Here is a 72,089-nt window from a genome sequence, read left to right as displayed (position 1 = left end):
CTTTGCACTCCCCAGGATTGAACAGTGGACAACCCACCCACTAGTTAGACTTGAGAGACTGTGGCTTTGCACTCCCCAGGATGGAACAGTGGGCATGTGGCCCTCTCGTGGAGTTGGTGTTGTGCACTCAACCGGCTGAGGTGCCCCCCTTTTCCCTCCCACTGAGGTGCCTGTTTTCTTGCTCTCTGATGCCCCTGCAGTGTTCTCTCCGTCATGGTCGGGGATCTTGTGTGGGCCTCGCCCATACCGTGTTGGCCCAGTGTTCCACAGACTTAATTGGAGCACTACCTGGACTACTATGCTTGGTGTATATTTTGTTTATGGTGTATATATATATATTTCGCCTACTTGATTTTAATATATTACAATGGTTCCACTAATTTCCTTTTGTCTTTGCATTCTTCTGGGGGGCTGGGGGGGTGGCTATCATGTTTTAATATGTATTAGTGTGTGTGTTGTAGTGGGTGAGGGTGGGGGTGTTGCGTGTGTGTGTGTCTGTTTTTTCCCTCCCCCTCCCCTGTGTCGTAGGTGCAGTACTCACTGTGGTCTTCGCCGCCGGCGTCCGTGGTCCTGGTAGAGGAGCAGGAAGATTATCGCATGGAGAATTTGGAGTTCCGGCTCCATGGTGTCCTAGTTCCCCATGGGGTGTGTTGAGGTGAGCGTTTTCCCTTCGGAATCCTGTTTCTGCCATGTTTTTATCTGCGGTGAATCCGCCCTCGAAAAGGTGGCGGATTGGCCTGTTGTGATACTGTGGGCGGTACTTTGTCTTCCGCCTGTCTGTTGGCGGTGACCGCCGCGTTGTTTGTTTGTACCGCCGTGGCGGTCGGAGTGTTAAAGTGGCTGTCTTTGTTGGCGGTTTCCGCCACGGTCGTAATTGCAAATTTTTTAGCGCCTGCCTGTTGGCGGTCTTACCGCCGCTTTAACACCGACCGCCAGGGTTATAATGACCACCAAAGTAATGAACATTACTTTATGTTAAAAAACATAGGAATTCACTGAAAAAAAATAAAGGTTGCAAGGATGTCATAGTTAGGACATCGAATTGTAAAAAACCATAGACATTTGCTTAAAAAACCAAAGGATACAGGGACGTTATAGTTCGGCTCACATTTTAATTGTACAAAACCATGTTTTAGTTAGAGTTATCACAAGAAACTACAACTTGTGCCTTTAGGTAACTATAACTCGTGCCCTCGTCATGCACTGCTAATTATCCCACAAATTATGGCACTCATGACGTCTTTGATAGCCTCATTGATAATATCAATTTTATATTTGCAGGACATTTTTGCCGTAAAAACTGTGCATGTCATGGACGCGAGTTAAATCTATAGATAGATATACACACACACACACATATATATATATATATATATATATATATATACAGAGAGAGAGAGAGAGAAAACATGCCTCATAATATGTGGTAATACTTCCAATTAGGCTGCATAGCCCATAAATGACAGCTAAATAGAAAGGTTGACTTGACAAAAGTTTTACAGATTAAGGTGCAAGGGCCCAGATTTACAAGAATCTGGTGCATCAGTACTGATGTGCCAGATTTCATGCACCCCACCGCCACCTAACGACTCCATGGGTGAGCCGTATTTACAACACAGCGCACCATGGTGGACCTTAGGCCAATAGTATCAAAATGTTTGATGCTATTGTGCGCTTTCTACCACTAGCGTCAAAAATGTCAACGCTAGTGGAGTAAAGTGCAAGGAGGCCTATTGATTTCAATGGGTTCTTCCTTTTAACGCCTGCTTTGAGCAGGCATAAAAAATTGTGCCAACTTTGGGGTCCTCCTAACATCCGACCTCCCTCCTTGCATACATCATGCCTGGCATAAGCATAATGTGGAGCAAGGGGTTGCAAAGTGGCGCAATGCATGCATTGCACCTGTTTGCTAATATGGCCGGTGGTTTTTGCCTCGCTGAGCCACATTAGCATTAAAACAATTCTGCTAATGTGGGGCAAGGCGGGGCTAGGGCCTTGTAAATCTGGCCCAAAGTAGTTAAAGAAATGTTTTGAACATGACAATCTCTATATTTTTCTATAATATAATGTAGCTTTGTCACATTTCGTTAAATAGCTAACATCAAATTCACTCTAATTGGAATATGCTAATGTGCAGCAATTCAAAAACAACAAATGTAGGGCCTGATTACAACTTTGGCGGAGGGTGTTAATCCGTCCCAACTGTGACGGATATACCACCCGCCGTATTACGAGTTCCATAGGATATAATGGACTTGTAATACGGCGGGTGGTATATCCGTCACATTTGGGATGGATTAACACCCTCTGCCAAAGCTGTAATCAGGCCCGTAGTGTTTTGAGGCACACCGAAGGTTCAAGTATTTGGCATTTATATGTTTTGAAGCCCTCATAGAGTAAAACACCACAGAAACACTCTTACATTTGTTAGAAATATTTATTTGAATTCTTTTTTGTTGTGTTATATAGTGCAAACCCAACCCAAGGGCATTGTGACACTTTGCATAAGGGACAGGAAAATTAAGGGGGTGATTCTTACTTTGGCGGGCGGCGGAGGCCGCCCGCCAAAGTACTCCTGCCAGAACACCGCACTGCGGTCGTAAGACCGCTGCGGTGATTCTGGGTTTTCCACTGGGCTGGCGGGCGACCGCCAAAAGGCCACCCGCCAGCCCAGTGGAAAACAACCTTCCCACGAGGACGCCGGCTCCGAATGGAGCCGGCGGAGTGGGAAGGTGCGACGGGTGCAGTTGCACCCGTCGCGAATTTCAGTGTCTGCTGAGCAGACACTGAAATTCTTTGTGGGGCCCTCTTACGGGGGCCCCACGACACCCCATACCGCCATCCTGTTCCTGGCGGCTCTGTGTCAGAATCCCCATGGCGGCGCAGCGAGCTGCGCCGCCATGGAGGATTCTTTTGGGCAGTGGAAAACCGGCGGGAGACCGCCGGTTTTCCTCTTCTGACCGCGGCCAAACCGCTGCGGTCAGAATGCCCTGCGGGGCACCGCCAGCCTGTTGGCGGTGCTCCCGCCAACCCTGGCCCCGGCGGTCCCCCTAAGTGATTTGCCCAGGATCACAGGACATTAGGCTGATGCTGGGACTTGAACATGTCCCCCGTTCTAAAGGGCAGATTTGTTTGCTATACTACATGGTCTCCCTTTCATCGAATAACAAATAACACACATAAAAACATTTTGACAGTAGAAAGGTGGAGATTTTGAAACAAAAAATGTGAGATTTCATTTCCCCCCACTGACTTGCATTGAAGAAAAAACAATTTAGACAATTTAGGTCAGAGGCTGGTAAAATAAAGCTATTTTTGGCCGAGAAAAATTGGAATCTCCTGCCTAAATAGGGGCTGTTTGTTATGCATGACACAATTTTGGGGGTGTTTCAATAGTATTATCTTGGTCAGTTAATGATGTAGGTTTAAAAAAAGAAGAAAATAGCTTCAAGTTCTCACTCTCCTCCTTTCATCATTATCAAAGCATAGGGAGGTGCAGCCAGCAGTGTGACAAGGGGTAAATAACATTACATGTTTGGCAGTGTCATTCCTGTCAGCTCGATGACAATACCTGCTGCGCTAATATGTGGCTGTTCGGGTATCCTGGGAGTACGTCAAAGGTCAAATTAAGTGGAGAAGTACAAGTGTAATGCTCCAGGCTCCAAAAACAATGACCCTCCCTCTGGTGTTTTTCTTCTTTTCTTGCTCTCATGTGGCCTGGCAGAGCTTTCATGTGCAAAGAAGATAAACAATTAAACACTACACAGAGATTGTTTCTTTTGGTTTTGTGGCACTTTTATTTAAAAAATTTGCCACTGATATAATAGGCCAATTTTGTGGCAAAATTGCGATTTTCAAAATTGCGAAAAGCTGGGGTGGTCTGCGTAATACAGTGTTGTGGAGTGGGGTTTCATACATTGGAGTAGAGTGTCAGACAGTGGAGGGGCAGAGAGTGGAGTATAGTACAGTGGCATAGAGTGGGATAGAGTTTAGTAGAGTTTAGTATAGTGGAGTAAGCTGGAGTGGGGTAGTGTAGAGTGGAGTAAAGTGTTTTAGTGGCGTGCCATAGACCTGACCTGGAGTGCAATAGAGTGGAGTGGCGTAGCATACAGTTGAGTAAAGTGTCATAAACTAGAGTACTTTGCAAGTTATAGCTACCTAATACCGCAAGTTATATTTGGGAGGTGCCTGGTATCCTTATTGTGGCAATACATCAGGAGGGCTGCCCCTATCCTTTTTAAAAGATATTATGATTTTGATGCTCATGATTATATCAATTCAGTTCTATTTTACCAGTAGTCTTCTTATTTGGGAGAGCCTGGGGGTTCTTGGACCCCAGTCTTGCACCTCTTTTGTTTCCCTGCTGTTTTTTGGGCTTCGATTGCCACACAAAAGCAAACCATGTCCCTTACACCATGGTGGCCTAGTTAGGATTCAGATCAGTCCATCCACACAGCTGAAAGCTGTGAGAGCGATCAGCTACAATGGCCCTTTTTTTCACAAGTGCCCATCTTTGGGAGGTGTCTGGCTTCCTTACTGCTTTTGTTTCCCTGCTGTTCTTTGGACTTTGCTTGCTGCTTTAGAGCTTGAGTAAGCCAATACCCTGGCTACACCACTTACACCATGGTGGCCTATTTAGGGATCAGACCCGACGTATGCAATCAAATACAAAGCTGCTTTTGTTTTTTTTGTAGATGGCTTCACAATTAGCAATTTTTGGGAGGTGCCTGTCTCCCTCACTGCAGCATTACACTAGGAGGGCTGCCCCCCCTCTTTTTAAATTAATTTGATGATTTTGATTTCTCAAGATTATTTTAATTTAGATTTTTTTACCAGTAGTCTTCTTACTTGGGGAGGCCTGAGTTTGAAGTCAGGGGCTGCTGGACCCCAGTCTTGCACATCTTTTTTTTCCTTGTTGTTTATTGGGTTTCGCTTGCAGCGCTAGAGCACAAGCAAGCTACACCCCTGGCCACATCCTTTATACCATGGCACCCTATTTAGGATTCAGATCAGCGTGTCTGCTGCGTGGATGCATACATTGGGTTCACCGTTGGTGTATTGGAGATGCCCCAGAGGCCAACCTGTCAGCTCCCATCCACGTCCGGACCATGGCCGGCACCAGTCCCCATGCTGGTTTTGCTTCTCAAATGGGTCCAAGTTTAATATACTCCTATGACTTTATTCTGGCTATTAACAATTCTGGTAAGTGTGAAGTGTTTCCTAGTTATGATGTGATTGAGCTAAGGTTTTTGGGCTCTCCTGTCTGCCCGGTTTGCAAGATACAAATACTCGCACCTGTGTCATGCTTCAGAGCACTAAGAATCTGAGTTTCAGCCTGTGTAGCTGCCAGCATTTACCGCCATCTATTTTAGACACCCCCCTGATGTGTGTACTCATTAATGCTAGATCTCTGCTGAAGCATAGCACTGAATTTAATTTTTTTATGAGAGACTACAATCCTTCTTTGGTGTTTGTCACAGAGACATGGGCAGGTGCCACTGCAGGCCCCGATCTTTCTATGGTAAGGTTTTCAGAGTGTGTTAGGGTGTGGCCCCTTTCCAGGGCCTTCCAGAGACTTTCCCTGCAACATGCCTGGGCGTGGTTCTGGGCTGGGCCAAGACTCTATAAAAGAGAGCCAGCCCAACTCCCAGTGCTCACTATTCAGAGGTCCCGGTGCAGAGCAGCAGCTTCTTCCTGAGCTCCTGTCCCGGCGGCCTATTTGGATCTTCCAGTCTTCTGCCCTTCATCCTTCATTGGTGATCATTGTTCCAGGCGGTAAGACGGTGGTTGGACTGTTCCGACACCGTTATTGAGAATTTTCATATTCTTGGTTTAATTCTTAAATGAGTAACAGATTACTTGCGCGCTACCATTTCTTGACATTTATATGGTAGTTTACAAATAGGCAAGACGCGCGATTTGTTTCATAAAGGTTTGACTTTGTTATTCATTGCGTGCTACCATTTCTTGACATTGGCATGGTGGCTTAAGAATCGGCAAGATGCGCAATTCGTTTTATGGTGTTTAAACATTGTTGTCCATTGCGCGCTACTATTTCTTGACATTTACATGATGTTTTAAGAATTGGCAAGACGCGCAACTCGTTTCATGAGGATTTAACTTTGTTGTTCATTGCGCGCTACCATTTCTTGACATTTACATGGTGGCTTAAGAATTGGCAAAAGAAGCGCGATTCATTTCATTGTACTTTCATTGTACTTTGATCTTGTTATTTATTGTGAGCTGTTATTTCTTGACATTTACATTGTGTTTTACGAATCGGCAAGACGCGCGATTAATGATGATTTGACTTTGATATTCATTGCGTGCTACCATTTTCTTGGTATTTTACATGGTGACACTCGAATCGGCAAAACGCACGATTCTCTCCTCGAGTTTATTTCATGTTGTTTATTGTATGCCACTATTTTAAGATATTTATTATGTAATATTCGAGTTGACAAGTTATGTGATTTGTTTCCTGAATCCATATTGTGTTATTCGGGGTGCACAATCCTTTTATGGTGTTTACTATATATATATATATATATATATATATATCTGCAATATGCGCAATTTGTGTTGAAACATTTTAAGAGTACACAGAAGGCCAGAGTTTCTAGAAGCAATATTGTATGGTCCTAGTATACATTCTCAAAACAGGATTTATATGATTGGTTTAAAATTTAGTCAGAATGTTTTTTCTGATTCTCACGTAAAGCAAAGTACTTGAATAAGAAAGTTTTCAATTAATTAATCTTGATTCCCATACAGTGGTATGCAATTCCATTCGCGGTCGCAAATGGAGTCGCAGTTACCATCCACTTGAAGTGGATGGTAACCCACTCGCAAATTGGAAGGGGTCCCCATGGGACCCCTTCCCCTTTGTGAATGGACCACAAAATATTTTTTCAGGGCAGGTAGTGGTCCAAGGGACCACTACCTGCCCTGAAAAAATACCGAAACAAAAGGTTTCCATATTGTGTTATTCATGGTGCACAATCCTTTTATGGTGTTTACTATATATATATATATATACATATATATATATATATATCTGCAATATGCGCAATTTGTGTTGAAACATTTTAAGAGTACACAGAAGGCCAGAGTTTCTAGATGCAATATTGTATGGTCCTAGTATACATTCTCAAAACAGGATTTATATGACTGGTTTAAAATGTAGTCAGAATGTTTTTTCTAATTCTCATGTAAAGCAAAGTACTTGAATAAGAAAGTTTTCAATTAATTCATCTTGATTCCCTTACAGGTATCCGGCCATCTTGAAACTTAGGGCCAGATGTAGGAAACAATGTGCGACTCGCAAACGGCAAAAATAGCCGTTTGCGAGTCGCAAATCGGAGTTTCCTATGCAGAAATGCATTTTGCGAGTCTGGACCGACTCGCAAAATCCATTTCCGACTCGCAAATAGGTAGGGGTGTTCCCTTCCTATTTGCGACTCGCAGTGGTATGCAATTCCATTTGCGGTCGCAAATGGAGTCGCAGTTACCATCCACTTGAAGTGGATGGTAACCCACTCGCAAATTGGAAGGGGTCGCCATGGGACCCCTTCCCCTTTGTGAATGGACCACAAAATATTTTTTCAGGGCAGGTAGTGGTCCAAGGGACCACTACCTGCCCTGAAAAAATACCGAAACAAAAGGCTTCGTTTTTTTTTTTAAGTGCAGCTCGTTTTCCTTTAAGGAAAACGGGCTACACTTGAAAAAAAAAACTGCTTTATTTAGAAGCAGTCACGGACATGGAGGTCTGCTGACTACATCAGGCCTCCATATCTGCGAGTGCCCATAGTCGCTATGGGGCCGCAATTTGCGACCCACCTCATTAATATTAATGAGGTGGGTCTTTGCGACCCCATAGCGAGTCGCAGACGGTGTCTGAGACACCGTTCTGCATTGCAAATTGCGAGTTGCTCGGAGTCGCAAATTGCAACTCGCAATTTGCAATATTGCTACATCTGGCCCTTAGTCATTTTAAACTTAACTCTTAGATTGTTCATTTTTTCAGAGTGACTAGGCTTAGAATCATAGTCTAGTATTGATTTCAGGAGATATCATTTTCATATTGTGTGTTCTAACCTTTTTCTTACTACAGGTCTCCTTCCCAGCTGTTCCCTTCCTAATCCCCTCTTTCCCTCCTGAACTCTCTCAGTCTCTGTGATTTATCTATCAGAGTCTTGGAGCTGTTCAGTGGTGAACGTGTTGGGAACGTGAACAGACCCCGAGGATCTGGTGACTCTGACAGAAGTAAAAAAAATCATTTTTCTTTAGAAACTAGGTCATAACTAAAATTACCTAGTGGTGACTGATATATATATATATATATATATATATATATATATATATATATATATATATATAAGTATATACTTCACTACTATTAATACGATTATTAATATGATCTGTGAAAATGTTTAGTGGTATAGTTACAACATTGTGCTAGGATAATGGGGAATTGTGATCATGCATTCTAGAAATAATTTGTATATTGTGTTTTGCATTTATTTAAATTAATGGACCTTTAATATTGGAATGTATATACATGGTGTGGTCATAGAACATATGAATCTCAGGTAAATATGCCACCGTGATCGGAAAGTTGTTTAAAAAGATGACATTTGGTAACTATTAATGATGGTTAACTATATAATTAAAATAGGAGTCTGTACAACAAAGATATTATTTGCGGTAGCTTTAACAGCATTTAATTTGGATGATACATGATTGCCATATGCTTTGTAAGTACTCGCACAACAGATCAAGAAGGCAACTGTTTTGTAAAAGGCTGTGAATTGCTGTGTCTGTTTTTTTGTTTCACTCTATTGATTTTCAACTATGTGGTGATGTTAAAAGGAAGTAAATGTTTGGTGCCCTATACCATAATCAAGGCTAAGGCAAGAACACGTTGGGTTAATCTGTCTGCAACAATAAATCTGCACTGGGCAACTGCATCTACGAGTGTCTGAGACTTATTTTCGTAGGATAAGAGTTGGTTTGTTAATAGTTGAACTACAGAGCTCGTCTTGGACCGCCATAATCAAGAGCCTCCCTAACTCCAGATGAAAGTTAGGATATATAAAAGGATATATAAACAATTGGCAGTATTTCATATATATATATATATATATATATATATATATAGATATATATATATATATACACACACAGACATACCACCATTTGACAAATCTCCCCTTTCTTTGCAGTTTCATAGGAAGCATTAGTTTCCTAATAACTATGGCTCTGTTTGACCAATCTTCACAAACAATTCAAGAAAAAAGTTTAATCCACCCCAGCTTCTTACTGCTGAAAAGTGCCTGGGTTATTCATGAGAATAAGGGTTGTTCCCAAAACACGCTTTCTCTATTAATTTGCGAAAATGTGATGTTATCTTAATTGAGACAACGAGGACGTAGTTTGCTTGCGCTAACTTACTAAGCTAACCACAACTCGAAGTTAATTCAGAACCTGGTGAAGCTGTTTGGTTAGCAGAGAATACAAGCTTTGTTCACCTGGTAAATGATGACGCACCCTAATATTAGATGCCCTGTTCTTTGAAGGATCTCACTACCTTTAGAGCAACCATCATTAAAAATATTTTGTTGGTTTACAGCACAATTTCTACAAAACGTAAAATTTTAAGTGCATTCCAATTCAACATTTATGTATCACACAGAAAGAACAGCGATCATCGACTCTCTTTTTGTATCAACAAAGATAATTGTGAGAAACAGGGCTGATTGCAGAGGCCCCCTGACATTGTGCCCCACTTTTTGACTTCTTGCTGGTGTTTTCCTTACTCTGATGGTACCCTGGGTACTGCTAACCAGTCCCAGGGCCTGTGCTCTGTGTGAAATACATATGCAAATTAAGCTAATTATAATTGGCTATGTCAACCTACCTATAAGTCCCTAGTATATGGTAGGGCATGTAGGTTTAGGGACCCCAGCATAGATAGCGCACCCATGGGTCCACTGCTGAGGTGCCCAGTGTCATTTTGTAGAATTCGATGTGTTTGGTGAGTTGTCTGTTGACAGCCTTTTCGATGACTTCGGCAGGGGAAGGGTAGTAGAGAGACGGTCCGGAGGTTCTTGAGGTCGTCCGGGTCTGCGGTTTCTTTCTTCATATGGGCTTGATTTCAGCGTGTTTCCAGATTTCTGTGAAGGTGGCGGTTTCGAAGGAGCAGTTGATGATGTGCTGGAGCTTGGGTACAATGGTGCTAATTGCTTTGTTGAAGATGTGGTGGAGGCAGGGATCGGAGGGAGAGCCGGAGTGGACGGAGTTTACGATGTTGAGGGTTTCCTCGTCGGACGTGTTGGCCCAGCAGAGTAGGTGGTCAGGGTTTGATATAGTTTGGTGGAGGCTATGATGGTGTTGGGCGTGGGGTGGTCCTGGGTCGGAAAACTGCCGTAGATGTCTGCTATCTTACGGTGGAAGTAAGTGGAGAGGTTGTTGCAGAGTTCTTGTGATGGGAGGATGTCCGTGGAGTTTGCTCTGGGGTTGGTCAGTTCGCTGATGATTATGAAGAGTTCTTTGCTGTTGTGTGCGTTGTTGTTGATGTGTTCCTGGAAGGTGTTTCTCTTGGTGGTCCTGATGGGTTGGTGGTGTGTGCTTAAGGCTTTTTTGAAGGCTTCATGGTTGGTGGGGGTCTTGTTGGTGCACCATTTCCTTTCGAGGCATCTGCAGTTTTGTTTGGACTCTTTGAGGGCTGAGGTGAACCAGTTGGCTTTCCTAGATGAGAGTCTGTTGGAGGGTTTATTGATGGTGGCTAAGGTGCTGGCACAGGCTGACATCCAGTTGATGAGGGAGCTGTGTTAGTGTTGAGGTCGTGAATTGTTGAGGATTGTGAGTAGCTGGTCCTTGTGATCTTGTTCCAGCCCTTGCGGGGTGGTAGGTGAGCGGGGTGTCTGTCGGGGGATTGCTGAAGGTGAAGTGGATACAGTGGTGGTTGGTCCATTGGAGTTCGGTGATGTGGCTAATGGAGATGTGGTTGCTGGCGGTGAAGTTGGGGTCGAGTGTGTCCGGCGGAGTGAGTGGGTGAGGTGATGAGTTTCTTCACTCCGACGTTGACATGGTTTTCGAGCAGCATCGTGGAGTTGTTGTCATTGCATTGGCATTCTCCAGTTGGAAGTTGAGGTCTTCAAGGAGTATGTCGTCCTTGGAAGCGAGCGCGTGGGTGGTGGCAATGTCAGTGATGGTGTTGCAGAATGGAGGGCAGGGGCCCAGCGGCCTGTACATGAGGGTGCCTTGCTGAGTGGTGTTAGGGTTGGTTCCAATCTGGAAGTAGAGGAGTTCCATGTTGGTTGTGGAGTCTTCGTGCTGGTGAAGAGGCTTAGGGAGTCTTTGTGGACGATGGCGATGCCTCCCCTGGGGAAGTTTGTGTGGTCTTTGTGGATGATGTAGTAGCCGTCTTAAATGGCAATGGCGATGTCTGGAGCTGAAGAGGGGTTAAACCAGGTTTCTATGAGGAAGGCGACGTCCGGGGATGTGGTGTCAGTGAGGTTCTACAGTTCGATTGTGTGTCTGTGGATGGAGCAAGCGTTGATCAGGATACATCTGAGGTTGTGTTCTGTTTTGTGGGTCTTCTGGGGAGGGCTTGAGTGACTGAGGCTGGTGAATTTGCAGTGGTGACAGGTGAAGGATCCCTTGGTGTTGCTTGGCAATGCTTGCTTACAGTTGCTGTCGTAAAGAGTTTTAAACATTACCTAAAAAGTTGCCAACTTCAGCCCTGTAGTGCTCTGCTCTGATAGGCCAGCCTCTGGCAGCCTGGCCAGGCTGCTTGATGAGGTGTGAAGTAGCCTGGGCTACACAACACAAAGGAATGTGCCTGTGGGAGGAGATCTTCCCTCAGCAGATGGAGAAGCAGGAAGGGGGAGGGCTGAAAAACTGGTCTTCAAAGCAGGGAAAGACATCTGGAGCAACCCAGCACCTCCCTCACATCCTGAAAACCCAGACAATTAGGTGCCACCCTGATTAGATTAGGAGAGGGCAGGAGAAGGGTGTGTTTAAGATTTGTAGCCACACTAGTGGGATTGATTTTTGCCACACTTCCCAGGTCATCATAGGGGGAAGGACCCTGCACCTGATTGGAGAACCAGGACCCTCCTGTTTTTTCACCTAGGAGCAAGGATAAATATGGCAGAGCTGCACCCACTTCTCAGTTCCCTACCAAATCACAATAAGGAAGAACGTCAGAAGAAGAACTGCTCTGCTGGACCGCTGACCTACACATGGACTCTGCGCTCTGAAGAACTGCACCAGCTGCACACTTAGGCCCTGATTCTAAGCTTGGCGGGCGGCGGTAGCCGCCCGCCAAGTGGGAACCGCCAGAAGACCGTACCGCGGTCAAAAGACCGCAGCGGTCATTCTGGGTTTCCCACTGGGCTGGCGGGCGACCGCCGAAAGTCCGCCCGCCAGCCCAGCGGGAAACACCCTTCCCACGAGGAAGCCGGCTCAGAATGGAACCGGCGGAGTGGGAAGGTGCGACGGGTGCAGTTGCACCCGTCGCGAATTTCAGTGTCTGCAAAGCAGACACTGAAATTCTTTGTGGGGCCCTCTTACGGGGGCCCCTGCAGTGCCCATGCCATTGGCATGGGCACTGCAGGGGCCCCCAGGGGCCCCACGACACCCCATACCGCCATCCTGTTCCTGGCGGGCGAACCGCCAGGAACAGGATGGCGGTATGGGGTGTCAGAATCGCCATGGCGGTGCAGCAAGCTGCGCCGCCATGGCGGATTCCCATGGGCAGCGGAAAGTCGGCGGTACACCGCCGGCTTTCCGCTTCTGGCCGCGGCTGTACCGCCGCGGTCAGAATGCCCGGCGGAGCACCGCCAGCCTGTTGGCGGTGCTACCGCCAACCTCCTCCCTGGCGGTATTTACCGCCAGGGTCAGAATGACCCCCTTAGTCCTCACCACTAACAGGACTTTGGATATCTTCTACTTCTTCAAGAAGGGAATCCCTGTTTGTTACAGGTACAAAGGAGCTGCCCAGAGTCCCCTGCATCAAGATCTGCAAGCAGAGCCCAGCAGACCAGTGTCCTGTGGCCATTTCTGGATTCTGACCAGATGCATTCTTGGAATTGTAGTCCTAACTCCAAGGCTTCTGGAACATTGAATCAAGTTGTGGACACTTCAAGGGCCCAAAGAAAGACCTCTAGAAGAGGATCCAGAAGTTTGGAGAACTTTGGAGCAACTCCATAAGTTGAAGAGGTGCATTGTGGGAGTTGTAGTCCCAGACACCAAGAGGCATACCAGAGCCTCTGAACCCTTGGCTGGTGCTGTGGACCACTTTCCTGAATCAAGAAACACTTCTGAAAGTAAGTGTGATAGTGTTACCTCATGGGTGGCATGAACTCTGGACTTGTTCCTTTCCAATGTAACTTTTTTTAAACCCTTTGAGCGCTAGTTGCTTCTATGCGCTAGAAAGCATTAATTCTTTACAAAATTCATAACTCCGGTTCCCATTATCCAATTTTAATAGTTTTGATTAATTTAAAAGATAAAAATATAATCTATTTTTATAAATTGGTGATGGATTTTTATTGTGTTTTGTGTTTTACTTATTTATTGTTTTGTGATTTTTAAATGATTCACAGATTTGTCTCCTAAATTAAGCCTTGTCGCTCGTTTCCAAGCTACCAAGGGTTGAGCTGGGTTTAATTTATTGAGACCTAACTGGACCTAAGTGGAGGTTAGTGGTCTATTGCTAAGTGTAGGTACTTACCTGCTCTTACCAATAATCCATTTTCCAACATACTAAGCTTCATTGAGAAGAAATGTTGAAATTATAATTGCCCAGAAAAACATGCAATCCAGGAACAATATTTGGACTCATGAAGATTACGAGTGTGCAACATTTTGTAGGGGTTTTGTTTAATCAGTGACTGGCAAGATATATCAAGAACAGAACTGTAAAGGTAAATTACACAAGGACACTAGGCAGATTAGAATTAAGATAAGGAGATTGGAAAATTATGGAGATCAGTTTAGATTTTAACAACAATATATTTTTGGGAACAACTACAGCACAGACATCTGTCCCACAGTGATATGATAAACCCTTTCTTCCTCTCAAATTCAAGACAGTTATGTACAAATGATTGGTTTGTTATTACAAATATACATTTAACGTCTTATTGTGCTGACCTATACCTTTCAAAGGTGGTTGAGTGCTATTCCCAAACTCTTGCTACTAACTTTACTAACGTCACTTCAATCTGAATGCATCTCTTACTGTTGTAACTTTAATGAAATTATTTTAACAGTTATTGAACTATTTCGAAGGTACCACTACACTTGAAAGTTCAAAGAACCACATCCATCACAAGTTATGTAAGTGGGAAATTTGATTGTGTAGCAGTGTCACTCAAACTGCATTGTTGGCTTATCAGTCTTCTTTTGTTTGACATCCTTGATAACAAAGATCCCTCAATGTTCATGTTTCAGGACCTTTTGAAGGCTGTTCTGCTTCAAGTAATATGCTCGAATAGGGGACCTGTCTATTAAGTAATTTTTCTCTTTTCTGCTGAATGAAAGGAGCTGAGTCTTTTTGGTGTAAGGCCTACCTCCCTGTAATTAGTCATTTTTCAGTTTCTTTAAATCTTTCCTGACTCATTTGTTGTTTCAGTCATATTTTCAGCCATTCGATATGGAGATTTTAGAACAAGTGGTGCCTTCCTGGCTTGAAATTATGGATTGGTTAGAGAGGGAAGAAAACAAAAGCTGCCAAACAATAGGTTTTTCAGTGATTGTCGTCTTTTTAAGTAAGTATTGTATGATATCTTAAGTCACTAGTGATGGGTTGAGACTTGATTATCTTGTACTGTAAGGATAACTTTGTTTTACACCTTCCCCTGCTTTTATGCATAGTATTTAATATAGTTAGTATATATTTGCTATGGATTTTATTTTTACTTTTTGATTAGATGATTAGTGTACATGTGGATCTCTTTGGGTTTCCAAATTGTGAAAGAAAATCAATTGTAAATAGTAATTCCGGGCTTGAAATCAATATTGCATAATGAGACTCCCACTCCAGAAGAAATTGTAATGTGAGATGTAGGTAAACAACTCAGCTTTAACGTGAACAGCATCTTCCCTACTTGAGTAGCAGTAACTTTAACATAGGTGGTGAACAAATGTTTGGGATATATATTTTAGCTGAACGGACCTTTCTGGTAATTTGTGAGCATGTAATTACACATTTGAATGCAAATAATAGTGTTTTGAATGCAAGTGACCATGAAATCAACTGAGAATTACATTATTAATTTTAATTTTGACCCAAATGATGTTTTGGTATTTATGAGTGTGTAACACATTTTTACTTATTTTTAAAAACAGGAAGACAATTGCATAGTGCCTGGAGGCCACTGTATGTACAGTCAGCCAGTCCTAAGATTCCTCCCTCTGCTTTGTATAGCCCTTGGTCATTTTGGATATGGATTTTGGAGGAGTAGCGTCATTCCTTCCTTGACTGTCTGCAATCTCTGCTACATCCACAGCCTTGACAGTTTTACTTTATATGAAAAATCAAGAAAGTTCAATGCTGTAGTTTGCAAAATGTGTGTTGTCGAAGGGAAGACAGGCACCATCATTTGTATTCCTTTTTTTGGGTTGTTTCTATTTTTATTTGTTTGCTGTTGAAAGGGCAGGGTTTAGTATTAGAGGCCTTTGTAAGACTAAGTTGTTTTTCAAATGATTATATTTGCACATTTTTGAGATGGTGGAGGCCTGGTGTTTGTAATCGTTTTCACCATTTACTTGTGTTTTGTTGTTAATTTAATTCATATTTGTTAATCATTTGACTTGGTCACCTCCTATCTCACCGGCAGAACCCAGAGAGTCCGCCTCCCCCCATTCTATTGCGGCGTACCCCAGGGCTCGTCCCTCATCCTGACCCTCTTCAACATATACATGGCGCTGCTCGATAACATCACCCGATCCTACAACCTCAACATCATCTCATATGCCGACTACACCCAGCTGATTCTCTCCCAACCAAGGCCATCGCCGAATGGATGAAGAGCAGATGCCTCAAACTCAATTCCAACAAGACGGAAGTCCTCATCTTCAGCTCCACCCCCTCCGCATGAAATGACTCCTTGTGGCCTACCACTCTCGCTGCCGCTCCAACTCCCACCGACCACGCACTCAACCTGGATTCATCTTGGACTCCTCATTATCCATGACCCAGCATGTCAACGCTATCTCCTCCTCCTCCTTCAACACCCTCCGCATGCTCCGAAAGATCTGCAAATGGATACCCACCGAAACCAGAAGAACAAATACCCAAGCCCTCGTAAGCAGCAAACTGGCCTATGGCAATGCCCTCTATGCAGGAACCACGGGCAAACTCCAGAAGAGTCTGGAACACAACCAGAACGCCTCTGCACGCCTCATCCTGGACATCCCTGCCACTGCCACATCACAGACCACCTGAGAAACCTACACTGGCTCCCAGTCAACAAGAGAATCACATTCAAACTCCTCGCCCATGGTCACAAAGCACTGCACAACACCGGCCCAGAATACCTCAACAGACAGCTCTCCTTCTACACCCCAACCCGACATCTCAGCTCCACCGACCTCGCCCTCGCAACCGTCCCACGCGTCTGCAGAACTACAACCGGCGGTAGATCATTCTTGCACCTCGCCGCCAAAACGTGGAACACTTCCCACTCACCGGCGCCAGACCAAAGACCTCCTTACCTTCAGGAAACTTCTCAAGACGTGGCTGCTCGAGGAGTAGCAGCACTCCCCCCAATTTCTCTCCCCCCAGCACCTTGAGACCCTCACGGGTGAGTAGTGTGCTTTACAAATTCCTGATTGATTGATTGTTGTTGTTTTACTGTTGTGGGCCTAGCCTGCCCTTCAGTAGGCCCTGGATATGTTTTTAATGTATTTTTCACCTTTAATCAATGTAGGTGACTGTGCATTGTCATGTGTTAAATATAAATGTAGATTATTTTATATCTGCATGTGCCTGCTGGTGGCCAGAGTTGGTGGCTCCTGATGTTCAGTCCTCTGTAAGCAGGCATGTTCCTTTGTTTCATGTGGCATGGTCAATATTGGGTTTTAGTTTTTTCTGCAACTTTCAAAGGTGTTTTGGAAGGATAGTCAGTATTGTTCTGGGTTGGAGAACTTTTAAATTGTATTCAATTTTCTTTCCCAGCATGGGTGATTTACTAGTCATGGTTAATGTGTAGCTTCAAATGTTGGGCTCAAAGTATTTTAGATCTACATCTACACAGTCCTTTTCTTGCAATGCTCAAAGAGTCTTTTAGGGTAACAATTTCTTTGTTCTCCATACCTTCTTCCTTACTGACCATGTGGTGTTTATATTTTGTGCAGAAAGTGTGTTTGTTTACAGCCTACCTTTTTTGGTTTTTCACATGCCTCCTTCTTTGCTTGCTATGAAGTGATTGCCATTTTGAGGCTGTGAGCCTGTGAGTAAAGGTATGTGTGGTAGACAATCCATCCTTTCCTCTATACTTCCTTTATTGATGACCATGTGGTGACCATCAGTCAGTTAGTTTGTATTTTTGGTGGCAATTTGTTTTTGTTTTCCATGTCTCTTTCACTGACCGTGTGGTGGATTACTTAGCTACTTTAATTTGGTAGAGCCAGTGTGGGTTTCAGTCCTTGTATTCTACTTTTAAAAGCCATTTTTGTAGTATAGTGTTTGTCTTATTCATTTATTTGATTTTTGTCTGCCTCCTCTTGCCTCCCATGTTGTCCATAAAGACACTAGATGGACAACAGCAATTATTTAATTCATTTATCTGATCTTTGTCTGCCTCTGATAGAGTCCCCATAGGCCCTATAGAGCCTATGTGGACTCATTTATTTGATCTTTCCCTTCTTTCCACAGAGTTCCTCCAGGCTCTAGAGGAGCACCAGGAATTACTTAATTCATTTACTTGATTTTTGCCTGCCTTCCAGAGAGTCCCAATAGGCCCTGAAGGAGCACCAGCATTTATTTAGTTTGCCTACCTCATAGAGTCTCCCAAAGGGTCCCCATGGGCCTAGGACAGGTACCTGCAGTTATATCATTAATGTATTCCGTTTTTGCCTGCTCTCATGCCTCCAATAGAGTTGTATGAATTCTGAAAGGGCACCAGCCATTGTACTTTTAATTTATAAAATTTTTGCACACCTCACCCTGCCTTTCATGGAGATCCCATTGGCCCTGGAGGGGCACTAGCATTTTTTTTTACCCCCACACGCCTTGCCATAGGAACCCATATCGACCATGGATAGGCACCAAGGTCACTTTTCTTGAGTAATGTCTATCAAAACATATTCCATGCATGGGTACATAACTGTTAAACATTGGTGATGACTTGTATTATACTGACTAGTTGGTCCAAGTCTCACTGACTTCCTGCTTTATTATTCCCTGCAGGTTCACAAGATGCCATATCACACCCAATACAGAGACTGAGAGAAATCTGAGTATTAGGTGACAGTTGCACAAGGGTCCTCTGCCAAGTTGGTAAGTGCTTCACTTGTTCTACGTGTTGCTAAACCATAAATGAAGGCCAAAAGGAATGGGGTTTCTGCCTAGAAAGAGGTCAGTAAATAGAATAAGTCTGTAGCCTCCATTGGCATCAAACCCTCCTCATTTTTCTGTATATGAGACATACCTGCTGCACCGCTCCTCTGGACAGGAAGAGGCTGGATGGAAGATTTTCCCTGAAGCAACAGCATCACCAAAATCTCAGCTTGTGTATCTCAACATTGTTGTGACTGCAGTCACGGAGAGCAGTGCATATGAATTAGAATGGACCCAGCGGCAAACTGAGGGGCAGATTTCTGGAAAGTGGCACTGCACTGAGTGCAGCGCCACTTTCCCTGCAGCCCTTAGCACCCCCCTACCGACCGTATTTCTCTTCAGACGACTTGGGCATGGATTGTAATCCAACCTAGACCCTCCATGACAGATGAGGAAAAATGAAGGTTTCCAAAAGCCTTTGAAGTGTGAAAATGACGATGAGCCAGTAATCGTTAGAGTAGTGAATGGCATCGAGGAAATTCAGCTCACCTGTATTCAACCTGCTCTATGTCATGTAGTTCCACCAACACTACCTGCTTCCATCTTTTCAAAATCCCAAAATCCTGCAGCTTCCACCACCCCTGACACTGTCACAGCCCACCCTAGAGAAAAGCCAACACAACTGCCTAGCTCTACATTGACATGTTCCTCAGACTTTGGGTATATAAGAAAGATTTCATCCCTGATTTGGAACTTCTTTACACTCAGGCCAGATGAGGAGCTCATAACAGAATGCTTAACTTACAAAAAAAAGGTTGCTGTGGGAAGCCATGTGGACATTGTGGTACAAAAATTGCCCATCTAAATAATCACTAAGCAATTTTGTGGGTAGAGCACTTCAAAGTCATAGCTACTGGTGACAAGAGATAAGACGTAATTCATCTCATAGAATGAGGTATTGGTGAGGAAGAAGAGGGGGATGGCAGGGGCATACAAAGTAGCCATGCACCTGTTGCAAACAGAGTAGAATAATCACCTGCAGCAACCTCAGAATGCACAAGGGACAAGAGGATATTGTCATCCCAAAGCATCCAAGCAGCCTTCCTTCTTCCAGTAGGCCACCACCAGCAGAAGTATCTCAAAGAAGAATGTCACAACACCCAACCATCAATACTATGTTCTCCAAGGACTGACAGTACCACTGTGCCCATGAGAAAGTCCATTCTGGGAGTCCGGCAGAAATATTAGCACTTGACCTCCTCCCTTTTTCTTTGGTGAAAGACAAAGGGTTTCTTGAATTAGTGGACAGAGTTTGCCCAAAACAGAAGGTTACTAGCATACCTATTTTTTACACGGTTGCTGTGCCAGCGCTGCACCATCAAGTGCTGCAAATAGTTGGCCGTGCTATAAAAATGAGCACTATTCAGCCCCTCCACCTCACAATGGACATATGGATAAGTTGTCAAGCCACAAATTACATGGGCATCACTGCACAGTGGATCCCCTTCAAGGGGATGAAGCGACAGGTAATGGCTGGTCTCACAGGCTGATCATGCCTTTTGAGGGATTCGGCAGCATGCAACAGTTGAGATGCTTGCTATGGAGAAATCACATACATCAGCCTACATCCTCGACAAATTAAAGCTAAAGTGTGGGAATGGTTTAAATTCATATGTATCATTATTGAATTCATTGCCACTGACGATGGCAGTCAGAACATGCTGGTCACTTCCCACGAAAATTGCACTCCCTTTAGTCATTTGTTCAAAACCTGGAAGCAGCTGAAGATAATTAAGCATGATAATAAAGTACTTGTGGAAACCCTCATGCAGAAGGTGAAAACACATTGGAACTCAACCTACTACATGCTGCAACTACTATTTCAGCAGAACAAGTTTATCAAAGATTATGTAATTCAAAATAGAGTGGAAGCAATCATCAAAGCCATGCCCTCCAAACACTACATCTTCCTCTAAGACCACAACTTCTACCTCGACAACCCCAAAGACGCTAACTCTGCCAACCTTCTAGAGAGCACAAGCAGAATAAGCCTCACCCAACTGGTCAGCAACCCCACACACAGTGCAGGATACAAGCTCAACCCAATCTTCACTGCCAGTCAAATACAGTCATGTCCCTCAACTCACTTGGATCGACTATACCATCATCCACTTCACCACTGCAGGGTCGCCATACACCACCCCCACACCTCACAGGTCCTCACACCACAGCTGGAACAAAGTTCACAGACCCAATAGACAGATGCCCTCAACACCACCCAGCCGATGCTGAATTAAACCTTAAACAGGATGTCCAGAATTTCTCTGCCTGGCTCACTAATTGCTAAAACAAAGTTGCCCTCATCAAGCCAAGCAAAACCAGCAGTTCCATTAAACAGGCCACTTGGTATACACCAGATCTCAGGAGAATGAAACACAACTGTAAACGACTAGAAAGATGATGGCACACCAGCTGACATCCCTCAGATGGAGCTACCTTCAAGTTGACCCTCAACAAATACCACCAATGCCTTAAAAAGACCAAAAGAAGCACTCTGGCAGACTGGCAGACTGCATCAAAGGAAGCTCCAACCACTGTAAGGAAGCCTTCAGCATTGTCAGAGTGTTTTCCTGCCCCTTACCCACTGAGAACATGAACTCCCCTTCCCAGGAACTTGGGGACACCCTTGTGTACTATTTATACAACAAGATATCCACCACCTACAGTAACCCCAATCCACTAACCTCTATAACCTCCTCACACCAATGGATGTCACCCACCACCATGCACTCACGGCATGGGAACATCTCATCATACAGAACAGCGATCACAAACTCCAGCCACTGTGGATTACCCATAGACCCCTTCCCCCACCACTTCTTCAACCTTGGGCGTAAGGAACTCAGCTCCAAACTCACCTCCATTCTCAATGCAACTATCACCATAGCCCCCTTCCCCAATGAATGGAAACATGCAGAGCTCAGACTCCTTATCAAGAAACCTTACCCTGACCCTAACTAACTCAAGAACTACCACCCTATCTCTCTACTCCCCTTCCCTGTCAAAGTCCCCGAGACGGCCATCAAACACCAACTCACCAAACACCTGGAGAGAAACAACCTGCATCACCCATCCTAATCCAATTTCCATGTCAACCACACCACTGAGACCATCCTGATCGCTGCTACCGACAAAATCATGACACTCCTCAACTGGGGTAAAACAGAGTCCCTGTTCCCCGTTGACCTCTCAGCATTGTTCATTACCGTATCCTACCAGATACTGATCAGGAGACTCCAACACATCGGGCTCCAGGGAGATTCTCTCAAATGGATCACATCCTCACTCACAGGATGAACCCTGAGAATCCATCTACCACCCTTCAGCTCAGACCCCAAGAGCACCATCTTTAGCATCTCTCAATGTTCATCCCTCTGGCCCACCCTGTTCAACACTTACATGATGCCCCTTCCCCAGCCTCAACACCATATCCTACATGAATGACAACCAACTCATCCTCTAACTCTAAGAAGACCCCTCCACCATTGGGACAGACTTCTACAGCTACATGATGAGTGTCACCAACTGGATGAAGACCAACAACCTTATGACTAACACGAACAAGACGGAAGTGCTGATTTTCAGGAACTACACCTCCCCGTAGAAGGACACCTAGTGGCCCTCGTTTCCACACACACACCAACAGACCATGCACACAACATGAGCATCATCCTGGACAGAAAACGCATCATGAAAGGGTAAATAAATGCACTCTCCTCCACCTGCTTGCACACCCTCTGCATGTTCTCAAAGATCTTTATATGGCTCCCCATCAACACCAAGAAAACCATCACTCATGCTGTACTCACCAGCCAACTGGATTATGGCAACGCGCTCTACGCAGGAGTCACCACCCAACTCTCAAAGCGATTCCAGATGATACAGAACTCAGCTGCACCAGGAAAACTGTCACTCAAGCCCTACTCACCAGCCTGCAACGAGGTCAACGCAGGAGTCACCACACAACTCCTGAAGCTATTTTAGACGATACAAAACTCAGCTGCCAAAATCATCCTCAACCTCCCCAAGTGTATCAATATACACTATAAAAGAACCTCCACTAGCTCCCTATTCAGAAAAGATGCCAACTTAAGATGCTGACACACACCTACAAGGCCTTCCATGTCCAAGGACCAGTATATATCACCCACAGCCTGAGCCTCCACCTACACTCCAGACACCTGCACTATGCCTCCCTTACACTTGCACACACTTCCTGCACCCGCCAAAGCTACTGCAGAGGATGATCTTTCTGCTATCTCACCGCCAAGCCCTGGAAGGACCTGCCCCTCTACCCATGAACATCATCCCCTCTCCCAGAATTCAGATAGGGACTCAAGAACTGGCTTTTTGACTTATCTCAGTAAGAATCTTGTGCTGGGATACTCTCATGGGTGATTAGCTACGCTTTACAAATCCTAGTTGAATAGTTGAATTGATGACAATGGAGATGGGCAAATGGACAGAAGAAATAACAATTGCCAGAACACAACAGGCTGGCAACACAGTATATTTCATGTCTGATAGCTAGTGTGCATGTGTTGGATGACTTCAGTGCAGTTTCTATAGTTCTCACAGTCAGAAGGACAAGTCTCTTGATTCAAAATATGAAAAGACTGACAATAATTAAAATTAACAAACATTTCATATAAAGAACCTATAGCACTTCTGGTTTGCCTGATACAAATACTACTTCCTTTTGAGATTATGGCATGCGAAAACAGCAAGAAGTAGAGTGCAATGAGCCATGCAATCATGTTGTTGCATCTGGTGCAGAATCATTTGCAAAATGTGGAGCAAACATTTACCTATGTGACTGAAGAACCAGCTTCTTCAGTGAACAGTTAAATTGTTCACTTGAACATTAATCAAAGGCTGCAAAAGGAGACTGTGGGGGTCATTCTGACCCTGGCAGTCATTGACCGCCAGGGCCAACGACCACGGAAGCACCGCCAACAGGCTGGCGGTGCTTCCTGGCCAATTCTGACCGCGGCGGTAAAGCTGCGGTCAGAAAAGGGAAACCGGCGGTTTCCCGCCGGTTTTCCCCTGGCCAAAGGAATCCTCCATGGCGGTGCTGCAAGCAGCGCCACCATGGGGATTCCGACCCCCTTCCCGCCAGCCTGTTCCTGGCGGTTTACACCGCCAGGAAGAGGCTGGCGGGAATGGGTGTTGTGGGGCCCCTGGGAGCCCCTGCACTGCACATGCCACTGGCATGGGCAGTGCAGGGGGCCCCTAACAGGGCCCCATTAAGATTTTCAGTGTCTGCTTGGCAGACACTGAAAATCGCGACGGGTGCAACTGCACCCGTTGCACCCCAGCAAATCCGCCGGCTCCATTCGGAGCCGGCTTCCTCTTTGCTGGGGCTTTCCCACTGGGCCGGCAAGCGATCTTTTGAAAATCGCCCGCCGGCCCAGCGGGAAAGTTAGAATGCTCCCCGCGGTCATTTGACCGCGGGGCGGTGTCTGGGTGGTTTCCGCCCGGCGGGCTGTGCCCGCCGCCCGCCGGGGTCAGAATGACCCCCTGTGTCCTTCTAAGAAACATGTGTACCATGATATTGGATCCACAGTACAAATAAACGCAGGCCACTTTCATTCCTTTAATAGAATTTGATATTGCAATATACAAGACATAAACCATCAAGAAAGTGGGTGATCAAGAAGAATAACTGCAAATACAAAGCTGGGCAGAACTGAAGTGCAGCCTTCAACATCCAAATCATCAGTAGTCTGCAACATAGCCAGCTAGTGCTAAACAGCCAAAATTAATAACAGTTTTACTGCCAGCCTTTGCAATGGGTTCATTTCCTATGACAGGACTTAAGTCAACCACACAGGTGAGGGCAACACAAGCACAGCATGTTTCACAATTCAGAAAAGTGTCCAAGACTATCTGGATGACCCAATAGAGGTTTACCTGGATCAATATCCATTGACATTTTTCAAAGGAAGAAAAACTAATGGTCGGAACACAAAAGGCTGGCAACAAAGTATCTTTCAAGTCTGGTAGCTAGTGTGTATGTGGCAGATGACTTCAGTGCAGTTTGTACAGTTATCCCCTTCGCTGCCGGGCTTTTTTCCCCTCCTGTGCCGAGCCTTTTTTTGGCTATTTGGGGCAGTTTGCGCTTAGGCCCTCATAACCTTTTGTTCACATAAGCTACCCACGCCACATTTGCGCCATTTTTTTCCAACATCCTAGAGATTCTAGAGGTACCCAGACTTTGTGGATTCCCCAGAAGGAGGCCAAGAAATTAGCCAAAATAAAGTGAAAATTTCATTTTTTTTTTTAAACTGGAAAAAGGGGCTGCAGAAGAAGGCTTGTGTTTTTTCCCCTGAAAATGGCATCAACAAAGGGTTTGTGGTGCTAAAATCAACAGCTTCCCAGCTTTCATGAACAGAAAGACTTAAATCAGAAAACCCGATTTTTCAACACAATTTTGGCATTTTACTGGGACATACCCCATTTTTAAGATTTTTTGTGCTTTCAGCCTCCTTTCAGTCAGTGACAGAAATGGGCATGAAACCAATGCTGGATCCAAGAGACCAAAACATTTCTGAAAAGTAGACAAAATTCTGAATTCAGCAAGGGGTAATTTGTGTAGATCCTACAAGGGTTTCCTACAGAAAATAACAACTGAAAAATAAAAATATTGAAATTGAGGTGAAAAAAACTGCAATTGTTCTCTACGTTTTACTCTGTAACTTTTTTGTGAAATGTCAGATTTTTGAAAGCAATATACAGTTACATCTGCTGGACTGTTCTGGTTGAGGGGATATATAGGACTTGTAGGTTCATCAAGAACTCTAGGTACCCAGAACCAATAAATGAGCTGCACCCTGCAGTGGGTTTTCATTCTATACCGGGTATACAGCAATTAATTTGCTGAAATATAAAGAGTAAAAAATAGCTATAAAGAAAACCTTTGTATTTCCAAAATGGGCACAAGATAAGGTGTTTAGGAGCAGTGGTTATTTGCACATCTCTGAATTCCGGGGTGCCCATACTAGCATGTGAATTACAGGGCATTTCTCAAAAAGACGTCTTTTTTACACACTCTCTTATATTTGGAAGGAAAAAAATGTAGAGAAAGACAAGGGGCAATAACACTTGTTTTGCTATTCTATATTCCCCCAAGTCTCCCGATAAAAATGGTACCTCACTTGTGTGGGTAGGCCTAGCGCCCGCGACAGGAAATGCCCCAAAACACAACGTGGACACATCCCATTTTTTTACAGAAAACAGAGGTGTTTTTTGCAAAGTGCCTACCTAGCCTCTAGTTTGGCCTCTAGCTCAGCCGGCACCTAGGGAAACCTACCAAACCTGTGCATTTTTTCAAAACTAGAGACCTAGGGAAATCCAAGATGGGGTGACTTGTGGGGCTCTGACCAGGTTCTGTTACCCAGAATCCTTTGCAAACCTCAAAATTTGGCTAAAAAAACACATTTTCCTCACATTTCGGTGACAGAAAGTTCTGGAATCTGAGAGGAGCCACAAAATTCCTTCCACCCAGCGTTCCCCCAAGTCTCCCGATAAAAATGATACCTCACTTGTGTGGGTAGGCCTAGTGCCCGCGACAGGAAATGCCCCAAAACACAACGTGGACACATCCCATTTTTTGACAGAAAACAGAGGTGTTTTTTGCAAAGTGCCTACCTGTAGATTTTGGCCTCTAGCTCAGCCGGCACCTAGGGAAACCTACCAAACCTGTGCATTTTTGAAAACTAGAGACCTAGGGGAATCCAAGATGGGGTGAGTTGTGGGGCTCTGACCAGGTTCAGTTACCCAGAATCATTTGCAAACCTCAAAATGTGGCTAAAAAACAAATTTCCCTCACATTTCGGTGACAGAAAGTTCTGGAATCTGAGAGGAGCCACAAATTTCCTTCCACCCAGCGTTCCCCCAAGTCTCCCGGTAAAAATGATACCTCACTTGTGTGGGTGGGCCAGGTGCCTGCAACAGAATAAGGCCAAAAACTTGTAGAGATAGAGGGGATAGCACAGCGAGTTGATAAGGACATATTCTTCTTTATACATCTTTAGGCTGACTCTGCTTTGGGGACCCACACAAGTGAGGTGTCATTTTACTTGGGAGACTGAGGGGAACGCTGGAGAGTAGGAATTTTGTGCTGGAGCGGTGATCGTACAAACGAAAGTCAGGAAAATATGCTTTTTTAAGCAAATTTTGAGGTTTGCAGAGGAGTCTGGGTAAGAAAATGTTGGGGGATCCACGCAAGCCACACCTCCCTGGACTCCTTGGGGTATCTAGTTTTAAAAAATGTCTGGGTTTGGTAGGTTTCCCTAGATGAAGGTCACACCCAGGACCAAAAACATAGGTGTCCCCTCCCCCCCAAACACAGGTAGTTTTGTAATATATCATTTTGATGTGTCCACATACGTCTTTGATGTGCCAAACACTAAAATTGTGAAAAGAAATGCACTTAGGTTATGTGAAAAAGACCCCTCAACCACCAACCAAGTTAGTGGCATGCTTCATCATCGGGGTCCCACCTGAGGCACCTAGCGTGTCACAGGTGTGCTGCGACGCCTGATTACAGCAGAGCAGGTTTTGTCATGTTTACCACACATACTGGTTGGATTTGGCACGAGGGTGAGTGATGGTTCAGTGGATCAAATTTTATTAACAAGAGATTTCACAAAAATGAAATGCACTGTTAATAACTGAAAGGCCAAAAAACTAAACCAATGACTCACAGCTCGTGAGCTGTACAGCCACGGCAAGGCACCGACCGCTTTACAGTCCATTCACACACCTTTCATACATGACACGCACAAGACCATTCACACCGCCAGCCACGGGCCCAGCACATTACAACACTCACATCGACAGACAGCTCCACTCAAGGGCCCATCACTTACATATGCCCACATGCCTGATACAACAATCACACCAGCTGATGGGAGTGTGTGGACTGGTGTTTGGCTGGCAGTGTGTTGCAGTAGCCAACAGCAAGTCAATATGTACACTATGTACACCCTCAGCCAAGCCCCACTCCACACACAATGGCATCATTTTTTTTTTTTTTTTAAATAAAGAAACCCCTAACTAGTTAGAAATAATTACAAAACTACAAACACAAAAGCTCTAACTAAGTACATGACAGAAATGCTAACCATGAAACTGAACACATGAAAATACAAAATAGACATGAGTTTACACTCATGTTTGTTCCCAGTAATTCTTCTGGGTGTGGTAATTCTTAAAACAACCACCCACATACACAGCCCAGGCTTTGAAGGACAATCTGGGCAGTACATTCGAGTCTCCCTCCGGATACCTCTTCGAAAACACACTCTACATTTCTTAGCTGGAAAGTCTTTTTTGGGTGTGGGAGGAATGTGCTCAGCAAAGTGGCGCTCTTTTAATCTAGCCACATCCTCCACCACTGCTTCTCTAGGAACTCTGGCCTGTTCCACCACAATAAGGCTCTCTATCACTGACTCCTGAAATTTCACAAATGTCATCTTTGACACTGGAGACCTATCCTTAAACACATTAAAAGCATTAAAAGTTGCTAAGTGGAAGATGTGAATTGCTAACTTCTTATACCAAACGTAAGACTTACGAATAGCAGTATAAGGTTCCAACCTCTGATCAACTCTATCTACACCTCCCATGTGCTTATTATAAGCTAAAATGTACACAGGTTTGCACACTTCAGCAACCTGGCCCCAAACAGTCACGGGGGAAGTACTCTCATCATGGATGGTACTTAGCATGAGACAGTCAGAATCAGGGTGATCTCGTGGCAAGGCTAATGCATTGTCAATAAAATGCAGCATCCTAAGAAGAAGCAAATACCGATTATGACTCATTGTTGCAGGAAATATAGCTGTTGCCATCAAGGGACTAGAAGACCAATAAGAAGCCAGTGATGGCTTCCTTATCAACCCCATCAAAAGAGTCAAATCTAAAAACCTTTTCATCTCCTCCAAATTTGTGGGAATCCACTGGGCAGCTCTAGAGTGCGGCCTAAGTCTAGCAGCATTGTCCCTCAAATACTGCCCTGCATACAAATTAGTCTGCTCAACGATCTCTTCCAAAAACACATCATCCACAAATAACTCAAAGAAATTGACAGGTAAAAGGTTCTCACTATTGACTCTACACCCTGGGAGACCAGTAAAGGCAGGCAACTCTGGCTGCTCCATGTTTGGGGCAACTCAGAGTTCAGGTCTTCTAACGGGAAACCTTTCAGCCCCAGGTTGCTGCACTAATGGCACATCAGTGTCCTCCTCTGAAACAGGCCCTTTATCTGCACTGAGTGTGGCTTCCTCATCAGAAGATTCCTCTCCGGCAGAAACTTCACTGCCAGAATCCCTCACTTCCTCCTCTGCCTCAGATGCAGAGTCCGTCTCATAATCATGATCAGACAATGACTCAAAAAGCATACCAACCACCTGCTGAGCGGTCATCCTGCAGCTAGCCATGATCTTTCCTACGAAAATTAACTGGACAAATGCACCACCAACAACCAGCACTGTGTACGATAAGTAATAAAGTGTAGCTTTATTAGTAAGAGTTATAAACTCAAAAACTATACCGCTCACTTGCCTGAAAAAGCTTGAATCACCAGCAACTACTCTGCACAGACACAGCAATCACCAATAATATCCCACTAAAAAGAAAGAAAGAAAAGCAAATTAGAAATAAGACAACACAAATATCATTGTGCACAAATCCAAGGACAATTTCACACAAACTTGCATTTAGTACACCACCTACAAACATGTCATTCATGCATGGCAACAATACTCCTTTGGAGTAAATTGTTTTACTTACCTAAAACATACAACTATGCAAACCGCAGGTCAACCACTGCCAAAACCTCAAGGTGCCACAGCAAAGAAAGCAAAAGCTTTGAAGTAGAACAAAAAGGAGGAAAAAAATTATCACAAATGCAAATACTTCATCAGTTGACAAACATCCCACCATCAAGCATTTAGAAATTGGTGCCTAAGTGGATTCTGCCATAGGGGCAGATGGGCCTACTAAAAAATAGGCCTATCTGCCCCAAGGAGGGCAGAAAATACCTTTATAGTGTGTCCCCAAGGGCCCACCCCCAAACAAAAAACAAACCACACACTATCCCTGGTGCCTACGTGGCTTCAGCCCCCCATGGGGCCAGATGGGCCCAGAAAAATAGGCCCATCTGCCCCAAGGGGGCAGCAATGGACAACAGTTCAATGCCCCCCTTGGGGGGGTGCCCTTTGCCCAAGGGGACGCCCACACATAAATAAACATATTTAAAAAAATCCCTGGCGTTCTAGTGGTTTCTGCCCCCATTGGGGGCAGATCAGCCTAAAAATAATAGGCTGATCTGTCTCCAAGGGGGGCAGAAATGGTCTTGGTACACGTGCCCCCAAAGGGGGGGTGACCCTTGCCCAAGGGGCCACCCCCCCTCCACTAACACACACACACACACTATCCCTGGTGTCTAAGTGGCTTCTGCCCCCCTTCCCACCTTGGGGGCAGATGGGCCTAAAATAAAATAGGCCCATCTGCCCACAAGGGGGGCAGAAATGGCGAACAGTTCAATGCCCCCCTTGGGGGGAGTGCCCCTTGCCCAAGGGGACGTCCCCCACATAAATAAACATATAAAAAAAATCCCTGGCTTTCTAGTGGTTTCTGTCCCCCTTGGTGGCAGATGAGCCTTAAAATAATAGGCAGATCTGTCCCCAAGGGGGGCAGAAATGGCCTTGGTACACGTGCCTCCAAAGTGGGGCGACCCTTGCCCAAGGGGTTGCCCCCCCCTCCACTAACACACACACACACTATCCCTGGTGTCTAAGTGGCTTCTGCCCTCCTTGGGGGCAGATCAGCCTAAAAATAATAGGCCGATCTGCCCCCAGGGGGAACAGAAATGGCCACAAGAAAGATGCCCACAAATGGGAGCGACCCTTGCCCAAGGGGCCGCTCCCCAACGCAAAACATTCCACAGTAAATAAATTTAAAAAATCCCTGGCGTCTAGTGGATTCTGCCCCCCTTGGGGGCAGATCGGCCTAAAAATAATAGGCCGATCTGCCCCCAAGGGGGGCAGAAATGGCCACAATAAACATGCCCCCAAAAGGGAGTGACCCTTGCCCAAGGGGCCGCTCCCACACATGTAAACATTTTGTAGAACAAAAAAAAAAATCCCTGGTGTCTAGTGGATATATCGGCCTAAAAATAATAGGCCGATCTGCCCCCAAGGGGGGCAGAAATGGCCACAATAAACATGACCCCAAAAGGGAGCGACCCTTGCCCAAGGGGCCGCTCCCAAACATAAACATTTTAAAAATAGTTTTTTAAAAAATCCCTGGCGTCTAATAGGCTGATCGGCCCCCAAGGGGTGCAGAAATGGCCAACATAAACATGCCCCCAAAAGGGAGCGACCCTTGCCCAAGGGGCCGCTCCCAAACACAAATATTTCACATAAAAATAAAAAAAATCCCTGGCGTCTAGTGGGCATTCCTTTTGTGCACAGTCAATGAGACGCAGGAGGTCATGCCCATACGATGCACAGTCTTCACCTTGTGAAAATCTCTTTATGAAGAGTCAGACATCTAAGCCCACTTCAGTTGCCAAGTCCCTACTATGCACGGTTTTCATCCTGTACTGGATGTTTTTCTGGTAGCTGACCTCTTGTGCCTAATAATTGAGATTCAAGTGCGCAGAGCCTTTGCCTAGTACAGGAGTCTTCACATAGAGCTCACTCTCTCCAGACACCCAAGCCCTATAAGGTGACCAAGCCCCTACTACACACAACCTTCACCCTGTACTGGATCAGTTGCAGGAAGGCAACCTCTTGTACACAATTAATCAGATGAAGGCAGTCGGGTCCCTACAATGCACAACCATCACCTTGTACAGAAGTCTTTATAGGGAGCTCACACCCTCATTACACCCAACCCCCATTAAGTGCCCAAGAGTCTACTACCCATAGCCTTTGCCCTGTGTCTGACCCTTTGTGGGTAGCTGATCCCTCGTGCACAGTCAATGACAGGAGTGATCAAGCCCATACAAAGCACAGCCTTCACCTTCCACTATATTCTTCACAAAGAGCAGACTTCCATCAGACACTCAAGCCGCATTAGGAGGCCAAACCCATCTGACACACCTTCTTTGTCCTGTACCTGAATGTTTACCTCTAATGGACTTTCCATGTGGACGCACAAAGGCGGTCAAGCCCCCACTACACATAGCCTTCACCCTGTGGGCATGTTTTCATGGAGAGTCTATTCCCTCCAGACACTTAAGCTCCATTATGTGGCTAACCCCCTGATTCACACACTATTTGCCTTGAACAGAAGTGTTCATGGAGAACCCACACTCTAAAGACACCTAAGCTCAATAGGATGGCCAAGCCTCTACAACAAATAGCTTTCACCCTGTATCAGATCCTTTGCTAGTAACCGAGCTCTTGTGTGCAATCAGATGCGAGTGGTCAAATCCCTACTCTATATAGCCCTCACCTTGTACAGAAGTCCTCACGAAGACAGACCACTTCCTCTTGACACCTAAACCTCATTAGGTGGGCACACAAACTACACCTTGTACTCTTCGATGAGAGGATTAGTCCAAGTGTACGTAAACTCTTCGATAGAGTACGTATCCATGCTGGATTTCTCAAGTCAGATTTCGGTAGTGAAGTATTACTTAAGATATAATGCAAAATGACTGGCTGTTTATCACATTTTGATATTGCTTTCAGTCCTAAATATATAATAACTAAGGTTTTCTGTAGTGCTTCATCCCACATTTGTATTTTTTTATATTTCTAAGCACTCTGATTGACAAGTATTACTACTTCTCCTATGTATTGTAACTCAATTTACCAAACTCGGAATGTGATAAGACACCGACCTTGTCAGTGATGACCTGACACTGATGTCACTGCTACTTTTGAATATATGTTTAACCAGACACTCGTACTACGTCTCCAAGACATTTTATTTATTTATATTATTCATACAGAGGATGATTGCTCAAACTGTCTCACAATCGCAGATTTTTTGAAGTACAGCAGGGTCTCCGGAGGGTTGGAAATAGGTTTCACTTCTAAGTAGTCACTACACTTGTCCGGGTGTAGACTTCCACCAGTTTATCCATGAGAGGTCGAGACATACATTGACATCACTGTCCAGTTTTGCATTGCTTCCTAAGGAGTAACTCCTAATCTCACAGACTTATTTGAACTGTCTTGTTCGCTTTAACCATCACAACCAAAACCAGTCAAGTTATGTGCTTCTGCATTTTATGTTGTCCATCGTTTGCACTTTTATGACACATGACAACCACGACGTTTTCTATTTCACAGTAAATTTGAAATTGTGATCCTGTGAATTAACCCATGAATGTCCCCATATGCTGATATTATTTGAAAATAATTTATATTTACGTTCTTTTTAATACTGCAGTCTTTCACGTTATGGAAATTATTCTTCTGACTTGTATTGTCTCTAGGTGTTCATTAGTTAACAGCTAATGTGTACTGAGATTACTGTAAACGAACCCTTTTTCTGACAAATATATTGCACAGTTTCCTTAGGAACCGGGCTGCCCCTTGTTGCAAAAGCACATATTGGGATCTATACTTAACCTGGAATGAGGCACTGCATATGGGTTCGTCTGTCGTGAGTCCATGTGGCATCTATGTGCAGTGCTCCTTGCTATGCGAAGTTACTCCTGAAATACCCCGAAACGAAATGAATAATGCAAGTTTTATGCTAAGACCAGAGACTATTATAAGATTTTAAACTATATTTAATGTCACTTTCTCAGCAGAACATTTTAAAGAACATAGAACAAAGGCTCTTCCATCTCTCTCAGCCACTGACCTGTGATCTTTCTTCCTCCTTGGAAAGCTGCTCCCTAGAGAAAGTAGATCATATGTTTTTTTTTTCATTCAGGGTTTAGGCACATATATCCCGAAATAAAAATTAATATAACAATTCGCTTCTGCAAATCTCTTCAATAGCTGCTTTCTTTGCACCCCAACTCTCTGTCGCGGCTCCCCGTGCGTAATTTCCTGATAGAAGCAAGTAAGCTAGCATCTTGGCTGAAAATTCATTGCAACCGAGATGCTGAACGCGGTGGACTGAACATACGCCTTCAGCAGCTGTAAGGCAAACAGAGATTTCCTTCATTTCTTTCTCTATTGCGAAGTCTCACGGGACAGCAGCCAGCGAGGAGAGATGTAGGCAATAAAACCTTCATATGAAAGTATTTTGTGGGTGGAAATGACGATGTAAAATCTGGGTCAGGGGTGGTACTTGTTCATTATTTCCTACATTTCTTCCAATGCAGCAGATCTCTAGTGAATTCCTTTACAAACTACAGGACCTGACAAATCCAGCTGCAGTTTAAAAAGCAATGCGGCAAATACCGCATTTAAAATATAAAAATTAACGCTTTTATAAAACAGCATCATCATAAATATGCATTGTGCAATATTAGAAACTGTATGAAATAAATAAGTAATACTAGGGAATGTGAATTTTCTAGTTATTACTACATACTTTTTTGGCCTGTTCTCGATCTGCAGCCAGTGGCCTCTGTTCAGCAGTATGTGCGGAAAGTCCCCTTTCGCGGGTGTAAACTGTTTCTAATTTGCTCCTTTTGGCTTGTCTGGCCGGGATTTTGGCTTCTGTTGGGTGTGACCCTGAATTCTCTTAGCCTCTCAGGACGCGTCGTCGGTCCCAGGGGAGTGTATTTGTGAGCTGCTGTGGTAATTAAAGCTGACTATTCTGGTGGTGGGTTTCTTTCTAGCTTTGGTTGCTGCTTGATTGGCCTCGGTGGCTTTCATATTTAGATGGAAGATTGGTACTGCATTTGTTTGCCTGTTCAGGCCTTCAGTACGACGGGGGTTTTTCCACTCCACTTTTTGACAAACATTTCCTGCTGTATTAGGCGCTCCAGCCATTGTAGGGCTTGTTTGGATGATTGTGTATTCTTGGAACAAGCTTAGGACTACTCTCTAGCTTGTTGACCTGTCAGGTGGACCCCAAGGGGCCTGGCTTTTGTAAGGATGTTCTCCTGATGGTGCTTTGGGCTGTAATTCTTAGATTTCTATTGCCAGTTCCCATCACGGATGGGGAGGCCTCTCAAGAGCTCTTATGTATTTCCTTCTCTTTGGCCTTCTGTCTCTCCTGTTCAGTACTGAGATGGATCTGAGGAGGAATCTGCTTTTTTCTGTCAATAGCATTCCTGAGGGTATCTTTGTTGTCCCGTTGCCAATGTTCTTTTTCAAGTCTCTTGCTAGTGTCCTTCTTGTTTCTTTTCCCCCCTTCCTCTTTGACTCCCCATCATTTGGCTTCTCTGTAGGTGTGCCTAGATTCAGAACTGGTGGTTATTTGTTGACCCCCTTGACATTAGTTCAGGGAGCGGTTTCTTAGGTATGTGTCATCTCTTGGTGGACCTCAGTCTCTGTCCATTTTCAGCTGTGTCTCTTTGAGTATTGATGATCACACAGTTCCCAGGTGACTGAACCTGAGTGGCTGCTCTTATTCGTATCTGTTCTCTGCAGTTCTGCATAGTTGGGACTGGTATGCACCTAGCTGGGAGATCATCTGAAAATACAGAGTGATAGAGGCAACAGCTGTTGATTGTCACTTTGGACTGTCTCTACTTGCTTGGGTCCGGGAATGGTCCACAAAGGGGGCTTGGCCTCTTGCAGGGTCATCAACTCATCTGTGAGTGAGTGACTTCAGCGCGATGGTTGTTTAAAGCAGGTGCAAGGTTTGTCAAAGTTCAAGGCATGCTATGTTTTTGGATACCTGGTAAGAAGCAATATGTTTTATTGTCCTCAGGAAGGAAGAAAGATGTAAATGGATGAGGATGGTCATTGTTCACTGCTGAACCCTTCCATCTAGAGGACTGTGAGGAGAAATGTGTTCATGGGAGCTGCCCATGGGGCGGCCATTTTGTTCCATTGTGCCTGAGCCTTGCCAAGTATGGCATATTTGGCAGAGAGACATTCATCACACCTCTGAAAGGGCCTTGATACACTGGGATGCCTTCTGGATGATAAACAACACCCTTAAGCTGCAGAATTGGAACAAAGCCAACCAAGCCACTTGCCATCAGCTTTAAGCATGACCTTCTGTTCTACCAGCCCAATCTTTGTACTATTTTATTTCAATTTTAAGCACACACCATCTAACCTTGGTGAAATTAGTGGTACAGCATGTAAAGCTTGTCCTGTGAGGGGCTATAAAACGAAAGCATACCTGGCTTCCTAAATTAGAATAGAAAAATCATTCACTTGTGTCCTTATGTGGATTCTAAAGGTACAGGTACAGGTTGAAGCTCAGTCAGGACAAGCTGGCATAAGGACAGAAGTCACTGGATGGTGGGGAGTAAAGCCTTTCTCACCTACACACAGTCAGGTCTTACTGTAAACAGCTTAGCAAAGTGTGCTGATGTGCCAAAGGCAACCAATAATCTGTATGAGGCCACATCCCCAGCAAAAGTGTGAGTTACAGACACTGGTACTGTAACATAACACAACAGTAATACTACATACAGAACCTGTACAACACAATGTGTAATATTCTGCTTTTGGTGATGAAGTGGCATATACTTATTGTGTAGTGAAGAAAATACTGAAAATCTTTCAACAAGCTGTAGTGAAGCATATCTGCTGCTCGTGATGTTAATGTCATATTTCGGAATGGTGTGTCGAAGTATAAGGAAATGCCTCTTTTTGCATGTTCACCCCCTACACTTTTCGACTTTTGCTGCTGGGTTTTAGACTCTTGGAGTGAACTGAGGCCTGCTAACCAGCCTACAGTGCCAGTGTTCTAGTCCCTTACAACATATAAGTCGAATTGGCTATACCCAATTGGCAAGTGCTGACTTACTTATAATTCCCTAATATATATGGTTCCCAGGGTACCCACGGCATGAAGACTGAGGGGGTCATTATGACCCCGGCGGTGAGTGGTAATGTGGCGGCAATACCGCCAACAGGCTGGCGGTACATACTGCCACAATATGAGATTGGCAGGTTGGCTACAGCCAACCCACCACTTCTCCACTCTTACTGCCATGGCAGTATGAGCCGCTGGGCCAGAAATGTCTATCTCCAGCCCAGTGGCCGGCATAGTACAGCCGGCGGCATTATGAGCCTGCCTACTACTATGGTTTTCATGGCGTTAGCAATGCCGTGAAAAACCATGACGGTAGGCCCTACCTGTGACAGGGAATTCCTTCCCTGCTCCGGTAGGGAGCTTCCCCAACCCCCCAACACTCACCTAACACCCCCATCCCCTCCATCCAAGCTCCCCGCCCCCTCCGATCCTCACACACACCTCCCCGTCCCCAAACACGCACACACCCAGACACACACCACGCATACACCCAATCACTCACACTGGCATACACGTATTCTTACATGCATACTTCCAGACATGCCCACAAACATACTTACAATGATCACACTGGCATGCAGACACGCACTCACTTCACCATTCTTACACACATTCACTCACACGCATACAACCACACAAACAACACAACACACACAGATGCACTCACACATTCATGCACACACTCAGACACACACACACAACACCCCCTACCCTCCCACCTCCCTCCACTGTCAGAAGCCTTACTTACCTTGGTCAAGGAGGTCTTCCAGCAAGGAATGGGAAATGGCACTGCTACCTCCAGCAGCACCCCACAAGCAGAAGACCGCCAGGCCGTAGTCCTGGTCATAATACAGCTGGTGGTGTTCTACTGACGTGGCAGTGCTGGTGGTAGCAGCACCAGCTTACCATCGTCCACCACCATGAGCACTGCCGGATTTCCACCCTTTTTGTGGCAGAATTCAGGCAGTGCTCATAATATGGCAGATGGATGGTAGCCACGGTGATGGTATGTTAGCGGCTGTCACCACAGTGGTAGGCGGTTTTTACAGCCAATGTCTTAATGATGACCTGGGTGTCAATCCAGGTCTGCAGCACTGTTTGTGCCTCCCCTGAGAGTGACAAAGGACAAAATGACTCCCAGCCTGCTGTTGCAGACTGGTAGAGCAGTGTTTACATTGCTAGTTCGACACTGCTATTTACATCAATGGCTAAGCAACCACTTCCCATAGCCTCACATGTAAGTCTCCTCTAAGGAAGGCCTATGGAGCCCTATGGCAGGGAGCTACATATTGTTAAGTAAGACATATACGTTTTATGTGTCTTAACAGCAACACTTCTAAATTGTTGTTTTGCTGGGGAAATGTTAGCAGCCTCTTTGGCTAACACAAGGCTACCGGATGGCACCCCAGCCTGGCTAACTCCTGAATGGGACTACCTTATTGGGTAGTTTAAGGTATCAAATTAATTGTGGCACTAAATCTGATCTAATGCCCAGGTCAAATGTAATGTCACAATTAAAGTTCTGGAACTTTTAGAAAGTTGCCACTCTGTGCCACAGCTGTTCCCATAGCCTCATACAGGCTCTGGGAGAAAGATAGCTCTCTATGTGCCTGGGGAGAAGTGTGAATGACTTCCAGGCTTAAGGATAAAGGCAGTTGCAGCAGTGCAAGGTGTGACATTCTCTCCCTAGATGGCCACTCAGGGTGTTAGCCCAAAAAGTGATCTTCATGGTGATAACACTCCATGGTGGGATTCCTTTTGTTCATGTAGACAAGTTGGAGACAGGGACAGCGAAGGAAACCTGGTGCCCAATCTGGTTTTCCTGTGGTCATGTAGCCCTCAAGTAGCCACAACTCTAGGGTGGGCTACCAAGTTCCTAATGACCGAATTGAAGTCCCAAAGTTTTGAGAGTGGCTAGAATAATACACTCTGGAATAGCGAGATGCCACACACTGCAGGAAACACATCACCAGAAGGGAGGGGACGTGCTAGCCATTGGCCAGTGTCAGGATGGTTCCCTCATGGCACTTTCCTGGGATAAATATTGCAACCATAGCAGCCTACCTCTCAGATCACATCGGATGTGGAGGAAGGACCGACAACGCACTGCTAAGCAGCCCTTGAACCTGCATGAAGAGAGGCTGCACCATCTCAAGGTCTAAACCTGCTTCACATTGGGCTAGTGAAGTTTGGACTGTGTCTCTGACTCCTGGCTTGGGGAAAAGTCGATTCCCAGCCCCAGATAAAAGTAGTGACTCCAAGGATCAGTTGGCTGACCTCCTAGAACCAGCTCCAGGGACAAAGAGCAGAAGAGGCCCAGTCTAACAAGTTTGCAGCTACCGCAGAAGTTTTGCTGCAACCCAAAGAGACAAATTGGAGATTGGCAAAAGTTGCACCCATGTCTGCTGGACCTGGGAGTGCTACCAGAGTCTGAATTTGTCAGCCACAAAGGACACTAGCCCCCACATAAGGATTTCACTCCAATTGTGATGCAAGGAGACCAGTAGCCCAGCATAGGCTGGCCAGATACAACAATGTAGAGGGCCTTGAGGGACAGTAACCTCATTTGGCAAAGCCACCCCACTTTACCCGTGGACTGAGGAATAATCACAAAGGCACTCCTATCAACTGCAGCACAACCAGAGCACTCTTGAGCAATTTTTCACCTGCATCCCCAACACCAGGACCACTCCTTTGAAGTCTATGACGTTTGTCCTGTAAAGTTTGGAACCTGCCTTAAAAACAATCTGGTGGCCAGGTAATTGTCCAAAGTATCTTTTCTGGCCTCTTAGACCTCCATCCAGTCGAACTTAGTTACCCAAGCTGGGCCGGGGTAGCTGAACTAACTCTTTCAAACTTTCAAAAGTTTACAAATATGTTGTTGGCCAATGCTTGTTTGCCATTGCATTGAAAAGTAAAATCTGCATCTCCAGTACCTGACACTGGACTTTGCTCATCTAGGTCTCTAAAAATTCACAGAAATATACTCTATTTTTATATATTGGTGTCCTGCTGCTTTCAAGTTGTGTCACATTCTTATTTTGTTCTTTGGTACTGTTAAATGCCTGCCAAAGTAACCCAGTCGAAAGACCGCACCGTGGTCAAAAGACCGCGGGGGTCATTTCGACTTTCCCGCTGGGCCGGCGGGCGACCTCCAAAAGGGCGCCCGCCGGCCCAGCGGGAAAGACCCTGCAACAATGAAGCCGGCTCCGAATGGAGCCGGCGGAGTTGCAGGGGTGCGACTGGTGCAGTAGCACCCGTCGCGATTTTCACTGTCTGCAAAGCAGACAGTGAAAATCTTAATGGGGCCCTGTTAGGGGGCCCCTGCACTGCCCATGCCAGTGGCATGGGCAGTGCAGGGGCCCCCAGGGGCCCCACGAAACCCGTTCCCGCCATCCTGTTTCTGGCGGTGTAAACCACCAGAAACAGGCTGGCGGGAAGAGGGTCGGAATCCCCATGGCGGCGCTGCATGCAGTGCCGCCATGGAGGATTCTCCGGGCCAGGGGAAATCTGGCGGGAAACTGCCGGATCCCCTTTTCTGACCGCGGCTTTACCGCCGCGGTCAGAATGGCCCTGGAAGCACCGCCAGCCTGTTGGCGGTGCTTCCGTTGCCCTCCACCCTGGCGGTCATAGACCGCCAGGGTTGGATTGAGGGCCTAAGTTCCTTTGTTAAGCCTTGCTGATTGCCACCACAGCTACCTAGGGTTGAGCTAAAGGTTATACAAATGAGCCTGATTGGACCGAAGGCAGTTTTTGTGAGTGTACTCCATGATAAAGCTCCATTGCCTTCACCCTCACATAAGGGTATTGTGATGCATGTGCTCACGCTTACAATTTATACACAGCATCTCTGCTTAATTGAAGGATAATGCAACATGCTCAGAGCTTTATTGAATCCAACAATATTGTACGTCTCGTACAGGTGATCTTCCAACTGAACTTCATCATGCAAGTGGTAAAAGTAGCTGCCCTGAATTTCCTCAGACTTAGGTGGCACCATTGCGCTGTTTTTTACACATTCTATCAGCAGCATTTAATATCATAGAACACTCCATTCTGATTGCTAACATGCAGATTGTCTTTGAAGTCAGGTATTATAATGAGTTTAAGATAGTCTTAGTCCTGGTCCATGCAAACAGATTTTCTTCATGCATCCTGTGGATTTCCTGGGTGTCACATGGCTCAATTCTTTCATCTCTTTTATTTAATATTAATTAAAATCTTGATTTGAGCCCATTGGCACATTTGCTTCAATAATTTGATAAGTTTATGAGTGTAAATGAACCATATCTGCTCCTCTAAAAGAGAGGCTGCAATTTCTGCTTTTCAGAACTTAAAAGTTCTTGTCAGCTGGATGTGCCTCAATCTGCATAAACTAAATTGAAATCAAGACAGAAACCATTTATGGTTGAACAACGTTTCTAGATACAAACCATAATGGGTCCAGAGGACACAAGTTAATTGTAAAATTCCACTGTTATCACAAAGCAAAGAACTTACTGGGCCCAGACCATGATCACAATTGCAACAAGTCACCTTGGCTGAATCCTAGTTGCCTGATGCAGCAGTGCAAAGAACACTGGCTGTTTATCACCCTGCTCAGAGCTTCCAGCAGTGCCTTGTTGCACATCAGTAAGCTAGTAAATATGTGACATTAGCATTTTAGTGCAGTGATGTGGACACCAGCACGAAAATGTGTTTTTGTGACCACTGATGAGAGGTAATTGGCAGGGCTGTAACAGCAGACATTTGCAGTCATATGACTCAGGACACTGGCAGAAAGGGACAGTTGGTTTAGGCAGAAAAATGTCAGCTTTCCAATCATGTAAAACATACAATATTCATGGAGGAATCATTTGCATACAAATATTTCAATGATATTAAATACTAATAATGTTGTAATTAACCATAGATCAAATTCCATAAATGAATAAATCTTCAAACAGCGTGTAATTTGTTTCTGGAAAAACGAAGATTTTTCATATATTCACTAATTATGTATTTGTCATCATAGCAAACCAACAAAGAGAATTTTTAGAGTTTTTATACAAATGCACTGGTGACCGCTCTGGTCCACAATCCCTTTACTTCCAAGGGACAGAAGGAGAGCACCAACCCTCCTGACTCTCCAACCACAAAAGGTTTGAGTCCTAAATGCACTCTTTCAAACAAGCAGAAATCACTCCTAATGGACTCCAGTAGCTCATGCAAAGAATTGCGCCATGGAGAGTATAAGGTTAACATTTCATTCTCCCAACGCTCAAACCGTCTATGAGACCATCCTCAGGACAATGTGTCAAAGTGGATTGAATCAGAATAATTGTTGCTTTCAACATCAACTTCCTACAACAGCACTGCCTAATCCTTTGCATCCGGCATATCCAGCGCTAGTCAGTTACCCAGTTCTGTGGGGAATATTGGGTTACCATGTTTATTTGTAACAAGCTTTCTAAAAGGGGCATTTTCAAAATTGTACTTTAACACTGAAGAGGGTTTTAAAATATAATTCATTCAGTACCTCATGCTGATGTAGAAAGTAGGGTAAGGCATGGCCCTAATAGGGAATGCACCCCATATATGAAGATTAGGAAGGGTGTCAGGCAAGGGTGTGGTCTGGCACCCTTTCTCTTTAGCTTTTGTATAAATGGACTGGAGGATTTTCAGAATGAAGCTGCAGCTGACCCTCCTAGGATTGGGAAGCATCACCTACTCGTCCTTATGTATGGGGATGATTGCATGAACAGTCAGGGGCCTACAGAAACTTTTAGATAGTTTTGTGTATTTCATGACTGAGCTAGTCCTCACCACAAATAAAGCTAATTCTTATGGCATGGTTTGCGGTCATCCAAGAGGCTTACCCCCTTTCACATTGGCCATACTCCTGTTAAATGTGTTCCAACACTCACCAACCTGGGGTTGCTTTTTGATAGTAATAGCACTTGGGGTCACATCAAGACTGTTCGGGTCACACAGTATGAGCAGGCATTGGCATCTTTAAGCAAATTTGCCTCCAGTTTAGGGTATATGCACCTACATGCTGCCATTACCAGCTATATAGCCAGACCAATACCAATTGCCACATATGGCACAGGCGTCTGGGGTACAGTGAGTGTTCATTCTCTTGGACTAGTGAGAATACATTTTTAAGAAGACTATTATCACTTTCTATCAGTATTCCTTCCATTATAGCCCACAAAGAACTAGGACTGCAGTATCCGGGAGACATAGTGAGGATAGCCCCAATACTATTGTGGCTCTCAGTCTGGTCCAGGTCTGAAGCAGAGTTAACTGATTTCTCATTGTTTAAATATTGACAGGTCACAGAAGAGTGAGTGGCTCATGTATATTAAAAAAGCTTAGGTACTATTGATAGAACTGACCTCTCAATTGACCCAGCAAGCATAAATACTGAGTTCAAGTCAATGGTCAAAAAAGAACTTTTAAGCCATATTGTTGAAGAGAGATGGAAGGTCAAACTAGGTAAAAGAATGGTGGCGGTATATTTTCCTTTATGCATGTCCCCAACATTGAGCTGTACCTTTGAAACGTGCCCCGGCACCATAGATTTTATTAGGTAAAGCTTAGGTTCGACCTGTGGCCTACCCTTCCAATGCAAACTCTGCAAAAGAACTTGTGTTATACCTGTGTGATTCTATTACACCTCAGTCCCAACTACATATGCTGTTCTTTTGTGGCTTGTACCACAAGCAGAGAACCCATATCTTAAATATTCGACATTGTAAAGCATCTTTAGAGTATTTTAAACTGCTTCAAACAGATCAAATATGTATTAAAATGTATTAATTTATTACCACTGTTGTAAAAGCTAGGAAAATACGGGGAAATGAGTCTCTTCAATATATATAGTGTTTGTTTGCTAGAGGGTTTGGTTGGAAGGGGTTTCAATGGTTCACCCCTTAAGCAGAAAATAGCCATGTCATTTCGTTTACACCAGTTTTATTAATGCTGAACTGATATGGGGGATGTGAAATCTTGTTTGAGTTGTAGCTGCTTTTATGAAATGGTGAAGTAAACTTTTAGAGAAACCTTGTGAGTGCCAGTGTAAACAACTTTTACCCTTTGCTTTTTTGCAGAGTTGATGGTGGGGGCTAATGCCCTTTTAAATTGTTATTTATATTTATTTATGTGTGCTTTATGGTTTGCATTTTCACAGAATAAAGTGTACGGGTAACAATGATATTGATGTTCATTTGATTTCAAGCATCATTTCTCTATTTGCTCTGAATCTGAAATTAGCATATTAAGTGCAATAAGATAACCCAGTGCAGTGCTGTTAGTCAATGTGGGGAAAGTACTTAGAGCCGTGTAAAATTACTTTAGGAATTTCTCATTGTCAGGACATGTAAAACTTAAACACATGTGCCCTGATTTTTAAATAACATGCTCATGGGCACATTTTACTGAGTTGAAATGGCAGCTAAAAACTTCACAACAAGTTGCAGTGGCAGTGCCAGGCATGTGCTAATTTAGAGGGTGGCACAGTGTGTGCTGCAGTCCACAAGTAGCATTTAATTTACAGGCCATGGGTACGTGTAGTACCATTTACTAAGGACTCAAGTGTAAGCCAATTTTACCTTGTTTACACATGAGAGCACAATCACCACTGGTTAGCAAGGAAAAGTGCATAGAGTCCTAAAAGCCATTAAAAAACACTTCAAATTTCAGCAAAGGAAGGCAAAAATCTTGGGTGACCCAGCACAAAGGGCTGGGGTCAACAGACACAATGAGTATTCACATGCTTCCCAAAAGTAGATGACTGTCATCCATCGTGGAATTTTGTGCAATCATATTTTGTTCTGTTTCTGCAGATGTGTTGTTCACATAAACATTGAGAGTATGGTGTGCAACCTATGTGTGCATGTGTGTTCATTGATTGAGGTTCCTATGAAGGATTTTGTGGACCCACAGACCACGACAGAGGCAGTATGAATGTTTTGCATTATGCTGTTTACTTATGTACTTACTTGAGTCTACCTGCTCACCAATAGGCTAATACCAAACTGAATGAGAGATAGAAGTATTTCTTGAAGGCATAGAAAGTTTATCTGATAATAGCATATGATAATTTCTTACACTTAGTAAAATCTAATTTTTGCATTTTTATCTTTATGATCACCGCACTTTGTATGATGTATACTATACTTCTATAGTCCTGTGCATCTGAGCTACATTGATTTGATACTGCATTTTACAGAAAAATAGTTAGGTTCAGCATTTTGTAAGCCCAGTCTCATTGACTCTAGCTGGGGCATACTCTGGCCACTGAGGGACGTGGGTGTTAGGGAAACTACTTTTCCAACCCTCCTCAGAGTGACGCAAAGACCAGGCAAGGCTCAGGAATAGAAGAATTGTTTGTTGAGGTACCAAGGTTTATAGGCAGGTCAAGGCAGAAGGCAGATGCACATCCCAGTGTTACGTCTTACAATACAAGCAAGCAACTTCTGCCCTGAATCATATGTCAGGCAGTTAAATATGTTAATAGGTGCTGTCACAGCAAAACCCCAAGAGGGGACCTAGTCCAAACATGGGCACCCATATACAAAAAGAGATGCTGCATATACAAAACTTAAAGTCCACAGAGTAAAAATATACATAATACAGTGTGAGCATGAACAAGTGAACAGACAACAGGTGAACTGTAAGAAAAAGGGTGCTGGGTTGCTGACTGGCTGAACTCAAAGTGTGAGACCGAGCTAAACTTAACAACGTGGCTTGGAGAGGTTTTTTTCCACAGCTGGCATAGGTGTCTGAGAGGTCAGCAGGGAAGTCTTGGGCAGTGCTAAAATAGTAATGTGGATGAGTGGAACCGTTCTGTAAATGAGAGGAGCAAGCATCTTGGTAAGAGAAAATAGTAAAGAGCTTAATGGGATTCAGATAATGGCGGAGAGAACTGGAACTAAAGTCTGATATCTATAGGTACATACATGTGAATATATATATATATATATATATATATGTGTATATATATATATATATTTTTTTTTTTTCTCAAAAATTGGTCCCTTGCTCAGTTTGCCTCTGGATTCAAGTTAGCCTAGCTGCTGATCGGTGATACCCCATAACCAGTCCCAGTATGCTTGTTTCCAGTCCAGTGAGTACCAGACCTGGCAGTTCTGGCTGGATTTTTCCCAAGGGTAACAGGTTCAGGACTGATATGCATATGACTGGGTTCAAACTGGGGTGGCATGGTGAGCAAAAGAACGATGGACTATAGCCAGATCTGTGACTGGGGGTGAATTTGTGCATTGTTTGGCATTCCATCCATCATCTCTTCTTTTTTGCATTTGTCGCCCCAAGTGGGAAGGGAATGCTCAGACGTGGGTCCTGTGCTCTCTGCACCACTGGATGCAAGCTGGCCTAGCTCATGAAAGGTGATACCCTGAAACCTGTCCTAGGATGCTTTTTTTCCGGTCCAGGGAAGACCTGGCTTGGCAGTTTGTGCTGGACTGTTCCCATGAGGACCAGGGTCAAGACTGATTTGCATATGGCTGGGTCCAAACTGGGGTGGCCTGGTGAGCAAAAAAAATGATGGATTAAACCCAGATCTTTGAAAATGTGTTTGAAAAGTTTCAGCACTCCGTCCATCATCCTTTTGTATCACTAAAGTCGCCCTAAGTGGCCCAGGTATGCCCAGACGTGGGTCCCTTGCTCACTGTGCCAATGGAATCAAGCTAGCCTAGCTGATGAGGAGTGATACTCCGAAACAGTTCCCAGAATGCCTGTTTCTATTCCAGGGAGGACCAGGCATGGCTGTTCAGGCTGGACTGTTTCCAAACTGGGGAGGGCATGGGAGCAAAGCATGGATTAAACCCAGATCTGTGACTGGGGGGGGAGTGTTTGAAAAGTTTAGCACTCTGTCCATCATCCTTTTGTCTCACACCCCAGTCAACCAAAAACCATATATCCCACAGTGCTGCAAAGCTCTTCTCTATTATTTGAGAAACAGTTGCATGACAGATAAATATCTCTGTATTCTGTCAGAGGTTTCTCCCTCACATACCATGGCCTAAGTAAAATGCAAAGGTACTCAGAGAAATAATGTTATGTGAGTGCTGTGAAATGAAAAAAATATAATACTATGAAAGTCTAGTAAAACATAGTTAAAACAAGTCTCAATTAAATAAGTAAAACACTCATCTGACTCCAAGCTGTGATGTGAAGAGGTTTCAAAAGAAGCTAAAAGAAAAAAATTACCTCAAGCTGCAACATACCCAAAGATGCAAAAACACATTTTGCCATAGATATTTTTGATGCAGGGAAAATCTTCTCTGTGAGATAAAGTGCTCCTTCTGAAAAAGCAGATTTGTGTGTGATTTACAATTCCCTGAGGGCGTTCAACCAATGTGAGGGGTGCTGACCCCCAATTGTGCTGCACTGGGGCACCTGAGAAGCCCCAGGCAGATGCATATATAAATATGGCTGCAAAACTTTCTCATTTGAAGGGTGTGGGGGGTTACTGCATCCTGCTCAAGGGACAATCGGTCACCTGAAGGAGGAGAAAATCACCAAAGTCTGTAAGGCCCCAAGTGGGGGTTGACCTATGCCTGTGGGCCTTGGATCATGCTGTGTCCATGGTGCATAGACAGAGATCTGTTTGATACTGGAAAAGTGAGACTCTCTTCTTTACAGTGATGCCTCATTCAAATGTGAAGGTGCCATTGGGGAGGGATGTTCCAGCCGACATATGTGGAGCTGCCCTTATTTGCTCCTTATGGCACTGTCTGGTGGGATCTGTGATGTCAGTGTGACATAAGACATTCTAATGGGTGGGAAAAGGAGTTGAAACTGACAAAGAAGCAATTCTGCATCAGACCTCGCAGGAAGATATATGGAGAAGGCTAGTTGCCAGGTTTCCAGTGGATTTGCAAATGTATACCTGTGCATTAATAAATAGTAAGGGCCTTGCTTAATTTCTGCATGTACACATTTAATAATGAGGCACTGCATGTATTCTGTGAAGGAGACAAACCATGATTTACCAATGAGCCATAATTGTGTATCGTTCAGGCTATTATAAATGAAATCAATATAAAAAATATGTTGGGACGATTCTTTCAACACATTTTGATGACATTTCCATCTCTAAATCCCTGTTTAATATCAAATGTTTATTCTTGCTTTGCGTGATTAACAAAAGTAGGCATCAGAGGGTATGATATTTGAGCCTTAAGGATCAAACAACAACTGGTACCCCTAACAGCCTCCTCTTGAACCATCAGTGGCATCAGTGGCATTTTAAGGTATGCACTAAAAATGTAGATCTTCCTTTCCTCAATATTTTTATTATTTGTCATTCAATTTACTCTTTCATGCTTTTTTGTAATTGTAGGACACTGTTCAGATGAGGAAGCGAAAGGTAGAGTCCTTATTGTAATTCGAAACATAGACCTATGTGTATATCACTAAAATATTGAAATAAAAAAACACAAGCAGAATTTTCATTCATCACATTTACGCTCTATTCATTGCAATACGACAAATGGGATACTGTTCCAGAAATTAGTTGTTGCATATTTCTCTTTACAAACTATCACCTTTGCCTTCGTTTTTTCGAAATCCATTTCTCATTAAGAAGAATTTGCCCTTTATTCTTTCAAATTGTTCCGAACACCCATTTATACATTAATTTACCATCACTGTTGACATTTTACTTTCCCACTTCCAGCTCATAGGAGTTTCTTTCGGTCATCATCTTTCGAGGGATAAGATTGCCGGTACATTTACAAAAGCAAGCAATTTCTTGTCCACTAACTTCAACGATTTTGCCTTACACCATTTAGAGGTGAAACTACAGGGTTTTTTCAGAGTGGCACCTCAGTTCACTCTGCAATTAGGAAGAACTTAAATGGATATCTGTCCATCACTGGTCTCCTGGGTCACTCTAATACCCCCATCCTATTTAGAAGGGGATCGTCCTGCCCAGGTCCACCATCTAAGGTATTGTGATCCTAGTCATGGATAACTAACAAGGGCTCTACATGCAAGGGCTTCTGCTTGCCGTAGTCGTCCTTATTTTGTTATTCACAAACATACTCCTGCTTTTGAAGTTTGCTGGTGAAAACAGTTGAAATATTCACTAGGCTGCATAAAACACACCAGACCCACTCTGCCTCTGTCTTCAGTGCATTAGCCAGTGCAGAAGATGTACTGAAGTAACAGATGTCCTCCGGCAGTTAAAGGAGATCTCTAAAGCTTAAGGGTAGTTTTCTACTACTGAAGTGTAGTCCATGACCCCCACAGACCAGGCAGGCTAGAAGGCTGCCTGCCAAACATTAATCGGTGCCCAAATTCTGCATTCTGGATACTATCAAATTCGAATGTAGCTTCCAAATGTGATATTTATATCTACTTTAGTTGTACTTTGTTCTCCTTATAGAAGTTTAAAACCCGAATCCCCTTCCCAGCATTCTCCATGTTTAATAAAATCGGGATTTACTGAGCTACTTATTACTGAGTTTTTTGTTATAACTGAAATTAAATTCCATACTCCAATTAATAATTGTATGCCGTAAGATGTCCAATTTCTTCTCTTTCAGATGCCATACATAGCAATGGCAAAGCTTTAGACTCCAAGCCGCGCCGTATGCCCAGCTACATTTTATCCTCGTCTAGCTCTATGTTTCAAAGTGCAACTTTACATGCCTTACATACAGACACATATAAACAATACACACGCATGTTTAGCCTCAGCGGTCTCGACATACGGCTAATACAGCATCCTTTACAGCTGCCTCCGATGCCAAGCATGCGAAACCTCAGATGCATATGTACAATAATTGCTTCACGTGCAGAGTTCAGAACTGACCTCCTAGTCCTATTGCCAGATTATCTTCTGTTACCACAAAAGGTACAACACAGAAGTCAGGAGCGCCCAGGAGACTTCTGAGAAAATCCCAGAGGAAACTTGCTTTGCATCCCACATCATGTGTACGTTCTAGGTGGGGCACGTGTTGCCATACAATTGCTCCTTCCTGATTTTCTTTGCGTGTAGCTGCACTGTGAATGGGTATAGAGAAACAAAGCTGCTCCCTCTTGCTTCTTGAAACTCCTGAGGACAATCAGGAGTGCATGTCATGCTGCTTAGGGATCTGGGCAAGGTCAACGTTCATGAACTATGGCGAGCAAACATTTTTAAGAGTTGAGTTTATTTGGACTGATTCTGGCACTGACAATGTACGTGTGCATTACAGGTAACAAGGGCTGCTAGGGGTAGCACAAGTGTTGCCAAGGACAGCAGGTGGGACTTCTGACACCCTGTAAATTAATTTTATGACACTGAAGTTCACGCAGTGTATGTAAAAATATCATTGTAGGGATAAAATGAAAAACGTATATGAATGGAAGCCCAAAATATGGCAGATTTAAACAGTGAAGCCAGTTAGTCAAATAATGACACAAAGTGGAGAAGAAGAATGAAATAAGTCTGATTGATATTGTATACCACCATAAAAATGAGTCGAAAAAAATAAAAGCAAATAGATGAATTTAACCTTCAAATGAAAGGCCTATCCCCAAACTGAAGAATTACTACAGATCTAGTTATCTATCTATCTACAAAGAGTTGTAGTGTACTTTTATTGATTTAATTAGGGCCTAACCTTCTCCCCACCTCGCCCCCGAAATCCCTTTTCCTTTTTAAAAATATGAAGCACACCCTGAAACCGTAAAAACGTATAATGGAATACACATTTCCACGCTTAAAATGATCACCTCTAATTTAAATACACTACTAAACCATAAGAAAGTCTGTACACCTACACCACTCATACCCACTAGCATTACACACATAATTACATGAATCATAAAAACCAATGTTTTGATACGAACTGTTGGCAATACGAAAATGTCATGATTCAGATTATACTGATCCGATTTATTGGTAAAACGAATTTAGGGATCCGAAATAGTGAGGACCTACCTCTTGGTCTGGTTGCTCACATTTGAAGTAGGATAAGTGTTGCTGCTCTTCATTGCTATTATCAGTGGAAGAGCTGTGACACAGACGCAAGGTCGATGAGCCGATTTCAGCGATAGACAGTGGGGAACTGTGAACATATGTCAGCACAATTACTTCTCAATGTCATTACAGGAGCTAGGAAGAGCTTCAACTTGCTGGTACAAACATGTGTACCTAAAATGTGGAAGCGGTTAAAATTCATCTAATCAGTGGGTTAAAATAAAGTGGCAGATTCTCGGCTGGAAAATCCAGATCACAAGTGTACATACTGCCTATGTCTTCTTCAACTACAAAATCCATGGAGGTACAGACAGTCCACAAATATTCTGACTGGCTGCTAGTATATAGGTGTGAACACAAACAGGTATTCAGAATTGTTGAAATGTTGCCTAAAGTGTTTCAGAAACACTTCTCTTTCAATCAGAATGTGTTGTTTTTTGTCTATATGCCATTTTGATTAGTAGCCTGGCAGCCAAACTGGATGGATATGGGACCGTGAAACACAGACTGTGTCTTTGGAGAAATCTCAAAAGATTTAAGGGCTGACTTAAGAGCCTCTTGTGCCATCCTAAAGACACATTAGTGTCATTTTTTTACGTTAATGTGGTGTTAGATGGCCAAAAATGACACAACTTATTCACAAAGTAGTGCAGTGCGTGCATTACTCCACTTTGTAAACCCTTCCGCCACATTATGTCTGCACCTGTGTCTAAGAGATTTCCCTGTACCATTTTTGACGGCACTTTTAACGCCTGCTCAGATCAGGCGTTAAAAGGGGCCAGGAATTCTGACACTATTGCCCATACCCTGCGCCATGGTGCGCCGCATTTTAAATATGGAGCACACATGGTGGCGGTAGGGGGCACTAAGGGGTGCAAGGAAAGTGGAGCTGCACTGGGTGCAGCAGCACTTTTCTTAAATCAGCCCCTTTGTGACATGTTCTTGGGTTTTGGAAGCTTGCCCAAAATCATGTGTCTCAGATGTAGAAGTAGATCAAGTGAATTGTAGATTTGCCACACTTCTCGAAATCAAGCAGGAAAATCTTGTTTTGTTTTATTCCTTATTGCCCTAGGTAGGTTAGAGTGGTAAGGTAGCAGTATGATAATATGAGCAGGTTCCGTCAGATATCTTTTTAGATACCTTTTCCAGCTTGTCTGTTCTTCTTTGCATTGACACTGAACAAGGACATTGACTGAGATCAGAGCACATGTAAATGTGGATGTATATATGGACTCTAAGGTTTTAAATAATTTATTAATGAAAAGTGTTATACCATGCGCTGTAAAAAATCTCTATTCTCTGTGGTTACTAATGTATACATTTATAAAACACACTGTCAACTACTGGAAAATATTAATTGTACTGTAACCTTTTGTGATATTAGTTCATATGATTAAGGAGTACCCCAAAAACTCTGCCTCTTCCGACACTGTTAATTTCATTAAGAAATGTGGCCCTTTTCTTTTACTGGCTGCTTTGATCGACATTTCAAACACATTGAAATGTCACTCCTATTGATTATACTGGAAGACACAGGAGTTTTGTCATTCATTATTCGTTTTAACTCTGTTAATGCAAGATTTGTTCACTTCAAATTTGTAAAAGGTAATGACCTGCAATAGGGTACTTGTTAGTAGAGTCAGCATTAGAAATAATTAAACTGGGTGTGTTCAATGTCATGCTGAACTATACCACCATTGATTTCTAATTATTTTTATTCATTGCTGAAAACAACTAGGATATCATTTTGTCGGATGTCGGTTCCTGGTTGGAACTGTTGTATTTTGCTACACAATGCTGCCAGCGCCGCATAAATCACTCGCACGCACGTTTTGTTGTTATACAAGCGCTCACATGGAGGGTTGTGGTCTTGTAAACTCCTCGATACTGCCCCTGACCACTCCTCTTATATGAGCCTCCCTTTATTGCTTGAGGCACGTGACCGTGTGGACACACTTGAACAGGCAACAGCTGGAGGGGGTTGCACCCGCAACACCCCTCCGGATACATATTTAATGGCAGTGCCCGCGTTCCTCCCATAAATTACACCAACAAATAAAACATTCAACACCTGAAGCAACAACAAAAATTCACAAACTGGCACTTAATTACATCACATAATCTCTCATTCTCGTAGAAGGTGTGGGGTTGCTTCTCAACTGATATTGTGATTAGGGCGCTCGCCCCATAGGTGATGGCACATCACCCGGGTTGATGACCGGCATATGGGGGTCAGAAAAGGGGAACCAGTGGTTTCCCGCCGGTTTTCCCCTGGCCCAGGGAATCCGCCATGGCGGCGCTGCTTGCAGCACCGCCATGGGGATTCCGACCCCCTTCCCGCCAGCCTGTTTCTGGCGGTGTCCACCGACAGAACCAGGATGGCGGGAACGGGTGTCGTGGGGCCCCTGGGGGCCCCTGCACTGCCCATGCCACTGGCATGGGCAGTGCAGGGGCCCCCTAACAGGGCCCCACAAAGATTTTCACTGTCTGCTTTGCAGACAGTGAAAATCGCGACGGGTGCCACTGCACCTGTCGCACCCCTGCAACTCCGCCGGCTCCATTTGGAGCCGGCTTCCTCGTTGCAGGGGCTTTCCCGCTGGGCCGGCGGATGGCCTTTTGGCGGTCGCCAGCCGGCCCAGTGGGAAAGTTGGAATGACCGCTGCGGTCTTTTGACCGCGGTGCGGTCATTAGGCGGTAACCGCATGGCAGGCGGCGACCGCCGCCCGCCGCGGTCAGAATGACCGCCATTGTCAGGCCTCGACGGTATCTGGTCATTATCAACCGAGTCATTAGCAGTCAGAGAGTTCTCTGGTTCATCATCATCATCCCTGGTCTCTTCAGGCTCTGCCACACTGGGATCCTTCACTAAGTCGTCACCAGGTGCCACTCTGGTAGGTTTAAACTTTTTAAAACAGGAGACATTTCGAGCAACCTGCTCTGATCCTCTTTCTGCTACCACTATGGATCCATGCCGCCTGATGACTGTCCAGGGTTTGTCTTCAAATGGCAAACGAAATTTGCTACCAGGAATCCGGTCTTGGACAAGTACACAATCTCCCACATGGATATTCGACGGACGTGACCACCGGTGACGGCTTGCCAGCTCGTTAGACCGCTTCCTCTTCAAATATTCTCTGTCTTCATTCATAGGGATGGGCTTCCAAGACTCATGATGTGGTATGATGTCTGTCACCACTCTGCCCATCGACAGGAGACTCGGAGCTACTCCCGTCATGGAGTTTGGGGTCATCCGATAATCACGAAGGAAAGAATACACTGCGCTCTCTGGTGTCTCACTTCTGGCTACTGCAATGCGGACCGGTTTGTTCAGAGTTCTCATAAATCTTTCGAACTCTCCATTGGCCTAAGGCCATTTGGGTGTGATCTTTCGGTGTTTGATGCCCAATGATCTTAAGTATTCTGCAAACTCACTTCCGTGAAATGGTGGGCCATTATCAGTTTTAACTTCTTTGACCAGCCCATGAGTGGCAAATACTTTCTCCATCTTCGGGATTACCTCAGCTGCTGTCAGGGTTCTGACTAGTTCTACTTCTGGGTAACGAGAATAGTCATCAATCATTACCGTCATATGATTTCCATTGGGTAAACTTCCAAAGTCAAGACTAACTGATACCCAAGGTTTTCTGAGGTCGGTTTTTGGTCTCTATCGGGACAGGCGCCTTAGGTTCTCCGGTTGCCTGACACCAATGGCAGGAGCGTACCATCTCCTCAACCTTCTCATCCATCATCGGAAACCACACTTTTGTTCTTAGCCTGCTTTTGGTCTTTACCATTCCTTGGTGGCCAGCGTGAGCTAGCTGAGTCACTCGGTCAGTGAGACTGGAGGGGATTACTAACCGATGACCTCGGAGAAGGCACCCATCATAACTGACTGTCAGTTCTTGCTGAACTCTGTACAGCCCTTCCATGGTCTTCTGTGCTTCAGGGGTGAGAAACCGCCACTGTTTCTGACCAGCATTCCACGCGTTATTCTTCACGGCCTGCACGGCTCACTGTAGGTTGTCATCCGTCTCTGTGGCTTGCCTTATAGTTTCCATTGATATGGGCAGAGGTCTGGACCTCTCTGCCACACACTTCACGTACTCCTCGGTCTCTCTGGCTTCACCTTCTTCCGCTGGGGATGCAGGCCTGGGGTGTCTCGAGAGATAATCAGCCGGGTTACCTGTCCTAGGGCAATACTCCACCGGCAGCTGTATTCTTGCAACTGTAGCATCCATTTTTCGATGCCCAGTGGGGGCTTGGAAGCAGTGTTTTGGAATAGCGGGATGAGTGGTTTGTGGTCAGTGGTGACAATAAACGGATGCCCATATACATATAGGTGAAAATGTTTGCATCCTCAGTGGATGGCGATCGCTTCTCGCCCAATCTGGGAATACCTTCTTTCAGTATCTGTCAGTGACCTGCTCGCGTATGCTACCGGAGCCCATTCTTCTGCTTGGACTTTCTGGAGGAGGACAGCCCCCAGCCCCGCTGGACTAGCATCTACAGCGATGGTAGTCTCCTGTTGTGGGTTGAAGTATCGCAGTGTGGTATCTGCCGACAGCGCCTCTTTCGTCGCTCGAAAGGCATTTTCCTATTCCGGACCCCATGACCAAGTGGCTGCAGCTTTGGTGAGGTCACTCAGGGGTTGGGTTAGTGACGTGAGATCCGTGCTAAAGCAACCACTGTAGGTTACCATGCCTAGAAAGCTTCTCACTTCTGTCACAGTCGTCGGGGTGAAGCGTTCTTTATGTCTGCCACTTTATCCGGGTCTGGAGCAACCCCATCTGATGAGAATGTCTACCCAAAGATCTGCATTTTCTCTTTCAGAAACTCACGTTTCTCTTTGTGAATGGTGAGACCAGAGTCATGGATGCGTTGAGGAACTTTCTTTAGCTTTGTATGATGTTCTTGAATAGTCTTAGCATACACTAGAATATCATCACTGACATTGACGACACCTGTTAGGTCCCTCCGTAGTTCTCGTATGGTGTTTTGAAAAACCTCTGCCGCATTTGAGATCCCAAAATTCAACCTCTTGTATTGGCGAAGTACAATGTGAGTGGAAAAAGTCGTGATATACCTCAACTCCTCTGCCAGGACTAACTGGTGATATCCTGATCTTAAGTCTAGTTTCAAAAACCACCTTGCATCACTCAACTTTCATATGAGATCATCAATAGTAGGTGTAATATGTTGTTCTTTTTTTATGGTGGCATTTGGTCGTCTCATATCAACACAAATTCTGACCTCCCCTGGTTGTTTAGGTTTCTTGGCCACTACAATGGGGGATACCCAGGGTGTAGGGCTGTCCACCTTTTTAATGATCCCTGCAGTCTCTAGTTTGGCCAGTTCTCTCTCCACGAGGGGTCTGAGGTGAAACGCTATCCGTCGGTGTTTAGAGCCACTGGTTGGACGGATCGGTCAATGTGCAGGGTGATTTCTTTGTTCTTTAAACACCCCATGCCTTCAAAGACTTGGGCGAATGACTCTAGAATGCCACTAAGAGACTCTGCTTGGACTCCAAAGGTGAACTTCACAATGCCCAAAGCTTCAGCTGTGTGACACCCAGAAGAGTGCACTGGCCTTCCCCTGCCACATATATATACGCCTTAGTTTCTTGAGACCCATGAGATACAGGGGTGTGGAAACTCCCCTTCATGGTAAGTGGTTGCGCTTGTCCATATGCAAACATTTTGATGTGCATTGGCGTCAGTGGCAGTAACGGTTTCAATGTTTGGTATGTCACCTGTGACATTACATAGATGGACGCTCCGATGTCCACTATAACCACCACCGGACACCCTACTACTTGCACCTTGCATTTGGGCAACCTTTCACGCCTCTGTGTGGCAGTGCTAATAGTGAAGAGTGAGTGAACCACTTGTGTCTCATCCTCATCATCATCCATGTCACTGCCATGAGATTGTACGTCAATCGCAGTGTTCACTGTGGTTTGGGTCGCTGTTCCTCTTGCTGACCGACATACTTTGATGAAGTGGTTGAGGTTTCCGCATCCTGCACACTTTTTACCTATGGCCGGACAACTAGCCATGGGATGAGTCGGTCCTCCGCATCTTCCACATGTTCTCCTTGACTGTGTAGGTCGGAGGTTGGCATCACTGCTGCGATCTGTTCTGTCTTGATCGGGGTCTGGTGGGCAGCTTCCATGTGGGAAGCTCTTGCCTTAGACAATTCTTTTGTCCTTCCCATTATCAGAATATCTGCAAGAGAGTGTCCTGATTCCTCGAGGATGCGTTCTCTCAACTTGGAAGATGCACACCCCTGAATTGTTTGGCCTCGGATTTTATCACTCTCGTTGTGGAACGCACATGTGGTTGCAAGTTCCTTTAGCCTCATATAGAACATGTCAATTGACTCTTCTGTGTGTTGTCGAGCTTGTCTAACTACGAAACTCTCATAGTCAACATTGACCATTGGCGCAAAGTGTGCTCACAAAGCTGCAATGAGTGTTAAGTGCATCTTTGGTTCCGCCTCCGCTAACATTTTGGATATGCAATAGATGTCCTTTCCACCTAAACGTACCAGCATTGCCCTTTTTTGTTCATCGTCAGTCTTTGTGACCTCAAAGTAGAACATTTAGTGCTCTACCCAATCGTTCCGGCGAGAGGCTTGTGCAGACTGGGCCCCTTCCACTATGAATGGCTCAACGAAGGGTAGTGAATTCATCATGTAGCTGGTATGTGCTTGGTGGCTGTGCTTGGTGGCTGGCAATCTCTTCCTCTATATCTCTCTCTTTATTGTTGTTAGAGACAAACAACAAACCCAGGTGTATTTATTCCTTTTTTTTTTCACCAGGGTATTTCCTAGCTGTGAGGCACTGTCTCTGGACTCCCACGTGTACTTGGCCTTTTTAGATAGGCCTGAGGGCATGGCCAGCCACAACACAGCTTTTAATAAATCAGGGCTGAGTGCACTTAAGAGAGGTTGGGGGCATGGCTAGCCGTCTTTAGCCATGGAGTTGCTGAACAGGGCCCGTGTGCTTTGAGGAAGGGTCACGGGACGTGGTTGTATCTTGCCGGCAGAAATTAAATTGCTCTCAGAGACTGGAGGCTCTGCACCGGGAGAATGGGGCATGGCCTGCCGCACCTTACCGGCAGAAACTTGTTTCGAAGCGGCTGAGGCACGAGCACCGTGCACCACAGGAGCAACGGGCAGCTGCCTCGCCGACTGCAGGTGGGTGGGGACTCCCTCATTGCCAGTGTTGTGTTTTGCTACACAATGCTGCCAGCGCCGCATAAATCACTCGCACGCACACACGTTTTGTAGTTATACGAGCGCTCACACAGAGGGTTGTGGTCTTGTCGTAAACTCCTCGATACTGCCTCTGAACACTCCTCCCGTATGAGCCTCCCTTTATTGCTTGAGGCACGCGACCATGTGGGCACACTTGAACAGGCAACAGCAGGAGTGGGATGCACCCGCAACACCCCTCCGGATACATATTTAATGGAAGTGTCCGCATTCCCGTTATGTCACGGGCGCTACACTACAGGAACAATTGGAATAGGCAGTATAGTACACATAACCCCACAAATTCACAATAAATGTTTAGTGTTACATCAGAAGGAACACGAACTGAATCAAGAGGAGTCTGCAAATTATTATACTAACCGTTCTGTGAAATGCAACAAAGAGGATATAATTTGCTGGGATTGATGCTGACATTCATGTTAGAATTCATACAGTAGGGCACAAAGCTACAGGTTATTCCAAACGGTGAATGAAATTCTCCTAGAAAATGCAAATGCAGCATTGTTCCCAATGACATTGCATTGAGTTATTATATAGTCATGCTACTGTTAAAAAGCTCCAAGGGAAGTAAAGTGTAGTTACGGCCACTACATCGTAAATTTCTGCTCAGTGTGTGTTGCGTAAATCATAGCAAGGGTTTGACATGCGTATGTTATTCAATTTACTGGCGTATTCTCTACATCTGTTTAAATAGGAAAAGGAGTGGGTGAGCTTTCCTCTACCAGACTCTAACCTTTTGCCTGTATACGTAAATTACAGGCATTTGCAATGCAATGGGTCTCGCATTTGCTCGTGTTAGAGCTATTAGCGTTGTAAACTCCTAACCAGACTTTTCTTGCCAAATAAACGGAAAATTAAAAGTAAAACAGTTTCACATAAGTGAGTCTATTCACAGTGCCACGGCTGCCATGAGCAACAGCTTAGGAGACACACAACAGGAAAAAGAAGTTCGCTTGCAGTCAGGCTTATCTGCAAAAGTCGAATTAGCAATGTAACAAGTGTGATGGCCAAGGCGGTAACAAATCCTCCATAAGGAGGGACAAACTAAACCATTTACCAATGTCATCAAAGGATTTTTGAAGGGCAAGCCCACAATCTAGTGGTAATGATGGGCATTGTGTGGGTGTTTTTAAAAGTCCAGATAGATACCAACTTGTCAGAAAAGCAGCGCTTGCGCGCTGCTATGCTCCACCTAAAAACGATAACTTGATGGCCCATAACCAAAACCTAATGGGAGCACATATGGGACAATGTTCCCACCTTCAAAATGGACAGTCCATCCAAGCAATGGCAACCCATGAAAAACAAATGCAAGCTAGGGGCTGAAATGAGGGGTGACCCAAGGACTACACTTTCTGTATTTCTTGATGTAGTGGTTCCTAACCTGTTGTCTGGAGACTCCTAGAGGTCGACAAAGCTTACTAGTGTGGTCAGTGACTCCTTGGAAATTAAATAATACTTACTAATTAACAAAGTGTATATAAATAAAGAAGCAAAATGTGCAGTTGAAAATGTAAAAACATCTGTAAACATGAAGGAATTTGAAAACGGAAGCTAAAAATTAAGGTAGTATCCTAAGATTGATTCATGGGAGTAGTGGTAGGCACGAAAAAGAATTATGAATGGTAAGTGGCCTCAATTGAGTTTAGAAAAGTTCCAACCTTCCCATTCAAATGTAGATATTATTGTATTTGGTACTGAATTAAACAAAATATTTAAACATTTGTATATTTTTTTGATAAAGGCCAGTTTCTGTATTTTTCATGTACTGATTTGTGGCTCAAATTACTTGCTTCCACTAATTACTGAGTGGAGGTCTCAGATTCCTTGCTTGATAGACCTTTTGGGATCTGCTTGGGCCCATGTTTGCCATTTTTCAACAGTGAAAGAGTTGCAAAATTTTTTTCAGAGAAATCTTCAGTTTTTATAATACATAGAACCCTGTCAGGAGCAATGATAGCTCTGGAGGCTTGAAATGCAGGCAACGTGGTAGACTCTTGACGGGACAAGGCGTCAGCCTTGCGATTATCTTTACCAGGCCGGAAGGTTACTACAAAATCAAATTTGCAAAAAAAAAGCATCCAGCGTAATTGCCGAGGGGTCAAAAGTCTGGTGGAACTCATGAATTGAAGATTACGATGATCAGTATATACTGTAACAGTGTATTTGGCACCCAACAAATGATGTCTCCATTCTTTAAAGGCATCACGAATTGCCAGAAGCTCTTTTTCAGCAATGACATAGTTCTGTTCGGCTTCGTGCAACTTCCGAGACATATAAGCTACAGGATGAAGTTGACCAGTGTCTTTATTTCGTTGTGATAAGACATCTCCTCTTGCTACATCTGAAGCATCAGCTTCCACTATGAAAGGTTGATTCGCATCAGGATGAGTCAAGACTGGGGCAGTGGAGAAAGATCCCTTCAAAGTCGAGAAGGCTTGATCAGCTTCTGGGGACCATACAAACTTTTCTTTCTTTCTTAGTAGTTTAGTGATTGGAGCCACTGTCTGGGAGAAATGATTTATGAACCTCCGGTAAAAATTTGCAAACCCCAGGAAACATTGTACATCACGATCAGTCTTTGGGGTGGGCCAATCAGATACGGCTTTTACTTTCTTTTCTGCCATCACCATACCTTGAGGGGTAAGAATAACCCCTAAAAACTGAACTGTGGTAACATGAAACTCAAACTTGGTTAGTTTGCAATATAAATGGTGTTTTCGAAGGGCTGCAAGAATTTTCTTGACATGTTGGGCATGTTCGTTTACATTGTCTGAGTAGATAAAAATGTCATCGATGTAGACTATGGCAAATATGTTGAGGTACTTTCTAAGAACGTAATTCAAGAAAAATTGAAATGCTGCTGGAGCATTACACAGACCAAAAGGCATGACGGTTTATTCAAAAAGGCCATATCTTGTCTTGAACGCTGTTTTCCATTCATCACCCTCTCTCATTCTTACCAAATGATAAGCATCTCGAAGTTCAAGCTTCGTGTAGATTTTTGCTTTCTTTACTTGTTCCAATAAGACCAGAATTAGGGGCAAAGGATATTTATTCTTGATGGTGACTTTGTTCAAACCCCTATAGTCGATGCAAGTTCGTAGTTCTCAATTAGCTTTTGAAACAAAAAACAAAGGTGAAGCTGCAGGAGACTTAGGGCCAGATGTATCAAAAGGTTTTTCCCATTCTGTGTGTATGGGAAAACGCTTTAGTACACATGGCCCTTAGAGGGGTGAATTAAGCCATTCTCCAAAAATTGATCTAGGTATTTTCGTAAATGTTGATTTTCATGTTCTGACAGGGCATATACACGACAGTTGGGAGGTATCGCACCTGGGGCTAGATCAATTTGACAGTCATAAGATCTATGAGGAGGTAGAGTCTCTGCTCCTTTCTCATCAAATACATCTTTGTAAGATGAATACTGTTTGGGCAGCTGAATTTCTTTCTCCGCGGCAGTAGCTATGTAAGAGTTGCAAACTTTTGGTACTTGAATCTTTTGGAGACATTGTTCGTTACATAGCGCAGATGAGAACACGATTTCTCGTTCTGCCCAACTGATCTCCAGATTGTGATGAGTTAACCATGGCAAGCCAAGGATAATCCCATATTGCGGAGCATGGATCACGTCAAAGATGTTTTCTCTTTATGTTTCTTTCTTTGAATCTTATCTTCACAAATCATCGACAAGGGGATAGTCTGAAGAGTTACCGGACCTCCAGTCAAGAGTTTTCCATCGACTGTCTGGATGATTTCTGGGGTCTTCTTTTCAATACATGGGATCCCCCATGCACGAACCAATTGGACATCAACAAAATTCCCAGTAGCCCCAGAATCGACTAGAGCTTTTTTGAAATAGATCTTTTTCTTGACCTGAACTCTTATTTCCAGTGTAAGATGTCTAGATTGTGAAGGGTCCACGGTGACACCCAAGAGCAACCCTTCTCTGCATCTCGGGTGTTTTAGTTTTCCAACTCGACTGGTGCATTGGCTGCGACCTTCTGAACTGGACCTTGCTTGTTCTTTGGTTTGATTGGACAATCTTTGGAAAAATGACCTTTTCGCCCATAATAAAGACATTGTCAATTTTTTCTGCGGAGGTCCTGTTCATCTTTGGTCAAAGGTCTTCTGATGGTTCCAATTTCCATCGGTTCCGGCGTCCTTTCTTTCTGTGTTCTTGAGTCTCTGTTATCATGAACATGCCATGAATATTTTTCAATCTTTTTGTGCGTTCCTTTACGTTCTGCTAAACGATGATCAAGTCTCAAGACAAGATTTATTAATTCTTGACAGTCTGTAGTTTGTGGATCAATTTAATTCCTCTTTGAGTCCCTTGTAAAACAAGACCACTTGTTTTTCTTCAGGCCAGGATGTCTCGGCAACCAGCAGTTAAAGTTGGCTAAATACGACACTAGGTCTTGATTTCCTTGGCGTAAATCTAATAATTCACGATCTGCTGACTGTGTTACAGTTCTACGATCAAAAACTCTCTCAAATTCACAAACAAAATTTCTCCAGTTATACAACAAGGGACCATTTTTACGCACAAGAGGAATTGCCCAAGTAGCTGCATCCCCAGACAGATATGATAACAAGAAAGCTACTTTGGACTGGGCATCGGGAAAAGTATTTGGTCTGCAGGTGAAGTGTAGTTCCACTTGAACCAGGAAAGATTGTGCTTTCAAAGGGTCACCTGAGAAACGTTCTGGGGGAGCTAAAGGAATTGCAGAAGGAACATTTAGGGAAATCGGATTACTTCCAGAAGCCTGAGAAGAAGTACCTGGCCAAGACACACCTGTGGGACTTTGTTCCTTCTTTTCTTCCTTATCTTGCAACTGACTCACTCTCTCTGCTAAGATAGTTGTCAATTCTTTGGATGATACCATCTCTGCTTGGAGCTGGGTGATAGCCTTGACTAACTCGTCTAGTGTGGCCATGCTGAGAACATACACAAGCCTGGAGGATAATAATTTGTGGGCTCACTATTCTGTCAGAGTCACCAGCTCCTCGGGGTCTGTGCACGTTCCCAACACGTCCACCACTGAACAGCTCCAAGACTCTGATAGATAAATCACAGAGACTGAGAGAGTCCAAGAGGGGAAGAGGGGATTAGGAAGGGAACAGCTGGGAAGGAGACCTGTAGTAAGAAAAAGGTTAGAACACACAATATGAAAATTATATCTCCTGAAATCAATACTAGACTATGATTCTAAGCCTAGTCACTCTGAAAACATGAACAATCTAAGAGTTAAGTTTAAAATGACTAAGTTTCAAGATGGCCGGATACCTGTAGGGGAATCAAGATGAATTAAACTAAAACCTTCTTATTCAAGTACTTTCCTTTACATGAGAATCAGAAAAAACATTCTGACTAAATTTTAAACTAGTCATATAAATCCTGTTTTGAGAATGTATACTAGGACCATACAATATTGCATCTAGAAACTCTGGACTTCTGTGTACTCTTAAAATGTTTCAACACAAATTGCGGATATTGCAGATATATATATATATATAGTAAACACCATAAAAGGATTGTGCACCATGAATAACACAATATGGATTCAGGAAACAAATCACATAACTTGTCAACTCGAATATTACATAATAAATATCTTAGAATAGTAGCATACAATAAACAACATGAATTAAACTCGAGGAGAGAATTGTGCGTCTTGCCAATTCGAGTGTTACCATGTAAAATACCAAGAAATGGTAGCACGCAATGAATATCAAAGTCAAATCATCATTAATCGAATCGCGCGTCTTGCTGATTCGTAAAACACGATGTAAATGTCAAGGAATAACAGCTCACAATAAATAACAAGATCAAAGTACAATGAAATGAATCGCGCTTCTTTTGCCGATTCTCAAGCCACCATGTAAAATGTCAAGAAATGGTATTGCGCAATGAACAACAAAGTTAAATGCTCATGAAACGAGTTGTGCGTCTTGCCAATTCGTAAAACATCATGTAAATGTCAAAAATAGTAGCGCGCAATGGACAACAATGTTTAAACACCATAAAACGAATCGCGCTTTTTGCCGATTCTTAAGCCACCATGTAAATGTCAAGAAATGGTAGCGCGCAATGAATAACAAAGTCAAACCTTTATGAAATAAATCGCGCATCTTGTCTATTTGTAAACTACCATATACATGTCAAGAAATGGTAGCGAGCAAGTAATCTGTTACTCATTTAAGAATTTAAACCAAGAATATGAAAATTCTAAATAATGGTGTTGGGACAGTCCAACCACCGTCTTACCGCCTGGAACAATGATCACCAATGAAGGATTAGGGCAGAAGACCGGAAGATCCAAATAGGCTGCCGGGACAGGAGCTCAGGAAGAAGCTGCTGCTCTGCACCGGGACCTCTGAATAGTGAGCACTGGGAGTTGGGCTGGCTCTCTTTTATAGAGTCTTGGCCCATCCCACGCCCAGGCATGTTGCAGGGAAAGTCTCTGGAAGGCCCTGGAAAGGGGCCACACCCTAACACACTCTGAAAACCTGCAGCAATACATTGCAAAGGAACAGTATTTGTAAGCATATTAAAAATAAGTTTTCAGGATTGAACTCTGCAATGCAAAAGGTTAAACCACAACATATCAGCACAATGCATAAATTACTTTGTTTTGAGAGTGCTGGGTTTTTGCATTTTTGTCGCCAATAGAGCGCGTATTGCTCTGGTGTTGACACAAAGCCACAGTCTCTCAAGTCTCTACAGTGGGTGGGTTGCCCACTGTTCAATCCTGGGGAGTGCAAAGCCACAGCCTCTCAAGTGGATAACAGTCTCCATTGGTTCTGGAGGGGGCCTTGTGCCCAGAGTGCTTCATGCTGCTAAGGACTGAGGTAGTGGATGGATCTCTCCACTGGTTCTGGAGGGGGCCTTGTGCCCAGAGTGCTTCATTCTGCCCGTAACGGACTCAGTAGCGTCAGTGCCCTTGGCGCTCATGGGCCAGCGGTGCTTGAGGCGGCGGTGCCCTGTTCAGCGGTGCTTGAGACGGCGGTGCCCTGTTCAGCGGTGCTTGAGGCGGCGGTGCCCTGTTCAGCGGTGCTTGAGACGGTGGTGCCCTGTTCAGCGGTGCTTGAGACGGCGGTGCCCTGTTCAGCGGTGCTTGAGGTGGCGGTGCCCTGTTTAGCGGTGCTTGAGACGGCGGTGCCCTGTTCAGAGGTGCTTGAGATGGCGGTTTCCATTGCAGGGACTCAGCTGCTGGCGGTCCTTCATGGCCCAGCGGGGCTTGTGCTGGCGGTCCTTCATGGCCCAGCGGGGCTTTTGCTGGCGGTCCTTCATGGCCCAGCGGGGCTGGTGCTGGCGGTGGTCTCCTGGGCAGCTGGGCTTGTGCTGGCGGTTGCCTCCTGGGCAGCTGGGCTGGTGCTGGCGGTGGCCTCCTGGGCAGCTGGGCTGGTGCTGGCGATGGCCTCTGGGCAGCTGGGCTTGTGCTGGCGGTGGCCTCTTGGGCAGCTGGGCTTGTGCTGGCGGTGGCCTCCTAGACAGCTGCGCTTGTTCTGGCTGTGGCCTCCTGGCAGCTGGGATGGTGCTGGCGGTGACCTCCTGGGCAGCTGGGCTTGTGCTGGCGGTGGCCTCCTGGGCAGCGGGGATGATGCCGGTTTTCTCTGCCGTGCTGCTAATCCCAGACTGGCCGGGTTTCTTGTGGCCCTTCCCCACCTTGTAAGGTGTCACAGCTGACTCCACACTCCCACCAGGAACCCTGGGAGCGGCTTTGGTGGATGGAGTCTTCCCCCTCTCCCGCCGGGCACTGGCCAACTTCTGATGCTTCACAGGTGGGGGACTGTCTGTTCTGTGGCTCCGTGCCACACTGGCTGCCCTGGTGGCTGGTGCACTCCAGATTCCGGTGACTACAGGCACCACTGGTCCCGGAGATGTTGTGGCTGAGGTGCTAGTTCTGGACCTATGAGACGGACGGATGGGGGAAGTGTGGGAAAGAGGTCAAGGTTGGACAGGAAAAGTTTTTTTGACACACTGGGAAGGGTAGCTGGAGGGGGTTTGGGAGTGGAGGAAGAGGATGTGGTTGTAGGAGGTGTTTGTTTGCTGACTTTGGGTGAAGGTGCATGCACTGGAGGCTGTCGTGAGTTGGATGGCTGTTGGGTGGGTGTGTGCCTGCGTGTGTGTTTCTTCGGAGGGGGCGTCACAGACACACTGGGAGAGAACACAGGGGACGTGTGAATGGTAGTGGGGGTGGTGACTGCACTTGCGCGGGGTGTGGTGGTGGGTGTGCTGGAGAGAGACGAAGTGGCTCTCTAGGTAGTGCATACAGGTGTGAGTGTAGACGAGACAGGGAGGGAGGAGGGAGACGAGGAGGAGGGGGACACAGTGGAGGCAGTGGATTTTGTTGTGTCTGCATGTGTGTGATGCTTGCGTGAGTGCCTGTGGCATGTGTGGTGCTTATGTTTGCCTGAGCTTCCCTTGTGTGTTGACGTGTGTGCATGCTGGTCTAGAGGTGTGCTTGGGATAGGCTGAGGTGCAGGGGATTGGGTCTGGGTGGAGGAAGTTGGAGGGGGGAGGCTAGACACAGGGACAATGGCTGCCATCAGTGCTGAGGCCAGAATCTAAAAAGCTCGCTGAAGGGCCGCCTGACCAGAATGAATTCCCTCCAGGAATGCATTGGTTTGTTGCAACTGCCTTTCTACACCCTGGATGGCATTCAAAATGGTAGACTGCCCAACAGTGAGGGGCCTGAGGAGGTCAATGGCCTCCTCACTGAGGGCAGCAGGGGTGACTGGGGCAGGGCCTGAGGTGCCTGGGGCGTAGGGTCCCGGGTGAGCGGGCACGGGGCGAAGGCTAATGGGTTGCTGGGAGGGCGGTGCTGGAAGGGGGGGTGGCGGCTGTACCTGTAGATGGGGGGCACAGATGTTGCCGCCACCACAAGGGAGCTCCCATCAGAGGAAGAGTCAGTGTCACTGTTCTCAGCTCCTGTCACCCGCCGTGGAGCTCCCCTCGCCCTCCGTCCCAATGGTGAACTCCGAGTCCGTACTGTGGCCCTCCATGGCCATGTGGGATGCAGCTCCCTCGTGCTCCGGTTCCACTGCTCCTCCGCCTGGGGATGCTAATGCAAACAAGAAAAGGGAGACCACAAAAAGGGGGGGACGACAGAAGAAAGACATCTTGAGTGCATGCTTTACCGCTACCGTTGGCGGACACGACAGACACAGAAGCCCCCTGCTGCACTGTTGGGCTCCACTGTTCAATTCCTGGAAAATGGCCTACAAGGCTATGGAAGACATTTGCACACATAGATGACACAGTAGCATGACTAGTTGTAGTTGTCACTCTACTGAGGTGGGGTGTGGTGCCACATGGCCTGCCTTACGGAGGGACCTTGCCTACGGAACTCGTCCTGGCCTAAGCAAACCCACAGCCCACCTCCCACTCACCCCCTTGTGGCTGCTGTGATGCCCTCAAGCGCCCATCCAACTCCGGGTATGCCACAGCCAGGAACCTGAACATCAGGGGGGTCATGGTGCGACGGGCACCCCTCCCACGTTGGGAGTCCATCCCCAGCTGTGCCTCCACCGTCTTCTTGCTCCAGCGGCGAATGTCCTCCCATCTTTTCTGGCAGTGGGTGCTCCATCAGAGGTAGACCCCCAGGGTCCGGACGTCCTTGGCAATGGCACGCTAAATGTGTTTTTTCTGGTGGGCGCTGACCTACATGATTTGTACAGGGGGAAGAGAAAGTTATTACCAACTGCACCGTCAAAGTGATTGGCCCCCATCCCTACCCTTGCCATGTGGCAGATAGACTCACCGACATTTCATGCACACCACACTCTCCCCCCTTCCTTCCTACATCCACCCCTCTCCACACAGGCATAGCCCATACATCATGCTCCCAGTGTACTTACCTGTTTGTCTGGAGGACCGTAGAGTAGCGTGTACTGGTGAGGACCCCATCCACGAGTTTCTCCAACTCCTCCGATGTGAAGGCAGGGGCCCTTTCCCCAGACACTCGAGCCATTGTCTCTTCGAGACCGAGGTCACAGCAGCACTTGCAGTGTAGGTCCTCTCCTGTTGAAGATCAGGTATCGGGTGATTGAACAGATAGAAAATGGCGGTCACGTCTGCGGCGGTGCGTACCATCACTGCCGGCGTACATCGTCATTGGATCCTGGGACCCATAGGGTCCAATGTTAACCAATGCAACATTGCGCCGCGGTCTTCGACCGCCTACCGCGACGGTGTATAACGCCAGCGCAGTTACCTCACATCCCATTGTCCCACTTTACAGGTCAGGCAGCCGCCATTTCAGGGGCCCACATGGCTTAATTTTTAACTGTGTCACACATACCTGGGCCTAGCCTCAACACACATACAGGCCACTTTTCGGATTATAATTGTATTCTGTGTAAGCTGTGGGTACGTACCTCTAAGTTGGTTGACTCTGTGCTCGCTGTTGTCCTTCATAGGCACCGTCCGCTGGGACATGTGAGGAGATGGCGGCATCCTCCGGTGTACAGACCGCTGGTGGACCTGTTGACAATGGAGGAAAGATATGTGATCATCACCTACAGGCTTGATCGTGCCACAATCCAGGAACTGTGTGCCCAGCTGGAGCCAGACCTGATGTCAGCTATCCGCCATCCCACAGGAACCCCCCCTCAAGTGCAGGTGCTGTCAGTACTCCATTTCCTTGTAAGTGGGTCATTTCAAACAACAGTGGCCATAGCATCAGGGATGTCCCAGCCTATGTTTTCCAATGTTTTGTCCAGAGTGTTGTCTGCCCTGCTGAAACACATGCGGACCTACATCGTTTTCCCTCAGGTGGAGGATTTGCCTACAGTGAAAGGTAATTTCTATGCCCTGGGACATATCCCCAACATCATAGGTGCCATTGATGGGACCCATGTGGCTTTGGTACCCCCCTGCAGGAGTGAACAGGTGTACAGAAACCGGAAGAGTTATCATTCCATGAATGTGCAGATGGTGTGTTTGGCAGACCAGTACATCTCCCATGTTAATGGCAAGTTCCCTGGCTCAGTGCATGATGCCTACATCCTGTGGAATAGCAGCATCCCTTATGTGATGGGTCAACTCCAGAGGCACTGTGTGTGGCTATTAGGTGAGCACCTGGAAGCAAGTCAGTGGGAATGGTTGTCTGGGTCTGGGGATATTCCTACAGGTTAGTGTGTGTCTAACAGTTGTCCCTCGCCATTTGCAGGTGACTCTGGTTACCCCAACCTGTCATGGCTACTAACCCCAGTGAGGAATCCCAGGACAAGGGCAGAGGAACGCTACAATGAGGCCCATGGGCGAACTCGGCGGATTATAGAGCGGACCTTCGGCCTCCTGAAGGCCAGGTTCAGGTGCCTCCATATGACAGGTGGATCCCTATTCTACTCACCAAAGAAGGTGTGCCAGATCATCATGGCCTGCTGTATGCTTCACAACTTAGCTTTGCGACGACAGGTGCCTTTTTTGCAGGAGGATGGTCCAGATGGTGGTGTTGTTGCAGCTGTGCAGCCTGTGGACAGTAAAGACGAGGAAGCAGAAGAAGGGCAACAGGAGCTCGGTGATCCTGCAATATTTCCAGTGAGACACAGGTAAGACTACATTCCTGCCTACTACATGTACTTTAACACTACTACCTCTCTACTGTCTGTCATTTTCACCCAGTGTATGGTCACTGAGTTGTCATTTTCCCTTACGATTTCACAGATGTGGGTCCCACAGTGTGACATCTGCTTTGTTTCCTCATGAACTAGAGCTGTGTGACATAGGTATGTTGACATTACAATTGAAAGAGCATTTTGTCACTGTAATTGCTAATACATTATTTCGAAATCACAGACTGACTCCAGATTGTTTTGTGCTTCAAGGGTGTTTATTAAGTGCTCAATGTTGGAGGGGGTTGTAAAGTGGTGAGGGGTGATGGTGGAGGAATGTCCACGGCAGAATCCAGTCTATTAGTCCCACAGGTGCATTGCCCAAATGGGCATAGGAAGTGGAGCTGGGACAGTTTGAGGATGGACAGGGTGACAAAGTGGGACAGAAAGATGACATTCAGGGTGGTCTCATTTCTTGGAGGGGGTCTTGTCGTCGTTCTCTGTCTTTGTCCTGGATCTCAGGGACTGTTTGCAAGGTGGTTCTCCCTCTGCAGGGGGTGGGGTGCTGGTGTGGTGGTCCTGTGGTGGTGCCTCCTGTCCACTAGCGCCGGCGGAGGTGGTGGGCAGTTCATCGTCCATGCTAGTGTCAGGGGCCCCTTGTTGTGCCACAGTGTCCCTCCTGGTGTTGAGTACTTCCTTCAGCACCCCTACAGTGGTGCCCAGGGTAGAATTGATGGTTCTGAGTTCCTCCCTGAAGCCCAAATACTGTTCCTCCTGCAGGCGCTGGGTCTCCTGAAACTTGGCCAGTACCGTTGCCATCGTCTCCTGGGAGTGGTGGTAGGATCCCATGATGGAGGAGAGGGCCGCGTGGAGAGTGGGTTCCCTTGGCCTGTCCTCCCCCTGTCACACAGCAGCCCTCCCAGTTCCCCTGTGTTCCTGGGCCTCCGTCCCCTGGACAGTGTGCCCACTACCACTGCCCCCAGGTCCCTGTTGTTGTTGGGGTGGTGGGTTAGCCTGGGTTACCTGTAGTGGTGGACACACTGCTGCTTGACGTGTCCTGGGGACAGAGGTATGGGCCTGCTGGGTGGGTGCTGTGCTGGTGTTTCCAGAGGGGGGAAGGTCTGTAGTGGCCTGTGACTGTGTGAGGGGAACCGACTGTCCCGAGGTCCCCGATGGGCCGGGCTGGTCATCTAGATCCAGTTGGACAGAGCTGCTGTCATCACTGTGGGCCTCTTCTGTTGGTGGTGTGGACATGTGTGGACCCTCTTGTCTGGTGACGTTGGGTAGGGGTCCTGCAGGGGTATAAAAGGATGTTTATTACATCTGTGTGTGCCATGGTGTGCAATAGGTGGGGGACCATGTACCCCAGTGCTTGCATTCCTGTGTGGGACCTTGTGTGATGGTGATTTAGGGGGGGTGTATGGGTATGTGCAGTGGCCATGCTTTGGTTATGGGTGGCCATGCTTTGTTGTTGCATGCAGGGCTTGGTGTTGGGATGGGTGGGTTGTGATAGTGGGACATTTGTGAGGAGTAGGAGTGATGGGGGTGAGGGTGATGGTGGGGGTATGTGATGGCATGCAGGTAGGGTGGGGGATGTAATAGTAAAGCTTTGACTTACCAGAGTCCATTCCTCCATCTACTCCTGCGAGGCCCTCAGGATACAGAATCGCCAAGACTTGCTCCTCCCATGTTGTTAGGGAGGAGGTGGGAGTCCGCTGCCAGTCCGCTGAACCGCAAGGTGGTGTCTTGAGACCACAGAACGCACCTTCCCCAGTAGGTCGTTCCACCTCTTCCTGATGTCATCCCAATTTCTTGGGTGCTGTCCCACTGCGTTAACCCTGTCCACTATTCTTCGCCATAGCTCCATCTTCCTACCTGTGCACCTAGCACCTGTGCTCCGAATAGCTGTGGCTCTACCCGGACGATTTCCTCCACGATGACCCTGAGCTCCTCCTCAGAGAACCTGGGGTGTCCTTGCCGTGCCATGGGGTGGTGTGGGTGATGTGTGGGGTGGTGTGTATAGTGATAAGTGGGGTGATAGTTAGTGGTGTGTTGTGTGAGGTGTGTGGAAGTTCTGTGGGTGATGGTATTGTGTGCCTGTGGATGCTTGGTAGTTGTTTGCGGTGTCTCTCTCTGGCCTTCTCTCGGTAATTGTGGTCGTAGGTGTTTGTGGGTGATGTGGGTGTGTGTTTTATATTGTATTGGGTGTGTGGGAGTGGTGTGTGTATGTTTATCAGGTGTGTGTATTTGGAATTGTCCAATGTGGCTGTGTTTTGTAAGAGTGTGTGTATTTTGAGCGCAGCGGTGTGTACCGCCAATGGAATACTGCGGTTGAAAGACCGCCGCGTGGATTCGTGTGTCGTGATAGTGTGGGCGTATTTCTGTTGGCGTGACGGTGGAGGATTTGTTTTCGCCAGTTTATCACTGACCTTTGGTGTGGCGGACTTGTGTGGGTGTCTTAATTTTGGCGGATTCCGTGCTGTGGGTCATAATAGCTTCGGCGGAATTCCGCGGCGGTGTGTTGCCGGTCTTCCGCGCGGCGGTAAGCGGCTTTTACCGCCAATGTTGTAATGAGGGCCTTAATCTCCCTATTCCTAAAGTCCAAGAGGAATGTGTCTAGTGTAATGAAACTGATGATCCTGCAAAGCACTCCAATACCTTTGGGTCAAATGTGATCTATATAAAACTGAAAAAAACAATTAAATTAAGGGGCAGATTTAAGTAAAGTGGCACTGCCTGCAGTGCAGCACCATCAGTGACACTGAACGCAGTGCAGCACCACTTGCCTTGCGCCCCATAGTGCCCCCCCCTACCGCCACCATGTGTGCA

The sequence above is a fragment of the Pleurodeles waltl genome, chromosome 11, assembly GCF_031143425.1.
Source record: "Pleurodeles waltl isolate 20211129_DDA chromosome 11, aPleWal1.hap1.20221129, whole genome shotgun sequence".
NCBI classification, from domain to species: domain Eukaryota; kingdom Metazoa; phylum Chordata; class Amphibia; order Caudata; family Salamandridae; genus Pleurodeles; species Pleurodeles waltl.
This window is presented reverse-complemented; position numbering follows the sequence as displayed.